Below are 69870 nucleotides of genomic sequence, written 5' to 3' on the forward strand. Positions count from 1 at the left end.
CAGGGAGAGCCGGGGCTGAGAGGGGGCCCACCTGGGCCAAGCTGCAGTACCCACTGGAACAGGCATAGGCCAGTTTGAGAGCAGACCATGTCAGATAGGATTGTGGTACACACTGGCAAATGTGATATCCAGGGTGCAAACTGACCTGATAGTGGAACTCTCCTGTCAGGCTGCATCACCCATTAGGGAGTACAATAGCCAGGGTTGTGGGCAGACCTGGCTGAGCCGGTTCACAGCACACACTGGCACTTCCTGAGCGTCAGGATGGAGTGCAGGCCAGGCCAGGTTGGACTGCAACACTTGCCAGATCATGTGAGAGCTGGGGCTTGGAGTGGGCCAGGCTGTGCTAGGCTGCTGCACCTGTAGGAGAATGCTAAGACAATGGACAAGCCATCTTAAACTATGCTGCAGCACCCGCTGGCATGCCTTAGATCCAGGGCTGGAATCATGCCTGGTAGATCTTCAGGGACCCCTTTTCTAGGCTGTTACCTCCAGGGGCGAATGTGAGAACTGGGATTGGGGGCAGGTTGGTCTGGAGGCAGGCCAGTCTTGGATAGACTGTCATATCCACTGGCATGCATGAGAGCCAGAATGGTGTGGGCCAGCCAGACTCTGCAGCAGCAGTACCTACTGACAAGTGCAAGGACTGGGTGCGAGTCATGTCAGGCTGGACTGCAGTACCCCCTGCAGGTGCAAGATCTGGAGCTGAGAATGGGTCTGGTAGGGGAACTGTGGGCACTCTCCTGCTGGGCTAACTCTCCCACTGGTGACCGTTGAGAGCCAGGTCTGGGGGTGGACCAGGCTGGTCACAGCAGTAGGACCCATGGGCATACATATGGACCAGGTCTAGGGTCAGTTTGGGCTAAGTTAAGCTATAGCACCCATGGATGTGTACAACAGCTAGATGGGATGCAGGGTGGGCTAAGCTAGGTCACATCACATGCTGGCACATGCAAAAACCAGGACTGGGGGTGGGCCTAGTGGAACTTATTGGGAGTCTCATGCCAATGAGGCCATGGCACCAGCTGTTGTGCATGAACACCAGGCCTGAGATGTGTTTGGCTGGGCTAGGCCGCAGCACCCATTAGTTCATGTGAGAGATTGGTCTAAGGCAGAACTGGTCAAGCAGCTGCATCCACTGGTATGTGCGTTGACTGGTGCAAGTGAAAGAACCTGCACTGGCTGGTGCACACAAGAGTCAAGACTGAGGCAATCCCAGGTGAGATTTCTTGGGAGACTCCCAACTGGACTGCTGGATTCAGAACTTGGCCACAAGGATACTATAGGATGTGTGGTTTGAACTTGTGTGTGTATCGAGACTAGGCCTCCTCAGTTGCTGATGCCTGTACTGTGGACAGCATGTCCAGATGAACATGCAGGACGTGGCAGTCAGCTCATTTAGGCTAGCAGGGGATGTCGGGTGCCATGTCAGAGGATGGAAAGCTGAACAGGTTCCATAACTCTCCTGGCCAATCTTCACAGCAAGTGTCTGGGTGTGTGGATGCACTAAGGTGGACTTGGTCAGCCAGCAGATCTTGGAAAGATATTCTTAACTCTGGTACAACGAAACCAACAGCTTCTCAGAACTATCAAAACCACTCAACCAACACCACTGGAACACTCTTCCCTACATCAGGGTCTCTAAAGTATCATCAAATGACTGTCTCCCCTCCCTGGGTGCTGATGTCCCTTAGAGTGTCCCCCTCTCCCTCCTCCTGCTTCTGCGGACACAGGAGGAAAAAAAAGGAAACATTTGTATTACCCACATTCCTCCATACTGCAACCCTCTGCACCATAATTGGAGACCCACCCTTGCCCTGTATCCCTCTCAGTAATATAAACAATATTTTTAAAAAATTTAAATATTGTTGGTGAGGTAGCATAGTGGCCAAAGTCCTTGCCTTGCAGGCACCAGGATCCCATATGAACAACAGTCATGTCCTGGCAGCTCTGCTTCCCATCCAGCTCCCTGCTTGTGGCCTGGGAAGGCAGTGGAGGATGGCCCAAAGCCTTGGGACCCCGACCTGGATAAGGCTCCTGGCTTTGGACCGGGTTGGTTCAGGCTGTCGAGGCCACTTGGGGAGTGAATCAATGGACGAAGATCTTCCTCTCTGTCTCTTCTCCTCTCTGTATATCTGACTTTGCAATAAAAATAAGTATTTTTGAAAAAAGTTCTTTTCTTGGTCTAACCTGGCGCCAGCTTGATTTTTCCTCACTCCCACATATTTAAACAATGCAAAATCCCAGAGCGCCTGCTTCTCTGGTTGTCCCCGGCAAGTGAAACTCACTCACAAGCTTAGGAATTTCACCCTTTTGGCCTACAGTTTGATCAGTATGTACCAATATGAAGAAGAAGAAAAGCAGTAAGAGGCCCAGGATCTTCCGCGTTCCTCGCACGACGACCCGGGTATTCTCTAAGAAAGTTCCTGGTAATTCTTGGCAAAGGCCAACAGGGCACCTTTGTCCTTCCAGGCAGTGGAAGCTTCCAGTCTCTGGCTCTTCTGTCCTGACTCTGATTTCTGGTCGTGAGACTATTACCCGTGTAGACCCACTCCTCAGGATCTGAACGCCAGGCTTGGGAATTCTTGTACAGTGTTTGCTGCTATGGGAAATGGTTTTGATACAGAGAAGACGCAGCATTTCAAAATCTCACAACCCGTCAACGCATAACACCATCTTCTAACAGGAAAAAAAAAAAAAAAAAAAATGAAAGCAGCTTTAGCTAGAATCATATAAAAATCATGCGAGAATCCTTGCATCTTCCCTGGTGGTCTAGTGGTTAGGATTCGGCGCTCTCACCGCCGCGGCCCGGGTTCGATTCCCGGTCAGGGAAACAAACTTTTCTTGTTTTTGTTTTTCATGCGTTGTGAATTTAGTTTCAGTAAAACCTTTCCCACACCCACCCCAGCCGAGACAACGGAAATATAATAAAACACAAGGTAAAAGTTGCTCACAATCGCACCATTAAATCTGTTAATACCAGTTTATCAAATAGAAAGTGGATTATACCACACATATGCGTTTTTATAACATTAAACACTTTCCAAGAGAATATTCTTCAGTAATGTATTTTCTTTCAATGTAGTTATTTAGTTTTTGAAGAACTAATATATTTATCTGGCTTAGTATTCACATTTGCAAAGGCCTAAGTGTTAAGAGTGTCTTTTCCCTCTAATGAAGCAACTAGTGTTGCACTTTTAAATTATAATGTCAGAGATGCTTCGTGCAAATGAAAAGCATGTGCACGTAGGAATTTCAATTATACTCTCCTCTTTGTGCAGATGATGGCACTCGGGTGGACTTCTGTATGCTTGCACTGTGTCTTTTGTATTAGATAATGTGTTTTATAGTAGTTAACGTATTTCGCACTAAGAGCTTCCTCCTTCTTAGGCTACACAGCATTCTAACTGTATGGTTATTTAATAATTAGTTTAACTAGCTTCCTATTTTTGGGCTCTTAGGTTATTTCTAATTCTTTTCTATCACAAACGATAGTGCCATAGATAACCTTGTATATATGTTATTTTGTATGCATGTGGAATATTGCTCAGCAACTGAAATAGTAGTGTTTAAGGGGCATGTGAATTTTTGGATAGATATTACCAATTTGGCTTTCCTAGTGTTGATACCAATTGATACTAGTACCAGCAGTGTACAAGGCAAACATAACTTAAAAAGAAAAATGCTTAAAAATCAAAACGGATTTAATTAACCTTGTCACTGGACTTCTGGTTCCCCCCACCTTCCTAAACTTTTTGGTTTTACAAATATTTTGATGGCTATTTGCATAAATATATGTTTGTGTATATCACTAGCTATTTCATTAGGATACCTTTTTAGCAGTAGAAATGCAACATACCAGCTAAAGAGTCAAATGCAAGAACTGAAAGCTTCTATAAAGAGGAAAACTGATTATCTTAATTTTTGTGTATTCAGAACTATTTTGATATAAAGGCAGAGAAAGATATAACAGATAAAACTGATAGACTATACTCAAAAACAGAAAACTAATGCCCATCTAAATCCTGTACCTAATATTAAAAGATGAATGAAAAACTGTTGTAAACCAGTAGGGAAATATACCCCATTGTAAAACAGGTAATGTACGTGGCTTAGTCTCAAAATTTGGACAAATAATTAGTAAATTTATGAAAAAAGATCCACTTTGATAGTAATGAGATGAAAACAAATTAAAGTGAGACAGCGGGTTTTTATCCTGTTACGTCCATAAAGATGATAATTATATTATCACTGACTAGTGTTGGTAGTATTCGCTGAATATTGAAAATGAGTGATACCTCCCCAAAAAGCAATTTGACTTCATCTTTCCAAAACTTAAAAATGTTTTTGTCTTTCAGTGTAACTATGCGCTTGTATTGAGCAAACACTGCCAAATGGTTAACAATGTTGTACAGAGAACACTCCCATAGCCAAGATTTAAGTCGCCGATCGGATTTCAGAAGCTACCTTCCAAGGACGATAAAAGGAGCTGAGATTGTCTTTCCTTACACTTGCACTAAAAAAAATTTCAGACTTTTTAATATTTGAAATCACAGCTTCTTTGGATAACATTTTCAAAATAAATAAAAAGAAAAAAATCAAAGCATAATGAGAAAGATTTAATATGGAAGTAAGAGCCGGTTGCGTTGGTGGTATAGTGGTGAGCATAGCTGCCTTCCAAGCAGTTGACCCGGGTTCGATTCCCGGCCAACGCAGTGTTTCACTTTTGCCTTTCCTTTTTGGGAAAGCAGGAAGCAATGAAAAAACAATTGACCCCCGTGTTCGGACCTTTCACCATGTGGAGTGGGTATCAGAGTAAACTTTTTAGTTTTGTCACTAGTGTAATAGCGAACTACACTGGTTGGCTGTGTTCGGCGACTAGCGTTAAGTACAAATTCACAATAGTTCCTTTTTCAGCAGTTTGAACGTTACTGTCAACAATAGAAACGCTTTATATTTACTTCTATATTTGCAGAGGCGGCTTGACTGTGCTGAGGGAGCAGGAGGAGGACGTCGCCCAGCGCCTCAGCTGCAGAGGGAGCGCTCGGAGACACCGGGGAGCCAGAAAAACGAATCCCAACCGAGGCCTGAGGCCCTTCCGCCGCCCGGCAGCTCCGAGTCTCACTTTCTGAAACGGGAAGGAGACACCGAGGAAGATCCTTGCGGGTCACGTCTCGCAGCCCTGTGTGAGGACAACTCGGTGGTGTGAGGGGCAGGGGTCGCAGCGCGGGGCGTCCAGGGAGCAGGTCTGAGCGCACCGGCTCCCGCGGAGAGGCCGGAGTCCCAGCCGGACGTCGGGGCTTGAGGCCGGCGGAGGGCGAGCGGCTGCGTCTCCGACTGAGGCGACCCCGGGCGAGGCCGGCAGGCAGTGGTGCTGAGAAAAGGCGCGAAATAGAGGGGGTGCTTGTGTCTGTGCGGGTGGCGCGCCGTGATCGTATAGTGGTTAGTACTCTGCGTTGTGGCCGCAGCAACCTCGGTTCGAATCCGAGTCACGGCATGACATGAGTATCTGGTGTTTCCTTTTCTTTTTATTAAAAAAAAAGAGAGAGAGAGATGAGGTTCTCGCTCCATCGGAATTGGCGGGCCGCTGGGTAGATCTCTTGAGCACACAGTCCTGGGGTGCCTCGGAAAAAGCACAGGCTGTGACCTAGAAATCGGATTACAAGCATTTGGCCCCTTGGCTGCTGGCCTCACGCACAGGGTCCCGGGCTCCCGCTGGAGGGTCCCGTTGGCCTGCGCAACCACGATTACAGGTTCATCTCCACCATTCATTTCGGAACCACTAAGCCTCCCAACCACCTGGCCTGGCCTTTACAAGAATTTGTCATCAGGATAGCAAGTCCAGGGCAGCATGTGTCTCCAAGGTATTCTAGGATCGCTTCCTGCTTTTCCTGGAACGTGCCTTTATCTCTCGGTCCCCTGCTGTTTGCGCAACAGAGAACCCCGCGGAGGGCATGACAACGCTGGAATCTCAGGAACGTTCTCAGAAGAGTGCTACCTGAAAGTCTGAATAAACTGACCACAGTCAAAATATGGTTTCAACTTTGTTGTTCATTTTACAATTTTCTTCTCCAACCGCTCCTCATAAGGCCTCATCTTTGATTTTCATTCGGCTCCATTCAAATTCACACACACACACACGTTTATTCTGTGACCATTAAGGCTGACCCAGCCATTCCTGGCTGAGGGGCGCCGGGACCCCTCGGGTCTCCTGGGGAGTGGGCTCAACTATTCACCCAGGCAAGTGGAGCAGCCGTGGCTGGAGACAGGATTCCTTCAGAATCCCGGTGAGTGTACAACTGGGGACACCTTGATTCCCCCAAATGAACACAGGTCTACATTTAAGCAACACCAACTTTTATTTGAAAAACGAAGTCCAGTGTCTCCCATCCACATCATCTGCATTTTGTTTTCTTCAGACCGAATTCAGTTCCACATGTCTTCTCAGAGGATTGTATACAACGCATTCACGTTGTAGCCACAGAATGATATACATGTAGTCAGAACTCCTCCCCTGCAGCCCGGCTAGCTCAGTCGGTAGAGCATGAGACTCTTAATCTCAGGGTCGTGGGTTCGAGCCCCACGTTGGGCGAGTCATTTTCTTAACCTGAGAACGTTCTCATTTATTAGTAACAATCACTAGTTTTCAGCTCGTTGTTACCATTCCATAATTTTTTCTATTCGTCCCAAATTAATCAAGGATGTATTATGTGTATGTGGAGCTCAGGAGTCTGACTCTCGCTGCTTCCCCAGCTAAAGTGAAAGGAGCCGGACTACGCAGTGCCTGTGGGGAAACCCGACTCTCCTCCTCGCCCGACTCAGTCCCCGACTGGCCCCTGGCGAGGCTCGTTCTCTTCCGAAGGTTGGGACGAGGCTCTCAGGGCCCACGTAGGTGCTAGAATCTTCCGCAAGGAGCGGAGGAGCAGCGTTCCTCGGTAGCAAAGGAACACTCCACTGCCCAACCCCGGGCAGGTGGCTGTGAAGGAGGGGGGACGGGGTGGGGCCGGACGAGGGGGCGGGCCACAGAGGGGAGGGGCGGAGTTGGGCAAGGGGGCGGGACCTGCTGAGGGGCGGGACGTGGCGGGGAGGGACGGAGGCGGCGAGGGGCGGGGCTGGGAGGTGGAGAGGCGGGGCCGGGTGAGGGGGCCTGGCGGGGAGGGGCGGGGAGGGGCGGGGAGGGGCCGATCCGGAGGAAAAAAGAATGTGGCAACTGTGTTCTTACCCACTTTCCTCAAGCCCTTGACCTTTGTGCCTTAATGAAGCATGTAAAGACTATTTGCATGTGCAGCAAATTTGCATGTTCAGCCCATCCCACATCCCATACTGCTCTCATACACACCTATGGGTGCTGCATCTTACCTCAGCCCAACCCAGCCCACAGGTGTGCTGACAGGTGTTGTCACCCTGCCTGCCCAGCCTGGTCTGTCCCAGCCCTGCTCTCATGCTCACCAGCAGAATCTGCAGCTCAATTAGAGTCCCCAATTTATCAAGCCCACTCCTACCTTGATCTTGTGCTTTCCAGGGGGTACTGTGACTCAGCCTGATATGACTTGCACCCTGTCCTGGCACTTGCCAGTGGATGCTATGCAAAGTCTAGCTGGCCTGCACTTACTCTGGCTCTTGCATCTGTCATTGCATGTGGTGGCCTAGCCTAGTCCAGCCCTCCCTCAAAGTTAGCTCACATGCAGGCCAACAGGTAATACAGCCCTGCCCGGTCCAGTTCACCCCCCAGGCCCAGCTATCAAGTTTATTAGTGGGAGCAGTGACTTATCAGGGGAGTCGCTGAAGTTCCCCTACCAGGCTTGCCCCAAGCCACAGGTCTTGTGCATGCTGGTGGGTGCTGTGGCCCAGTCTGGTTTGTCTTGCCTTGCCTTGAAATTCACCTGGATTTGCCTGGCCTGCCCCCGGTCCCAGCCCTCATATGAATTTCCAGGTGTCGTGGTCCAACCTGTCTCAGCCTGCACCCCACTGTGGCTCATAACCCCGGCTAGTGGGTTCTGTGGACTGGCCTGGCCCAGCTGTCCTGCAGATCGGTCCACAGGTAGGTCAATGGGTACTGTAGTCTGACTTAACCTGGCCTGATCCCAGCCTCATGCTCCCCAGCAGGAGCTGTAGCCTAATAGGCTTAGTAGGGGAGTTCCCCAAGTTCCTCTACCTGGCCCACTCCCAGACCAGATCTCATGTGCGCCACCAGGTACTAGACCACTGCCTGGCATAGTTCACCCCCAATCCCGGTCTTTGCATGTGCTTGTGGGTGCTGTAGCCCACCCTGTGGGTACTGCAGACCCACAGAGGTGAGTTCACATATCCCCTACAGAATCTGCCACCTGACCTAAATTTTATTTTTTAGAGAGGTTTTAAGCTTACAGAAAATTGAATAGACAGTATACTATTCCTAATTTTCCCTACCCCCAGTTTCCACTGTTGCTAATATCTTGCAGTGATGTATTGTTTATGTTATACTGATGAGTCATTATTGAAATGTTACTGTTAGTTTTCACTGGAATTTACTGAGTGTTGTACAGTTCTGTCATTGCTGAACTGTTCATTGTGAGAGCATATGATCATTAGCTGCTATATTGGTCTATTATTAGTTTAAGTACAATAGTTGAGAGGAGCCTTTAGAAAGGTAGAAGGTTTCTTTTACCTTTAAAAATTTTTTAAATTATTTAATTTCTTACAATGATTACATTGTTGATCAGGGTGAGAAGGATCGAGGTTTAGCAAAAATTGGGTGAACTCACTGTTTCAAAATGTTATTTTTTTTTTTAAGATTTATTTATTTTTGGTGGGTCTCAGGATGGGGCGTCTCATGCCTGGATCCCAGACGCCAGCCACCACGTGCACTACATGGTGAGCTGTCCCTGGGTCTGCCTGGGCTCCCGGGGCTGCTCCCTTCTGGGTGAGTACACCGAGGGAGGAGGTCTCTGTGACGGGGCAGATCTGGGGCACACCCGCCAACCTCATTGGGCGGTGAATGGGATTGGGGAGGGGCGCGACCTTGGGCCTGGGAATTTAAACTTCCAGGAGCCTCCTGGCTGCTGGTGGGTCTCAGGATGGGGTGTCTCATGCCTGGATCCCAGACGCCAGCCACCATGTGCACGTGATGAGCTGTCCCCTGGCGACCAGCATGTCATTTGGCGCCAGGCTCCACCTGCTGGCCACCCGGATGGGGAGCTCTGGGGTTTTGGTTCTTTGAATCGCTGCTTAGGTAGCTCCAGGTTGAACCCACTGAGCTTCTAGGACGTGAATCAGTCGTGAAGATTCCCAATGACAGTAACTCTTCCTTTTGAAAAACTTGTAATCACGGAACAATGCTGACCACCAAATACCAGTCCATGCAAAAGCTATGGCTTGGGGTTTGTCCAGCAGAATCATCTCTTATTACCTGACATGATGATGGACCAGGAGACAGGTCTTATTGAGCAGGGCCATTACATTAACCTGCACTCGAGAACCATATCCAGGGGTAGATTCTGTGAGGGTTGTGTGGGCCAAACCCTGTGAAAATTCTAGCCCCACTCATTAGCTTGAGGATTGGGATGGTGATGGAAGCTAGGTGTGACCAAGGAGCCTGCCATCAATCACAGGTAAAGGAACCCGCAACAGTCTGGACTGGTCAAGGCAGCAGCACTCGAATGTGCATCCTGAACAGGGTGTGGGGTGGGCCGGGCTGCAACTTTCACCAGCTCATACATGGCCAAATGGAAGGCCAGACTACGCCGGGCACTGTCCTAAACCCAATGGCATATATGAAAACTGGGTCTGGCAGTGGATTAAGTGAAGGATCTTGAGAAACTCCCTTGGTGAGTCATAGCTCCCACAGGTGAACATGTGGTCCAGACCTTGGGGGTCAGATAAGCTGGGCAAAGTAGCTCCAACGGTTGGCTAATGTGTAAATTAGTAATGGAATGGGATGTACTGGGCAGGACTGAGCAAACCTAAGCCTACATGTGAAACTAGAAACCAGGATGGAGCTCAAGACACACCAAGCTAGGCTCGTGCACCTACTGGTCTGCATGAGTCAGGGACACTAAGCCACAGTGTCTAAGGCAAAGGCCAGGACAAGTGAGGGGCTGTGCCAAGCTGAGTCAGAGCAACCACTGGCATGCACGCAATCTATGGCTGGGAATAGGCCTGGTTGGCGAGCTAAGGGGACACCCTAACTGAGTTGAGGTTCCCACCAAGGGGCACGTGGCCTGGAATGGGGGCTGCGTTCTGATCAGGAAACAGTTGTAGTCTCCCTTGGCACAAGTGTAGACTGGGATTGGATGCACCAAGCCGGGTCAGACTCCAAAACCCTCTGGTGTCCTGGAGGACCAGAGTAGATGGGGGAAGGACTAGGCTAGGTCTCAACCCCTACTGAGCCATGTGAGACCCGTATGTGGGTATGGACGAGCCATGGCTGGGCTGAAACATCCAACAGTTTGGGTTAAAGGCCAGTCAGGAAAGGCCACTGTTCCTGCTAGGACAGGAGGTGAACTGGGTAGGGCTGGCTCAAGGACCCCCTGGTATGCACAAAATCTGGTATTGGGAGAGGTTCTGATGGAGGAGCCTGGGCAACTCCTCTGGCAGGACACAGTCCCTGCAGGTAAGCACAAGAAGCATGATAGGAAACAGCCCAGAACAGGCCAGGGTCTGGCAGTACATTTGGCATGGATCAGGGGCAGACCAAGCTGAACCAGGTCACATCATCCACTGGCAAATCCAAGCAGCAGAACAGTGTGGGTCGAGCAGGGTTCGGTCACAACAAAAACTAGTGCACAATACGGAATGCCAAGGTGAGGTTGCCTGTGCCGGATGTGACTGCAGCACCCAACCAGCACGCGTGAGAACCAGGAAGGGAAGGGGCAGAGCCGGCAGGGAAATAAGAGGTGGTTCCCTTGCTGGACAGCTACTCCCACTGGAGAGCGTGAGCTGGGATGGGGGCAGACCAGACTACGCAGGGCTACAACACCTGTGCACCTCATGTGGACTAGATCAGGGAAAAGCCAGGCTGGGCTGATTATTCCTACTGGTGCAAACAAAATTAGAGTGGGTGAGGGTTGTTTGGGCTTAGCCGCAGCATCAACTGGCAGAAGCAGGCACTGGGGGCTAGTTCTGTCAAGTCAAGCCACAGAACCACGTGGAGAGTGCATGTGCATACTCCGGGAGTGGGAGTGGTCTAGAAGGGAAATAGTGGGTTCCTCCCTCTTGGGTTACCACTTCCACGGCAGGGCACGAAAACTAGGACAGGGGCTAGGGTGGCTAGACAGATACCCAACAGCATCTGTGTGGGCTGCATAGTGGAGCTGATTAGATGGAACTAAGCTTTAATACCCATTGAGATGTACGAGAGCTGAATGGGGTGTGGGACAGACTGAACTAGTCTGCTACACAGACTGGCAAACCAGGGTAGGGGGCGGGCCTGGTGGGGGTTATTGTGGATCGCTCTGACCTGGCTGCAGCTCCCACTGGTTGGTGTGAGGGCCGAGTATGTGCTGGGCAGAACCAGGCTGGACAGCAACACCCATTGGTTCCAGTGGAAGCCGGAGCTAAAAACAGAAACACGCAGCAATTGCAACCACCAGCTGATCAGGGCGATGGACTGTGCTGGGCCCTGTACTTGCTAGTACACACAAGAATCAGGTCTGGGAACACCTCAGACAAAGTTTCTTTGGAGATCTCCCTAATCAAAATGCTGGACTCAGAACCCTAACCAGGAAGAGACAGAAGTCAATCAACCACCTCAGCTATATGTTGGCAGCAAAATACAGGGCAAATGGAGACTATGATGGACTATGTCAATCAGTGGATTCTTCAACAACCTCATCGTACTTGGAGTAGCAAGATTGGCAGTGATTCATAATTGGTGAACTATGAAAACCACTTGAGCAAGAACCTCGGAGCATGCCCTACATCTGGGACCTGGGGAAGATGGGAAATTGATTGGGCCTCCTCCCTTAATACCCCCCTTTAAACATGAAGGAAACAATATGGAAATAGTCTTATCCACTTCCTTATAGCCCTTGAACCTTTTTTACCCTAATTAACTATGTAAAGATTGTCCAAAATATAATAATAAAAAAAGTTTAGCAAAAAAAAAAAAACAACAAAAAAGATCTATTTATTTTTATTTCAAAGTTAGATATATAGAGAGAGGAGGAGAGACAGAGAGGAAGATCTTCCATCCGATGATTCACTCCCCAAGTGAGCCACAACGGGCTGGTGTGCGCCGATCCGAAGCCGGGAACCAGGAACCTCTTCCAGGTCTCCCACGCGGGTGCAGGGTCCCAAGGCTTTGGGCCGTCCTCAACTGCTTTCCCAGGCCACAAGCAGGGAGCTGGATGGGAAGTGGAGCTGCCGGGATTAGAACCAGTGCTTATATGGGATCACAGCACATTCAAGGAGAAAACTTTAGCAGCCAGGCCATCGCACTGAGTCCCAAACTTGTCATTTCTTCTTGCTTCTGGGAGAAGGGAAGTGATAAAGAGGGAAGCCACACATGACTGTCTTTTTGTTTTTTTTTTTTAAGATTTATTTATTTTTATTACAAAGTCAGGTATACAGAGAGGAGGAGAGACAGAGACGAAGATCTTCCGTGATGATTCACTCCCCAAGTGAGCCACAACGGCCGGTGCACGCCAATCCGAAGTCAGGAACCTGGAACCTCTTCCGGGTCTCCCACGCGGGTGCAGGGTCCCAAAGCATAGGACTGTCCTCAACTGCTTTCCCAGGCCACAAGCAGGGAGCTGGATGGGAAGTGGAGCTGCCAGGATTAGAACCGGCACCCATATGGGATCCCGGTGTGTTCAAGGCAAGGGCTACCGCTAGGCCACATCGCCGGGCCCACATGACTTTCCAAATGTCCCAGTACCCAGGGATGAGGGACCCTGATATCAATCCAGGGTGCTGGTGTGTGCATGTTTCAAGGGTTCTGCCCAAGTGGTTTAGATAGTTCTGAAATGCTGTCAATTTCACCGATCCAAGGATGTGGCCCTCCCAGCATCCATTGGCTGACACAGTCAACCTCAAATCTCCATTCACCAGGATTTTTTGCTGTCATCGTTAGGCTGGGGTATTTGTCCAGTTTGTTCTGTTCTTGGAAGGAAGAAGTTTTGCTTTGGTTTCCAATCTCAGTTTGGATAGTCCCATTGTTTTGGAGTGTGGTGGAGACTGACCCAAAACCTTGGGACTCTGTATCCACATGAGATACCTGGGAGAAGCTTTTGACTCCTGCTTCGGGTCAGCTCAGTTCTGGCCATTACAGCCATTTGGAGAGTGACTCATTGGATGGAAGATCTTTCTGTCTCTCCTTCTCTCTTGAAATCTGCCTTTTCAATAAGAATAAAATAAATTATTTTTAAAAAAGCAACAACTGGGTTTGACACTGTGGCACAGTAGGCTAATTCTCTGTCTGTGGCATCAGTGTGCCAAATAGGCGCCAGTCCTGGCTGTTCCATTTCCAATCCCATTCCCTACTAATGTCCCTGAGAAAGCACTGGAAGATGGCACAACTGCTTGGGCCCCTGCATTCTGTGGGAGACCCAGAAGAAGCTCCAGACTCCCTGGCTTCAGACCAGACCAGCTCTGGCTGTTGTAGCCATCTGAGGAACAAACTAGTAGATAGAATTTCTCTCTTCTCTCTGTCTCTCATCCTCGCTGTCTCTATTTGCCTTTCACATAAAAATAAATCTTTGTTTTCAAAGATACTATCTAGACCTTTAAAAACACAAATCCAGTTAACTCTGTTTCAGGATTTGTCTTCTATTTATCTTTTCTTTTTATTTTCCCTTTCTCTCTCTCTCACACTCTTGCTCTCTTCTTCTAAGATGGCAAAGCAGACTGCATTCAAGGAGAGCCCAAGGCAGCAAGCACAGGGACCACGGAAATAGGGTCTTCAGCAGGGGAGAAAGTGGACTGACTCCACTATTTCTATTACTGATGACAACTTTTCTTTCTTTTTTAAAATTTATTTTATTTTTATTGCAAAGTCAGATATACAGAGAGTAGGAGAGACAGAGAGGATTCACTCCCCAAGTGACTTCAACAGCCGGTGCTTTGCCATTCTGAAGCCAGGGAGCCAGGAGTCACTTCCAGGTCTCCCACATGCAGGTGCAGGGTTCCAAGGCTTTGGGCCATCCTTGACCACTTTCCCAGGTCACAGGCAGGGAGCTGGATGGAAAGCAGGGATGTCGGGATTAGAACAGGCACCCATATGGGATTCCTGCAAGGCGAGGACTTTAACCACTAGGCCACCGCGGTGGGCCAATGACAAGTTTTTAGGATCTTGCCCGCTTCCACTCACCAGACAAGGTTTCATAACAAAAGCCACCCACCAGCCCAGATTTATTCACAAGAGTAGTGAAGTGGCCATAATTTTTTTCATGTATTTGCATGTCATCCTTGCACAGGGGGCATGCTAATCTTCTCTGTATTGTTCCAATCTTAGTATATGTGCTGCTGAAGCAAGCATGGCCAGGATTATCAAGTTCACCAAGTAGCGTGCTGAGAATGCAATCTCTCCTCTCCTAGCACAGGAATATAAGGAAAAAATGCACTAGATAAAAGGTCAGAACCCTTTCCGACTTTTATCTGGCTCAGGACTGGCTTTGGTCCCACTCTGGAGGGTGACTTCTGGGTCTTTCGGCAGTGCAGCCCCAGCTCTCTGCCACCAGCTCTGCAGCCAGGGGAAGGCAAGCACGCGGCTCTGCTGGGATTCGCTTTCCTGCAGTGCTCATGGCTTAGGAGAAAACTCAGACCCACCTCTTCAGAGAGCCTCGTGTGACACCAGTGACATCAGGCAATAGCATTCCCTAAGCAAAACAAGGAATTTGTACTGTTACTAAATGCCAGCCTATGCAACCCAAAAAGGAGACATCCCTTAGAATGTGGGAATTAAGTATGTACATTTCTTCAGAAGTCAACTAGGCATGGATTAGGGAAATCAGGCATGCACAAACACCTGGTTAGGCGTGTCCACCTCCAGGAGTCTGTCGTAGGGAAACCCTTGCACTGGTGAGGAAGGATATTTGTGTGAGCACATGCTCAGTAATGTTATGGTAACAAACATGAGAAACCATTTCGTGTCCTCCAACTGAGGAATGTTACCTACCTAATGGTTCATCCACACCACGAAAAGACGTACAGTTGTTTAAAAGGCTGCGATTAGTAGTGAAGATGGTGATGCCGTTGGCAAGAGAAGCGTAGTGGCTGGAGTTTCCTGAGCATGTATCAAGTGGTCCAGTGCTTAACGTGCAGTTTTCATGGGATATTAACTCAGGAGGGGAGCACTCCTATTCGCCTCCTTTTATAGACAAGGAAACTGAGACACAGAAAAATCAGGAAGTTCTTCAAGGTGACACGGTCCAGAAGGAAAATTTCAACCTACAACTTGGGGCCTTGTGACAAGAGTGGGGTTTTCTTTCAGGCTTACAGCAATATCCATCTGTAAAAGTTACGGATTTGGGGCCTGGCGGTGCGGCCTAGTGGCTGAAGTCCTCGCCTGCACGCCTGGGATCCCATATGGGCAACGGTTCTGGTTCCGGCAGCTTCACTTCCCATCCAGCTCCCTGCTTGTGGCCTGGGAAAGCAGTCGAGGACGGCCCAAGGCCTTGGACACTGGATCCTGGCTTCGGCACAGCACCAGCAGTTGCTCTCATTCGGGGAGTGAATCATGGAAGATCTTCCTCTCTGTCTCTCCTCCTCTTTATATATCTTACTTTGTAATAAAAATAAACAAATCTTTCTTTAAAAAGCTATGGATTTGGGAGAATGTAGAGTGGTTGTGGATGGCAGATAGCTTTTTGTTGAAGCCGAGCGTTTCCGGCAGAATTTGTCTCCCTGGCGGGAGCCCGTGATTTGCAAATGGAGGTGTCAAGAGGTGCTTAAATCTACAAGATTGAACCTTGAAGATGGTGACAAAGAAAACACATCGTCCCTGGGTGGGCTTGAACCACCAACCTTTCGGTTAACAGCCGAACGCGCTAACCGATTGCGCCACAAAGACAGATGAGAACACTCACAACAAACGCATTCCCTGGACAAAACAACCGTCCTCCACCCTCTGGCCTCCAGGCTCGAAACTTGGTGTCCCGCACGCATCCAGGACGGCGACACTCTGCACTCAGGGTCGTGCGGCTGGACTCTCGCGGGGCGCCACCTACCATGTCAGTCAGACCCCAGACTCATGGCCTTCGCCCCCTGCCCCTCGCCCTGCCCTGCCCTGCCCTGCCCTACCACAGGAAACAAACGCAGCCTTCCGGCTACGGATGCGGCCAAAAATTCCGCAGCAGGAAAGGGGCCTTGGTCCAAAAGTCACCGTGCTTGGGTGGGCGAAGCCGTTCGGATTCTCCCAAACCTCCCGGCTTCACATCCCTGCATCCCGCGGCCGAACTGAGATCTCCCCCGACCCGGGCGCAGCGCTGTAGGCCCAGCCCAGGCTTCGGTGCCGGGCAAGGAGGGAACCGGCAAGCACTATGTGGGACTGGGGACCCCCGGGTCAGTCAACAAAAGTGGGGATGCGACGGCGCTTGCCCTGTGCAGGCCGGCCCCTGTGTGTTCAGTGCTGGTTGGGAGACAACAATCGGAGGAGCTTAGTAACCAGATACTGTCAGGATAGACAGCAACAGTCTGAGCATCGGAAGGGTTCTGAAATGAGCAGTGTAGGAACAAACTCGGTTAGGCCGTTCTGTGTGCAAGGGAGCTTCAGTCCCTCTGCAGCAAATATCCTAAAATATCCTGTGTGTGTACGCATGTATATAGGAAGGAATCCTGTCTTCCTCCTCTCTCTGACACAGCATGATCTTCTGGTGGTCTCTGGGAGGGCAAATTAGAAGCAGCAATAGGGACACAACCTTAGACTACCGCCATATAAATAAGTTAATACACTACCAATGAAAAACTGCTGAGGAGCTTGACAGAGTTTGACCTCCTGCTTTTATAATACTTCATACATTTTTGTTTCATATACTTTTTGTTTATGTACACGGGTAGCATTTCACATGACTAATGCAGGTAAGGTTTATTGGGCTGGAAAAACCAGCAGTGCTGGAACAACAGCCCAGTCTGAACGAACCAAAATGAACCCCATTAATACCCACCACAAACCCTGGCTCCTGTGCATTGCCCTGTGTTCAAGCAGACGTGCTAAACGTTTGATTTGTCCCACATCCCATTGCGATTTTGCACACACCAATGGGTGCTGCTGCACCTTCTGGGAGATGCTAGTCATCTCCCTACATGTAGGAGAGAACCACGGAGTGCAAAACTTCTGGGGGAATTAGCACTCGCAGGTATGTGCTTGACTAGTAGCTTAAACACAGAGAAACGCACTAGTTAGAAACACAGCTAGTTACTCCCCAAAACATTGGCTTGCGACAGAAAAAGCAGAGAGCAACTTCCGGACGCCTCTATCTTTAGCACACGAAAGATCAGGGGAGAGCGCGAACGCAGTCCCCCACTACCACAAATTATGCAGTCGAGTTTCCCACATTTGGGGAAATCGCAGGGGTCAGCACCTCCCAAGTGCAATGGAGGAGCCTCACCCTGGGAAAACCACCTGCTTGATCATGGTATCTCCCCTGCCAGGTAAGTATGACTTCCGCCCTCAACGCCACGACACAGACACACACCCCGACACTTCACACACACGCTCACTCTCACACACACGCTCCAGCCCCTCTGCACCCTCACACACACAAAACATGCACGGCTTCCCAAGACACGCTCTCGCACTTTCTCCCACACCACGGAAACCCCTGTCCTCTTCCTGCGGCAGCTGCCGGACCAGCAGCCCCTGCGCCTCCACATCTACATACACACGCCCTCTCCGGCCCCGCCCTCCGCCGCCTCTCCTCCCCAGTAGAGGGACACGCCCGTCCCCTCAGGCCCCTCAGGCCCCTCAGCACCCCTCTGTCCTCTCCGTCCCCCTCTGTCCCCTCAGTCCCCAGTCCCCCTTAGTCCCCCTCAGTGCCTCAGTCCCCTCCGTCCCCCTCAGTCCCCTCAGTCATCCCCAGTCCCCTCAATCACCCTCAGTCCCCCTCTGTCCCCCTCAGTCACCCACAGTCCCCTCAGTCCCCTCGGTCCCCGCTGTGTCCTTCCTGCTTCCCTCGGGCAAGCCTATGGGCACCTCCACCCAGAGCCCCCGGCCGGCCGGCCTGTCCCAGCTGTGCTGGTCCTTGGCCCCCCTCATGCCGCCGACCCTTCTCGAAACAATCGCTTTCACTGTGCCCAGCCTTGAGCGTCCCAGGGACAGTCCCGGACCCTCCACTTCTGCGTCTCTTCACCAGTGGACAGGACATTTTAATCGTCTCTATTGGATGCCGCTCCAACGTGCGTGTGCGCTCGAGGCTGGGACGGAGAGCATCCTCCTCAGCTGACAAGGGGGCTGAGATAGGACCGCGTCCCCCAGGATGTCCCGTGTCCACGGGGCTTTGACGCCCCCAGCGGGGATTACCCTCCAAGATACCCCTGTAAGGTTGGAGGTCGCGTTCAGTACCAGAAATCCACACACAATAGAGTTTAGCTTAGAATAAGTTTTACTGGGAGCGCTCCTGGGCTAGGCTCACAGGTCAGTACACAGGGCCAAGGAAGTCACGCCCAGGCGACTTGAATGGCTGTTTTTATTAGGGGGCTGTAGAAGTAGGGTTTGGGGGACAAAGCAATGTGCCTTCTATAATGTCATAGGCTCCCTTTGACCTTGGTGGATTTCATGTGTCACTGCTGGACTGCTGGGCAAGGAGGAAGCTGCCTTTTCCTGGTGCAGCCTTATCAGCCATCCTTCTCAGCCTTCTCCTAGGCTGCCCCTTACCCATTCCAGGGGGGCCTTACAACCCCACTAGGCTGGTCCCCAGACCTGGCTCCCTCTTGGACTGGTGGGTACAGCGGCCTAGCCTGGCCTGCCCTCAACGCAATTCTTTTACTGGCCTGGACCTGGCTCATGCACTCTGGCATGTGCTGGGACTAGACCCAGCTCATCCCCAGACCCAGCCTTTGTACTCACCCGTGGGAAGCTGTGGCCTGGTATTCCCCCAACCCCACACACCCCCACCTTTGTCTCCACTTCTTCTAGAGTGTACAAATGCCTGGCTCAGAATACCATGTATATCCACCTATCTGGCTTACTTCCAGGTTTGGCTCTGCAGTTTGTCCTTAGAGCAGTGGCCTGGCACAGCCTGCCCTCTCTTCCAGCCTCCGATACCTACTGATGGATATTATGGCCCAATTGGGCAGACCCTCAAACACCCCCCCACCAACACACAGGCCACCAAATCAACATCTCATGTGTGTCAACTGGTGCATCAGCCTAGCCTTGGGAGAACCCCCAGGCCCTCACGTCTACACCTGCTCATTCCAACCACTCTCCCCAGTGTCATCCCAGCTGTCTCACTTGCCTGTGGCCACAGTGCATTGGTGTGTGGGAGCCTCCAGGGGCCATTTTATATACTTCAAATAAGGCCTAGGTGGGCCCCTCTCCAACCTGTCCCTAGACTGATGGGCAGCCACAGGGAGCTTTGCTGGTAAATAGCAGGAGTCTTCTTTGTCTTTTTTAACTGCATATCTTTTTTCATCTTCACCCTAGTTCCTGCTCTGAAGGCCATGGTAGACCTATGTGAATGATCTCACTTAGGTATCCTTGTGAGAGGCAAATGCCTACCGTGAAGTTTATATGCTCCATGCCCCATCATCATCACATCCAAGTGTCTTCATCCCTGCTCTAGCTCCCAACTCCAGTGCAAACGATGGGAGACAGCCTTGATGCCTCCAGGACCTAGGTCCCTGCCACCCACACACATGGGAGACCTGGATTCAGTTCCCAACTTTTGGTATCACCTGACCCATTCCTGGCCTTTGTGGGAATTCAGAAAGTGAACCTCTGGATGGAAGCTGTCTTACTGTCTTTCTGCCTTTCAAATAAAAGAAATAAAGTGAACACTAAAATGTCTAAAGAATAATTTCATTTATGAAATAACCCTAGCCCTAACCTTAACCCTGAGCTCTGTTACAGGAGAGCTGGTGGTGTGAGTAGTCACAGGATGAGGGCTCAGGCCTAGGCCTGACTGACATCTGGATTTGGAGGAAACTGCCTAGGATTGTCTGAGAGGTGTAAGCAAACCACAGGCCACAACACCCCTACTCCCCACCTGCCCTCCCGTCCCAGGCATACACTAAATGCTTATTTATTCCAGGGTCTTCCTGCTTAGGTAAAAGCACTCAGGTACGCACAAAGGTCAACAAGAAATCAGAATTTATTTAAAAGGATCAGTACATACCAGCTGTAAGTGTGGAAAACTTTCTCTGTGAGGAAGGGATGAGGGAGCAATTCCCACCAAACATGGGAGGGCACATTTATAGGGTGGGGATTGGTGTCCTGGGAATGCCCATTATGTTGGGTGTCCCAACTTTGCTGGACCTCCACACCTTCCCTGGACTCTCTGTACACCAAGGATGAAGTAGTAGGTGTGGGTTGAGCCCCTGAGCTAATTTCTTGTTTTTTGTTTGTTTGTTTGTTGTTTTTTGTCACATTGGGAGGATCTGGCTACTGTCTTTGTGGAATCTAAACCGCTGGCATCTGAGTGGACAGCAAAGCCAGGCGAGAGCCCTGGAGGAGAGACGGGGCCCCAGCAGAGAAGCCAGGAGAGCAGGCAGGCCTGGTGGAGTTTCTTGGAGGGTCATCTGAGCTGGGGGCGTCAAAGCCCCGTGGACACGGGACATCCTGGCCAGTCCTGGGACTGTCCCTGGGACGCTCAAGGCTGGGCACAGTGAAAGCGATTGTTTCGAGAAGGGTCGGCGGCATGAGGGGGGCCAAGGACCAGCACAGCTGGGACAGGCCGGCCGGCCGGGGGCTCTGGGTGGAGGTGCCCATAGGCTTGCCCGAGGGAAGCAGGAAGGACACAGCGGGGACCGAGGGGACTGAGGGGACTGTGGGTGACTGAGGGGGACAGAGGGGGACTGAGGGTGATTGAGGGGACTGGGGATGACTGAGGGGACTGAGGGGGACGGAGGGGACTGAGGCACTGAGGGGGACTAAGGGGGACTGGGGACTGAGGGGACAGAGGGGGACGGAGAGGACAGAGGGGTGCTGAGGGGCCTGAGGGGCCTGAGGGGACGGGCGTGTCCCTCTACTGGGGAGGAGAGGCGGCGGAGGGCGGGGCCGGAGAGGGCGTGTGTATGTAGATGTGGAGGCGCAGGGGCTGCTGGTCCGGCAGCTGCCGCAGGAAGAGGACAGGGGTTTCCGTGGTGTGGGAGAAAGTGCGAGAGCGTGTCTTGGGAAGCCGTGCATGTTTTGTGTGTGTGAGGGTGCAGAGGGGCTGGAGCGTGTGTGTGAGAGTGAGCGTGTGTGTGAAGTGTCGGGGTGTGTGTCTGTGTCGTGGCGTTGAGGGCGGAAGTCATACTTACCTGGCAGGGGAGATACCATGATCAAGCAGGTGGTTTTCCCAGGGTGAGGCTCCTCCATTGCACTTGGGAGGTGCTGACCCCTGCGATTTCCCCAAATGTGGGAAACTCGACTGCATAATTTGTGGTAGTGGGGGACTGCGTTCGCGCTCTCCCCTGATCTTTCGTGTGCTAAAGATAGAGGCGTCCGGAAGTTGCTCTCTGCTTTTTCTGTCGCAAGCCAATGTTTTGGGGAGTAACTAGCTGTGTTTCTAACTAGTGCGTTTCTCTGTGTTTAAGCTACTAGTCAAGCACATACCTGCGAGTGCTAATTCCCCCAGAAGTTTTGCACTCCGTGGTTCTCTCCTACATGTAGGGAGATGACTAGCATCTCCCAGAAGGTGCAGCAGCACCCATTGGTGTGTGCAAAATCGCAATGGGATGTGGGACAAATCAAACGTTTAGCACGTCTGCTTGAACACAGGGCAATGCACAGGAGCCAGGGTTTGTGGTGGGTATTAATGGGGTTCATTTTGGTTCGTTCAGACTGGGCTGTTGTTCTGATTCGTGTGCGTGGAGTGTGTGGTGGGCAGTATTAGTCTGGGTTGTAGCATCAATTGGTTTGTGGAAGAGATGAGGCTGTAGACAGAAATGACCCAGCAATTGCAACCAGAGGTGTGTATGCAGGCTGATCTGGGGTCACCTCACACGAAGGTTTTTTGGGGTGGTCCCATGTCCTCCCACAACTGACTCAGAACTTCAACCATGGAGATAGTTCCAGGATCTGCAGATTGACCATGGAGTGCATGTATTAGAACTGAGCCTCCTCAGTTGCTGAGCCTTTGCAGTGCATGGCATACCCAGCTGCACACTGGGGAATGTGGCAGCTCATTGGGGCCTCCAGAGGATATCTGGTACCATAGCAAAAGATGGAGGACAGAATAAACTGAACCACTCAAACATTGTAGCAAGTCTTGCCAGTGGAGACTCTAGGGTGGATTATGTCAGCCAATGGACCTTGGAAGGATTTCCCCGATGTTGGAGCAACAAAATTAACATTTCAGAACTATTAAAATCACTTGAGCAGAACTCCACATTGGGGACTCTGGGATGACATCAGATGGCTGTTTCCTTTCCTTGGATACTGGTGTAGTTTGCATGCTGGGTGAGCCTTCTCCCACTTTCTCCCTTTTTCCAGCTGCTATAGGAAGAAGAAAAAGAAAACTGAAAACACATCATCTCATCCACTTTCCCCTGTTCCTTAACTCTTCCTACCGTAATCACTGGCAGATATGAGAACCAGGATGGGGTGGAGGATAGGCCAGATCGGGCCACAATACCAACAAATTCACATTGGGGCCAGGACTCGAGGTAGACTAGGCAGAGCCAGGTTGTAGCACCCACCGATGAATGCTGAGGTAGGCGAGCCATGCCACTTTGGGCCGCAGCTCCCACCAGCACATATAAAACCTGGGATGGGAGGGGGTGAGCCCAGTAGGGTACTTCCCTGCTGGACCACTGTTTCCACTGGTGAGCGTTAGAGCTGGCATTGGGGGCAGACAAGGCTGCGCAGGGCTACAAAACCCATTGGCCTGCATGTGAGCTAGGTTAGGGGAGAGCCAGGCTGGGGTAAGTGACCATATCCACTGGGGCATGCATGAGCTAGAGTAAGTGCAGGCTGGTTGGGCTCTGCCACAGCATTGGCTAGCAGATACTGGGATTGAGGGCAAGACCTGTCAGGTTAGATTGTAAAACCACCTGGAAAGTGCAAGATCTGGCACTATGACTGGGCCTAGTAATGAGGTTGTGGACACCCCTCTGATGGGCTGTAGCTCCCACTGGTAAGCACAGGAACCAGGGCCGGTGGAGCGATTGGATGGCTGGACAGCACCACCCGTTGGAATGAGTATAGGCTGGATAGTGGGGTTGGTCAGGCTAAGCTAGGCTCCAACACCCATTGATGTGTATGAAAGTCAAGTAATACACATGACTGGACCAGTCTGATGCACATACTGTCATGCCTGGTAAGGGTTATTGGGACTTGCTCTGACTAGGCTGCAGTTCCCACTGGTGTACGTGAGGGCCAAATATGTGGTGGGGCAGAATTACGCTGGGCTGCAGCATCCATTGGTTTGTGTATGAACCTGGGGATAGAACTGACCAGATGATGGCAACCACAAGTGTGTGTATAGGCTGATGTGGATGATGGACTGAGCTGAAATTCACAGTGGCTGACACACACAAGAATCAGATTGGGGTCACTTCTGGTGAGGTTTCTTTGGGGGCCCTCTTGCCCTACAACTGGATTGGTGGATTCAGAACTCCAACCATGGTGAAAACCACAGTATCTGTGATATGACTGTGGAGTGCATGTGTCAGAACTGGGTCTCCATGGTTGCTGAGGCCTGTGCAGTGGACGCATGCCCAGATCCACATGGTAGACATGACAGAGTTCACAGAGGCCTGCAGAGGATGTCTGGTACCATGGAGGACAGAACAAATTGGAAAGTTCTCCTGGTCAAGCTTTGACAGTGAGTATCTGTGCAAATTGAGACTCTAAGGCAGACTATATCAGCCAATGGACCTTGGAAAGATTTCCTCAACCTTGGGGCAACAAAATCACCTGCATTTCAGAACTATCAAAACCAATTGAGTAGTATCCTTGATCCACATCAGGGACTCTGGGGTGACATCAGGTGGCTGTCTCCCATTCCCAGGTACTGATGTGGTTGTGCTGCTGGGAACAGCCCTTTCCCCTTCCCTCCACACTTTTCCCAGATGCAGGAAGAAAAAAGGAGATTGCGGGCAACTGTGTCATCCACTTTCCCCTTTTCCTTGACCTTCCCAACCCCAACGGATGGTCCACATGGGCATGCATTCCTCTCATCTATGTAAACATCATCAAACATGAATTTATTATTAAAATAAAATAAAGTATAAAAAATTAAAAAGTAAAAATTATTTATATTGGAAAGGCAGATATACAAAGAAAAGGAGATACAGAAAGAAAGATCTTCCATCTTTCCAAGCAAGGAGCTAGATGGGAAGTGGGATAGCCAGGTTTAGAACCAGTGCCCATATGAGATCCAGGCATGTGCAAGGCAAGGACTTTAGCTACTAGGCTACCATGCCAGGGTAAAAAAAAAAAAATTGCTATTCTCTTAAGAGTTGATTGTAAACCAGTTTCATAGGCCACAAGAAAATGAAAGCACTACGTGCAGTCTCACAGGAAACAGACCTGGAGCTGAGGAGGATCAAGAAGAGTCTGTAGCCGTGGGGAGCACATTCCTGGGGGAGAGGCCTGTCAGGGCAACCAGACAATCCCTCAAGATTCCTGGGACAACAGCACAACCAACAGGTCTGTGGTGATGTGGCCCTGGGGAATCAGACCCATGCCTCTGTGAATCTACATCCAGAACGCAGTGGCCAAGAATCCAAGAAGGCCTTGCATTCCTGGGGGAGAGGGACCAGGACCCTGGAGGTGGCATGTGTATTAGAGTTCTGTGTGTGTGTGTGTGTGTGTGTGTGTGTGTGTGTGTGTGTGTGTTTGATTTCCCATTGGGGAGCTCACTGGAGATCTCCCACCAGCAGACAGTCCCATCATGCCTGGAGGAGGTGCACCCTGGTCCCCTAGGTCGGGGAGAACCCACATGACTAAGTGGAAACTGGCTCCCTATGGGCCCCTGTGTCAGGAGTCATGTACTATAGCCACACTGAAGCCATTTTGAATATAGACCTATGGGAAAGTGGAAAACTCCCAGTTGGCTAGATGCTTGGGAAAGAGGTTATGAAACTAATCACACGCTTAGATTCAATTGTTTCTAGCAACTGTTTCAGAATGTGATTTATGCCGTACCTGCCAACATCTTGTACCTACGCTATTATTAATACAGTGGTTACTATTGTTGAAATGGTGGCTGCTCAAGAACAATCAGTCTTGAGACCATGGCTTGCGTCCCAGTTTCTCCTTCCCTCCCTGAGCCTTAGTTACTGAAGAATATAAAAACCCTCAGTTGAAATCAATAAACTGACAGCTTGATCAGACCTACTGTCTTGCTGTCCATTCTTTGTGTCTCTTGTCTCTTCATTCTCTCCTAGGTTGGTTGCGACCCCCGTTGACTGTCCTGCTGGACGGGACACCCCTGGAATACTGGCTTCAGCACTGCCTCTTGTTTGAGGGCTCATCCCCTGTGTGGGTGGCCAGCAAGTCCCAAGGGAGCTTGAGGCACGGGAACACCAGCTGGGATTCCTCCAGCTACAGCGCTGCCAATCCTGAGTCTCCAGCAAGTGGCTCTGGGTGATGCCAGTCTTTGGGAAGAGATCGGTCTTCTGTTGAAGGAGAAAAATCAGGCTTGCATAAGGCCTCACAAAAAAACCAGCTCAAAAAAAAAAAAATCAGCTCACACACAGATCATGAAGAGAATGGGTTGTGTGGCAGACATTGAGAGACAGTCTTACTCTGAGTCAAGAGGGACAAGGCCAGTACTGTCAAACACTAAGATTAAATGTCCACCAGGGCTGGCAGACAACTCCACGTCTCATGAATCCCCACTGCCTGTATCCAGAGGCACGTGAGTAGCTGGTGCGCTGGACAGCGCTGGCCCGATGAGTCAAGTTGGAAGGGCTTGGGATTCCCTGGTGTGTGCTTTGCATTGGCTACAGGTGTGCAGAGGTGAGTGGGTGTCACTGTGTGTCTTCATGCGTCTTTCTTTTTTCTTTAAAAAAATAATTGGCTATGACTATATTTGAATAAAATGATTTCTTCGTGTGTGATTTTACAGTAATAAGTGAAAGTGGGACATGTTTCTTTTCTTTTTTTTTTTTTAAGATTTATTTTTATTACAAAGTCAGATATACAGAGAGGAGAAGAGACAGAGAGGAAGATCTTCCATCTGATGATTCACTCCCCAAGTGAGCCGCAACGGGCCGGTGTGCGCCGATCCGAAGCCGGGAACCAGGAACCTCTTCCGGGTCTCCCACGTGGGTGCAGGGTCCCAAGGCTTTGGGCTGTCCTCTCCTGCTTTCCCAGGCCACAAGCAGGGAGCTGGATGGGAAGTGGAGCTGCCGGGATTAGAACCAGTGCCCATATGGGATCCCGGGGCTTTCAAGGCGAGGACTTTAGCAGCTAGGCCACGCCGTTGGGCCCAGGGACACGTTTCTTTTTGGAAGGGAGAAAATTGACCATTTGTGTTGTAAAAGGTTTAAGTTATAACTTATTGAGCACTTTTGGCAATAACTTTTTAAACCTGTCTTAATACCTTTTTTGGGGGTATTGTTTATAATGTGACTATTTAAAGCCTTTTTTTGTTTAATTTGCTGCTCTAGTTTAACAGTATGTTCTAGAAGGTTTAAACCCTTTTTTTTTTCCAGTCTGCACAATTAGCCATTCAGAGCAGGAGGGCCTGATTGTACAGAGCTCCTACAAGGTCCAGCTGAGAGCAGAGTCGGACGTGACTGTGCTATGGAAACAGGATTTAGTGTGTAACTACAGAGCTGTAGTGCCATTAGAAACTGTGAATTTCCAAATAAATATGAACACATGTCTTTATTAAAAAAAAAAAAAGATTAAATGTCCACCACACAGAAAACACTGAGAACTCTGGCCTAATGTTATGACACCTCAAAGCTAATAGTCTTTTCTTCTGTTATCTCCCTGCTTGCTTGCTCGTGGTGTAGAAACTTGCACATCTGCACTATAGAAACATAGTGGGACATTTAGTGCTCAGTCTTTTTGGGGCGGTGGGGGCGGGGGCGTGCTGGTGCTGGCTGAAGCCATCTGGCTTAAATAAGGGCTACCTCCTTCCTCACAAGTGGTCATGGGCTTCTTGGTTGTTCCCTGCAAAGTTCTGTGCACTTATTCCTCAGCTTGGTATAGAAATAAAAAGCTGGGAGTCAGTTTCAGACAGAGAGGTTTTAACTGTGAAGTGAACAGGTGAATAGCAAAAGAAGAAGGAAGGGAAAGCATCTCCTGGGAGGGATCCAGGAGATGGGGCGCCTCTTCACAAGAAAGGAAGAGACACTAAGGTTTTTCCAACGTCTTGGATTTTTAAGCATTCCTTGACTCTTGTCTGGACTGCTGAAGACATTCTCCATCAGTGGCCTCTCAACAAACTAGGAAATGGCTGGGTAATTCTTGTGCCGCAGTTTGGAAGTGTGGTTTCTTGGCCAAGATGTTAGCCAGTTTGGATGGTCTCATTGGCGGTCTTGCTTCTGTAATGCTGTCATCGAAGGCAGGTTCTCTCCTTGCAGCAACACCACGCTTTGGACTCTATTGTCTTCCCTTTCTGCTGCTTCATAGTTCTTTGGCTTAATCTTTTGGCTTAAATAAGGCAGCGACTGGGCCCGGCAGCGTGGTGGCTAAAGTCCTCCCCTTAAATGCGCCTGGGATCCCACATGGGCGCCAGTTCTAATCCCAGCAGCTCCACTTCCCATCCAGCTCCCTGCTTGTGGCCTGGGAAAGCAGTTGAGCTTTGGGATCCTGCACCCATGTGGGAGACCTGGAGGAGGTTCCTGGCTCCTGCCTCCTGGCTCCGGATCGGCACAGCACCGGCCATTGCGCTCACTTAGGGAGTGAATCATCGGACGGAAGATCTCTCTCTCTCCTCCTCTCTGTATATCTGACTTTGTAATAAAAATAAATAAATCTTAAAAAAAAAAATAAGGCAGCGGCGAAGATGACCCATTGTGGGGAATGCACCTCATCCTGCAACCAGCGAGCTGCAGATGCAGGTTCTCAAGGCTTTAGTTGTCTCAGGAGTCACCTCTGTTGAGACCTGCATGCCTGCCACAGCTGGATTCCCGCCAGGGCTGGAAATCCGAACTCCTGGAGCTGAGGTGATAACTCAACTAGCACTGGTGATTCATATGAGTCCTGCAAGCACTGGCTTTTCACATGAGCTCTGGTTCGTGTCCTGGATCCTCTGCCTCCCATCCAGCTCCTTGCATGTGGCCTGGGAGAGCAGTGGAGGATGGACCAAAGCTTTGGGTCCCTGCACCCGGGTCGGGAGACCTGGAAAAAGCTCCAGGCTTGGATCATCTCAGCTCCGGCTGTTGTGGTCATTTTGGGAATGAGCCAGCGGATGGAAGAGCTTTCTGTCTTTCTCTCCTTCTCTCTGTAAATCGCGCGACCCATCCTCTCAGCCTTGAGAAACAGCTGTCGCCCTTCTTCACCTCTCTAAGCCCCAAGGTTCCTGGGTCCTGGGAGTGCAAGCTCAAGGGGAGAGACCGGGCGCCGCCTCGTGGCCACCGCGGGAATCGGCCAACCCCGGTGGACCTGAGCCTGAGAAAACTGCCCCGCCCCGCCCCGCAGCAAGGCACAGCGCGCGGGACTCGCGAGGCTCAGGACCCCAGTGCGGGAAGGCGGAGCGCTGCACAACGGCCCGAAGGAGGAAGCGAAGCCTCCGTGCGTTTTCACCCCTGCAAACGGACCCACTGGGAGTCAGCGCGGACCCTCCTCCTTGGCTTGCTCCGGGACACCCAGAACATCCCCCACCGCCGTGGGTGGTCGCCCGGCAGAGTCCTCGGGCACAGGCGACAGCTCAGGTGGGGCCAAGTGCCCCGCGGGAGCCTCCGTCCCTCCGTTCGCGGCGAGTGGCTGGAACCTCGGCCTCACCCAGCAAGGGGATACCCTAGGGTCGGTCATTTTCCTGTGAGAACCCGAACTCCGGGGGTATTTGGGGACTGGAGAGAGCGCAGGGAAGATCCTGCGGTGTCCCGGGCGTACAGCCGGAAACACGAGGCTCGGAACAGTGCTCGGTGGAGCTGGCTGCCTCTCCACTAAAGAAAAAGGTGGAGCAGAGAAACCGAATCGCAACTCAACGGGAAAAACTCACAAGGTCCCACCGAGATTTGAACTCGGATCGCTGGATTCAGAGTCCAGAGTGCTCACCATTACACCATGGAACCCAACCCACAACCAGTTTTTTCGACACCTGCTACATAGAACAAGTGTGGTTCTGATGGAGTCAAGAACAACTCACCCCGTGAATTGCCAGAAATCACTTAAGACACACCAAACGCATCCGCTGCCACTCAAGAAGACTCAGTACAAACCATCGCAGCTCCTGGGCAGGGCTCTGACAGCTGCACAAACGGGAGTGTTTTCTTAGAGCCAGGCCAAGGCCACTCCATCCTGATTTCTCAATCTGTCATAAACCACAAATCACACCATTTGGAACACTGCACATGTGTCAAGGCATTCAAGGAGAGCTGTGTGTGCAGACACCAAAGTCATTCAAGGAATAACAATGGCCTCACCCCAAATCACACAGGAAAGTCCACGGAACCTTGGTTTCTGGTTGCCGCATTCCTGGTCCAGAGTGTTCACCATCCCTGCCCGGAACCCACGCAGGACCCTCGCCTGAGCTCTCCTAATTCTAAATAGCAAACGGGCTTCACCATTGTCTCAGCATGAAAGTCCTACAGTGTAACCTCGGGCTCCTTGAAGAAATAGAAATGTAAAAGAACCATTCTTTCCTTGTTCACCTTGGTTTTGTCACTCTAGTCAAATGTCAACATGCATTAAAAACCCTGTAATAGATGGTACCAGGGAGATGAGAGTGACCACCACGCAAATACCACCAGAATGCTTACTCTGCTAAGCCAAGGTAGACTTAACAGAAATAAACTTAAACGAACAAAGAAAAATGAAACAAGTATCTGGGAAGTGAATATCCCTTTTGTCTTTTGAGGGTCCAAACACAGGTTTAGATCACAGAAACTCTTGTCTGTTGTCCTCACAAAAGCCACCCCTGTGACCAGACTCCTCCTCCCTCCCACCACACAGGGCACAGCACAACCAGGATTGTACATGCAACTAAGAAAATAGGAAAAGAGGGGGCTCGGCAGCGTGGCCTAGTGGCTAAGGTCCTCGCCTTAATCCCATATGGCCGCTGGTTCTAATCCCAGCAGTTCCACTTCCTCTCAGTATATCTGACTTTGTAATTAAAATAAATCTTAAAAAAATAGGAAAAGAGACAGACATAAGATACAGATCATAAAGGCAGGTGTCTAGAAGGAAGCCTCCTTCTCTGAATTAAGGAAGGAGGAAAGGATGACTCTACAGACTAGCTGCGTCAGCAGCTTATTATTATTATTATTATTATTATTATTATTATTACAAAGTCAGATATACAGAGAGGAGGAGAGAGAGAGATCTTCCGTCTGATGATTCACTCCCTAAGTGAGCGCAATGGCCGGTGCTGTGCCGATCCGGAGCCAGGAGGCAGGAGCCAGGAACCTCCTCCAGGTCTCTCACATGGGTGCAGGATCCCAAAGCTCAACTGCTTTCCCAGGCCACAAGCAGGGAGCTGGATGGGAAGTGGAGCTGCTGGGATTAGAACTGGCGCCCATGTGGGATCCCAGGCGCATTTAAGGGGAGGACTTTAGCTGCTAGTCCTCACTGCCAGGCCCTGCGTCAGCTTCTTATTGAGTTGCTCAGGGAGTCAAATTATAGGAATTGATATGGCACAAACTTTAATTGCAGCCCTCTCCACATTTACGTTAGCCAGCCAATGCTTGATGATCCGGAAGTCCCAGCATGACCCAAGGACAGAAATCAGTAGGTGTGTGATTGTCTCTAGGGTGTCCTGAAAACATAGTTATTTCTGTGGCCCTGGATCATATCCCAACTGCGGATCCTCACCTCCAGGCCTTGGTCTCATACTTCTTTCTATGTTTGGACCATTGCCCACAGACTTCTTTCTGGTCTCCCACATGGGTGTTGGGACCCAAGGAATTGGGCCATCTTCTACTGCTTTCCCACGTTAGCAGGGAGTTGGATTGAAAGTGGAGCAGCTAGTACTTGAACTGGTATCCATATGGGCTGTCAATGCTTTCTGGTGGGAGATTAGCATGATGAGCCATTGTGCTGCACCTGCCCCCTTCCCTCAAGTCTTTTTAAAAATGTAGAAAAAAAAGAACCTGGAGAATGCTTAAAGAAGATTTTTGCACTGGGCTTGAAAGAAAGTTGTTTCATCTTTTAAAAAAGTTGTTTCAGCTCACATTTTTAGAGTGTCACAGTCTATGATCAGATACACCTGCTGATTTAGTATTAGTGACATCATTCCTTTTAAAAAAAGATTTATTTATTTTTATTGAAAAGTCAGATATACAGATAGAATGAGAGACAGAGAAGAAAATCTCCCATCCACTGATTCACTCCCCAAGTAACTTCAACAACTGGACCTGCACCGATCTGAAGCCAGGAGCCAGGAGCTTCTTCCAGGTCTCCCTCGTGGGATGAGGGATCCCAAGGCCTTGGGCCATTTTTGACTGCTTTCCCAGGCCACAAGCAGGGAGCTTTAGCCGCTTCCAGAATTAGAACCGGCAGTGACATCATTCTAGATGGTAGAATGCTCAGAGAGGCAAGGAATCTTGCTGCAAGAGAGGGCCAGCAGGTAGAGGAAGGCTCACGGGATGAATGGGGAAGCAAAAAGAGCACAGCTGAGGCCAAGTCTCCAACTTTTCTTTCTATTTTTAAAAGATTTATAAATGTATTTGAAAGGCAGAGTATAGGCAGGGGTTGGCAAGAGAGACAAAGACAAAGTCAGAGAGAGGGATAAAAGGAAAAGGGGAAGGAGAGAGGGAGGGGCGAGAGACAGAGAAGAAAGATCGTCCATCGACCCCAGCTGTAGGCGACTGCCTACATTGCCTTGCACCTTAGGCAACTGTTACACTGCTGAGAGAAAAGCAGCCAGTAGCTGGTGGGCATTCTGGGCCTGGTTAATGCTAAATCTGTATTAATTATAGATATGTGCTAGCATATTTGCCTATTCTATTTTCCCCCTCTTTTCTAATGATATGCAAGGAGGCAGGGGAAGCCAGGCCAGGACATGCTGCCCCATCCCTCAGGCACACTGCGTGCTGCTGGCAGTTGGCAGGGGGCTACAGATTCCCTGGGGGCGTGAGATTGGGGATGTGTTGGAGTGGGCTTCTAGGGACCTTCATGGACCAGATCACTTCACTTGGAGGTAGGCAAAAGAACTGAGATGAAGTGGTTTAGAGGAGGGAAATGAGGGCATGTCTGGATCTGGCCACACATCCACATGGGAGACCTGGACTGGGCTAAGTAGCATCATCCAGCACTCAACAGCACATGCACAATCTGGGGCTGGGATGGGATATCTGACTGGGCTAGGTTGTAGGACCCACCCGTGAGTGGCAGGGCTGAAGATAGACCATGTCAGGCTGGCCTCCAACACCCACTGGAATGCAAAGAACCAAATCTGGTGTGGGAGGGAGCAGTTTCTGTAGCGTACCTGTGGGCTTGCTCTGTGGGACTACAGTACCCACAAGTTTGCATAAGAACAGGACTGGACCACAGAACTCACTGATACTTTCAGGAGCTGGACTGGAATAAGGCTGGGCTGGGCCAGGCTGTAGCACCTGCTGGCACATGAAAAGTCCTGGACTAAGGGCAGACAACACAAAGCAGGACTGGGGAACCTGCCAGCATGTGTGAGATCTGGAGTGGGAGCAGACCTTGTGGTAGAACCTTGGAAATTCTCTTGTTAGGCTGCAGCTCCCACGGTGAGTGTGAGACCTGGATCTGGGGGCAGGTTAAGCCAGGCTGGGCTATAACACCTGTTGGCATATGTGTGGAACAGATCTAGGGGCAGGTTGTGGTTGTCTAGTTCACAGCACATGCTGGCATGAGCAAGAGCCAAAATGGGGTGTAGAGCAGGTTGGTTTGGGTTGCAACACCTGCAAGTTCATTTGAAGGTTGCAGCTGGGAATGGGCCAGGTTGAACTAGGCTGCTGAACCTGTTAATGAGAGCTGGGACTGGGGATGGGACAACTGAATCAGGCTGCAGCAGTTGCTAGTGAATGCTGAGACAGGAAGCAGGCTATGCCAAATTGGGCTGCAGCACTCACTGGCACACACACACCTAGGGCTGGTAGGGAACTTCAGAGACACCCCTGCCAGGCTGCTTCACTGGTGCATGTGAGAGCTGGGATTGGGGGCAGGCTAGGCTGCTGTACTCACTGGCATGTGAAAAAGCCAAAATGGGTACAGGTCAGCTGGGCTAGGCTGCAACGCCTGCTGACTATTACTTGCCCGGGTGCAAGACATGTCAGGCTGTACTAAAGAACCCCTTTAGCAAGTGAGAGTGGGCCTAGCAGAAAAACTGTGGTCACTCTCTTGCTAGGCTGTACTTCCTGCTGGTAAATGGGAGAGCCAGGGCTGGGAGTAAGCCATCTGGATAAGGCAGCAGCACCCATTGACATATGTTTGGGCTAGGTCTGGGAGTGGGTTGGGCTGAGCTAAGCCAAACATGCCAGCATACACCAAAACCAGGGCTGGGCACATCTCCAGTGGGGGTTATGAGGGTTGCTCCAACTAGGCTTTGGCACCCATAGGTGTGTGTGAAGACCTGGCCTGTGGCCAGCTGGGTTGGACTAGGCCAAAACACTTGTTGGTTCATGTGAGATATGAGGCTGAAGCAGAATTGACCAGGCAGCTGCATTTACCAATATGTGTGCTGGCTGGTACAAGTGACAGATTTCACCTGAATCTGCACTAGCTGGTGACACAAGAGTCAAGTCTGAGCTAACCCCAGGCAGGATTTCTCGGGAGACTCCCCAGTTAGACTACTGGACCCAAATCCCGGCCACAGACAATCACAGGATGTGTTGTCCCATCTTGGAGTACCTGTATTGGGACTGGGCTCCCTCAGTTGCTGATGGGTGTGCATTGGACAGCATGCCCTAATGCAAAAGGGGGACATGGCAGCCATCTCATCTAAGTCAGCAGGGGCTGTCAAGTGCAGGGTCAGAGGATGGAAAGCAGAACAGAGTGCACAGTTCTCCTAGCAAAACTTCGCGTCAAGTGTCTGGGTCTGTGGATGCACTGAGGTGGAGCTGGTTAGCCAATAGGCCTTGGAAAGGTTTTCTCTCCTGGGTATGATGTAGTCTAGCAGCTGGAAACAGCCTCCTCTCCTTCCCTTACCTTGCTTCTTCCCCTCTCCTCCTCCATAAAGGAAAAAAGAGAAGAAAAGGAAAATTGGAAGCATTTGTCCCACTCACTTTCATCTGTACCATGATTCCCCACCCTATTCAGTGATCCTCATGGGCCTGCATTCTTGTCAATTATGTAAAGAATATCTAAAATAAAATACAATAAAACAAGAAGATTTTCTCTACCTTGGCGCAATAAAGCTGACAATGTCTTAGAACCATCAAAACCACTCAAACGACACCCTCGGAACAGTCTTCTTCACATCGGAGTCTCTAAAGACCCCTTATTAGTCTCTAATGATCATCACCCAATCCCTGGGTGCTGATGTAGTTTCACAGTAAGGAGCAGCCTTCCCGTTCTCTCTGCTCCCTTCCCCACTGTGGATACAGAGAGAAAAAAAAAATTGAAATAGTTGTGCCATCTGCCTTCCTCCATGTTTTAACCTTCCTCTCCATAACTGGAGGTCCACATGGGTGTGCATCCTCTCAACCATGTAAACAATACTTTTTTTTTTTTTTTACTAGAAAGGCAGATATACAGAGAGGAGGAGAGAGAGACAAAGATCTTCTCTCCGATGGCTCACTCCCCAAGTGAGCGCAACAGCTGGAGCTGAGTCAATCCGAAGCCAGGAGCCAGGAGCTCTTCCAGGTCTCCCACGCGGGTACAGGGTCCCAAGGTTTGGGCTCTTCAACTGCTTTCCCAGGTTACAAGTAGGGAGCTGGATGGGAAGCAGGGCCGCTGGGATTAGAACTGGAGACCATATGGTATCCTGGCGCGTGCAAGGCAAGGACTTTAACCACTACGCTATCACGCCGGGCCCTATGTAAACAATATTAAAACTAAAATAAAAATTACATTTAAATAAAAAGGATCTTTCATCTATGTGTTCTTCTAAAAGGCCAAAGCATCAGGACTGGATTAAGCTGAATCTGGCAGGCAGGAACTTTGTCTAGGCCCCAGACATGGGAGACAGGGGCCCAAGCACTCGGACCATCATCCACTGTCTCTCTAGATCCATTAGTACGAGAAGCCAGGACTTGAAACGGCACTCTGACATGGGTACTCGTGTCACAACTGGTAGGTTACCGTGGCAAGCCCCATCGTAGTCTCCCTCTCAGACTTCTATATTCAACTTTCTCTGGATAAACTATATATTTTTTTAAAAAAAGATTTATTTATTTATTTTTTTACTTGAAAGAGTTACAAAGAAAGAGAGAAGGAGAGACAGAGATTTTTTATCCATTGGCTCACTCTCCAAAAGGTTGCATCAGCCAGGGCTGGGCCTGTCCAAAGCTGGAAGCCAGGCGCTTCATTTGGTTCACCCATGTGGTTGCAGGAGCCCAAGGCCCAGGCCATCTTCTGCTGTTTTCCCAGGGCAGTAGCAGGAAACTGGACCGGAAGTGGGACAGCTGGGACTCAAAGCGGCACCCACGTGGGATGTCGGCACTCCAGAGGGATGCTACGCCATTCAAACCATATTTTGGTATAAGATTTATTTTTTATCGGAAACCTAGCCATACCACTCAAACCATAATTTGTTAATATCCATTTTTTTATTGGAGGGGCAGATTTACAGAGAAGAAGATACAGACATAGAGACCTTCTGTCCACTGGTTCACTCCCCAAGTGGCCGCAATGGCCAGAGCTGAGCCGATCTGAAGCCAGGAGCAAGGAGCTTCTTCTGGGTCTCATACATAGGCACAGGGTCCCAAGATTTTGGGCCACCCTTGACTGTTTTCCCAGGCCACAAGCAGGGAGCTAGAAGGGAAGTAGAGCAGCTGGGATATGAACTTGTACCCATATGCCAGCATTAATTTCTTCTGCTGGAGTAGATGACTCAGATAATCCTGGTCCCTATGTAGCAATTCATCACTAGGAAGGTGGTCACTGTCAGTCAAGGCAATGTAGGGTTGGAAAGTCCCACTGTCACTGGGAAATAAAACATGCTGATGAGTGTGTCTGCTCAGGACTTGGCCAACTTTGGGGTAAGGCTATAATGCCACAGGGATTAGAGCTCTGGCTCAGGTGCAATGTCCACCCTCCAGAAAGGCTCCTGGCTGGGGCGAGCTAGGTTCCTGTGTGCTCCTGCATTACAGAACATCTGGATCTAAGAATGTTATCATTACCGCCTGTGCTCTCAGTGAATCCATGAGGTCCAGGTGAAGGCTCAGGAGCTGCTGATCTGTGATTTTCATGCTGGGCCTTGGGCCAAAGCTTGAACTCCAGGAGAAAGGATAGACCTGAAGCAAACAGATACCCCAAGGGTGACGAATGCTTAGAGGCCTCACTTTGAGGGTGTAGGACAGGTGAGGCTTGGGGAGGAAGACCTGAGGAGAGGAGCGCCTTGGGCCTGTGCTTGGGTAACAGGCAGATACAGGGTGATTTGCCCTCCGGATTCTTCAATGCTGGCCACTCAAGCTCTTCCATGAACAGCTATCCAACACCAGAGTGCCAAAGCCCTCCCTGGAGAGAAGGCACAGGGTGGACACAGCAGCCCCAAACCAGCTAAGACAGAGCTGAGAACTTCAGGGACACAGCAGAAGAGCAGGGTGGGGAATGGGAGGAGCCTTTCAGGACCCACACAGGGCACACTGGAACTCGGATATTAAGATGGTTGGCTGCAGCAGGCCCAGGGCTGGTTTGTGACATTTAATTTCCTGGGGATTCTACACTAGGGTAGGGATGTGTTAACCTGAAAATATATGTTTAATTGGTGTGGATAGGAATACTGAGGACATGTGCTTTGGGATTCAGATGCAAATTTAGATTCATTTAAAAACGACTTTTTAAATTTAAAAATTACTTACAAGAGGAGGAAGAAACGTATGTGAAATACCTTGTTTCCTGCCTCAAGCGGCCTTAATACTCAGGGTGCAGGGCCCCAGTCCCAAGTGGAGCAGCCAAGACTACAGCAGCAGGTGGCGACCTTTCCGTTTACCACAGCGTCAACAACTACATTCATTTTCGCTAGGTGGTAGCCCAAAACATTTGTGTTTCCGCCCGGTTTCGAACCGGGGACCTTTCGCGTGTGAGGCGAACGTGATAACCACTACACTACGGAAACGGAGCTGAAGTACCATCACAGCGGGGACTGCCTCACCTTCCTCAGGATGCCTTCTGCATCCATTCGGTTCCCGGAAACGGAAGGAACGCCGGACACACCGTCATTGCAGCAGCGACGGAGAACCGCCCATTCCCGCTGACCGGATGCGGAGTCCACGTGTGAGGAGCCGGCGTCCCAGCACTCGGGTTTCTCGCTGCTCCTAGCTCGGGGAGCAGGGCACCCGAGTCCCGCCCCACACCAAGTCCCTGCAGCCGCCACAGGCTGCGGGCGGGAGACGCTGCTGCCTTCCCGAGGAGCTCAAGGCCGCGCTGCAGAGCGACTCCCGCGGGTCGTGGGCGCCGTGCGCGGGAGCTGTGCTGCGGGAGCTGCCGGCGCCTCAGCTCTCAGCTCCTCCTCTCTGGGGCCGCCTCTGGGTCTCGGTCGTGCCCGCAGCCTCCCGCCCTCCCCCGGCGCCACGCAACCTCTCTCCGGGGTGCCGTGTCTTCTCCCAATGCGACAGTATCTTGTTGGTTGCCAGGAAGAGGCGATTGGCTGCATGGTGAGCACCTGCCTGCTCTGGTGGGCGTGCGACCTGTGGTGCGGGGTACCTGGCTGCGTCTGGTGCGGGTTCGCCTTTTGTGAAGAAGGGTATGGCTTTCCAAGCTTTCTAGGGAAGGGAGCGAAGCATAGGTGTAGTCAGGTGGATTGGGACTTCCACTTTTCCACGGCAACCATGCGTAGGAGAAAGAAACAGCGCGTTCACTTTGGATTCCTGGCCAGGGAAATGGTGTTTTGTACTGGCACATAGAAACCCTCTAGAGCATTGGACCTGAGCGTTGAAGAGTCACTTTTTGGAAAAAATCTATAGACCACCAGCTGCGGCAGCCCTTTGGGATATTTACGGTTTTCAGCAGTTTTGTCATGTTTTCGTGGACTTCAACAGTAGCCCAAGCTATTGTTGCCCAGCTATGCAGACTCATACATATTCATTGCCTCTGTTTGCTTCGAGGCCATTATCGAAAGAACCGGTTCTGTTTCCAGTAATGATGCTTCACTCTTTTCAGATTTAACTCTTCCACAAGTGACAGCTGTGAACTGTGGGGAAGTTCTTCAAAAATGATCCGAAGTTCCTGGGTGACTGAAGACAGACTGGCTGACTCAGAAGCATGGAGCCACTACTTTAGTTTTGAAAACTGGTGAGAAAGCAAAACCTAGCTGTCAGCTCACTTCTAGTCGCTGTTTTGGGGATTTTCACCTCTAATCCAAGACGCCAGACGCAGCAAGTCACACAAAAGGTCTTCATTGCAGCGGTACAGGTGGCTGCAGGGAAGGGCTTTATTCCAGCAGGAGAGGCTGCTGCAGGGAAGTGAGAGAAAGCAGGGCAGAGGAACATGGCTGTGGGAAGAGAAAGAAGACAGAGCAGAGAGAAAAGAGAGAGGGTTCCTGCCATAGTAACAGGAGGGGGCTCTGAGGGAGACCAGTGGGAGAGCAGAGAACCGGGAGGGGGAGAGCCGAGGACAGAGGAGAGAGACGAGGACCCAGAGTCTTTGTGCAGAGCGAGATGGCCGCGTGCGTGCGAGAAGCAGGAGCAGAGAGAGGCTGAGAGCAGATAAAGCAGAGAGTAGAATGCTGGGAGAGCAGAGGGCAAGAGACAGGAAGGAACGGAGCATGCTTTTATAGCATAGGGACAAGTACTAGCAGTACAGGGTCGTGAGGATTGGTATACACAGAGGTAGGCCGGGGCCAGGGATATGAGACCCGCAAGGGATTGGTGGATAGGGCTGTCAGGGAACAAAATTGGACATGGAACTAAAGAGCCCCAAACAAAAGCCGAAACAAAAAAGAACTGAAAGCGCAAGGGAAACTCAAACTGAAACTTCCTATAGCTGAAGCCTAAGGGAAACAACGATTGTCTAAAATGGTAGGGGTGTCATCACTCTTCAGGGGTGATGCTCCAGTCACATGCTGGACTAACGGAACAGGGAATGCGGTCTAGGCAACCATACCACTAAGGAAGTCAAGGAAACCCCAGAATGGGAAAAACCACTGAGGAAGTGGCAAGTGATGTAAAGGCTGTGTGAAGGTTTGCATGTTGGGTAGCTCCTGGCAGTCCCACTAAAGGGACCCAACTGAGATCTCACCGGCCACACAGAGAGGAGTAAATCATCAACTTACTAAATAAACAAATAAGTAAAAGCTTATGCAATTCGTAACGACTCATACTCTGCTCTGGAGACTGAGACTTTAAGTAACAACTTGTTGCTTTTTCTCCAAGATCTGAGCTAGTGTGGGTCCTCAGTTTCCCACTTCTCAACCAGCTCCCGCTATTGCACCTGGGAAAGCCGTGGCAGATGACCCGAGTGCTTGGGCCCCTGCACTCACTTGAGAGACCCAGAAAAAGCTGCTGACTCCAGGCTTCAGCTTGGTTGAGGCTTCATCCATTCTGGGCATCTGTGGAGTATGTCAGTGGATGGACGACCTCTCTCTCTTTGCATTTCTCCCTCTCTCTGGGTGAGAGCCTGTAAGCTCTAGCATGGAAATGTTGCCCCTAACGGAAGACTTTTCCAGATCAAGAGTGAAGGGCAGGGGCCCGGCGGCATGGCCTAGTGACTAAAGTCCTCACCTTGAATGTGCCGGGATCCCATGTGGGCGCCGGTCCATATCCCGGCAGCTCCACTTCCCATCCAGCTCCCTGGTTCCGGGCATCGGATTGGCGTGCACCGGCCCGTTGCAGCTCACTTGGGGAGTGAATCATCGGATGGAAGATTTTCCTCTCTGTCTCTCCTCCTCTCTCTGTATATCTGACTTTGTAATAAAATAAATCTTTAAAAAAAAAAAAAGAGTGAAGGGCAAGCCTTCAAGGCTCTCTTACAAAGATTCTATGACAGTCTCCTGTGTGGCCTAGTAGTGAGCACATGTGTAACTGCTCTCCCACACATCCTATAGATCTGCTTTCTATAGCATAGAATTGCTTGCCTGAGCTATTTCAGTACCCAGAGTGGGTGACACAAAACACCTTTTCTGTGCTACATCATGGATTTACCGACTTTCAATTCTGGAATGACCTGATGGCCCTGGCCTCGTGCTATTACTCTGGAGCATATCAGAGTACTGATATTAAAGATGTGAGTCTGGGGGTTAGCATTGTGGTGTAGCAGGTTGGGTTGCTCTTGGGACACCTGAATTCAGAGTATATGGAATCAAGTTCCACCTCAACTTCCAATCCAGCTTCCTGCTACTCTGCCCCATATCTGACACAAACCGATGAGTGCTGTGGCCCAGCCCAGCTAGATCACCACAGAACAATTTCTCATGCATACCAGTAGGTGCTGCTGGCCTAGTTGGAGCGACTCCTAATAACCTCTATCAGGCCTGTCCTCAGAACTGCTTTTTACATGTTCCAACTTCTAGTGCAGCCTAGCCTGGCCCCGCCCATATCCCATCCAACTGTCGTGCATACCTGTGGGTATTCCAGCTTAGCTCAATCTGACTGGTCTGCAGACATGACTCTTACATATGCCAACAGGTGTTGCCACCTTGTCTATCCAGCCCTACCCGAACTTTCATATGCTCACCAGCAATAGGGACAGTCCAGTAGAAGAGTACCCATGGTTTCCCTGCCAGGCGTGTCTCAGTCCTGGATCTTGTGCCTGTCGGGGTACAGTGGTCTAGCCTGATGTGACTCACATCCAGTCCAGCACTTGCCAGCTGGTGCTGCATCCTAGCACAACTGGCCCTTGTATGCACCATTAGTTGCAGCAGCCTATCCCTGCTTGGTTCATTCCCAGATCAGCCTAGATCCAGTCCCAGCTCTTATACCTACCTAATGGAAGCAGCAGCCTAGCAAGTAAGTCTCCAAAATTTCCCTGTCAGGTCTGCTCCCAGCCCCTTGTGTGTGCCAGCAGGTACTGCAGCCCAGTCTGACATGGCCCATCCCCAGTCTTGGTACTAGTCAGCTGGTGCTCTAGCCTGGCTTGGCACAACCCACCCCTGGCCCAGCTCTCACTGGTAAGTGCAACTGTCTAGCCCAGTCTGGCCCACCCCAGTCCTCACGTGACCTGGTAGATGTTGTGGTCCAACTTGGTCTGGCTTGCACCCTGTCCTGGCTCTCATTCATGCTAGTGTGTGATATGGACTGACTCTGCCTGGCCTGCCCCCAGACCCAGCTCACAATATATGCCAATGGGTACTGTAGTCCCAGCTTGGGTCAGTCAGCTCCTTGTTCTGGCTCTCATACTCACTAGCAGGAACTGTGCCTAGCATGAGAATTTCGTAAGTTCCTCAAGTGGACCTACTCCCATCCCTAGATCTTGTATGTGTATCTGAATAGGCTGACACGGCTGGCCCCAAGACCTGATACTCACTGGTGGGTAGTGGGGCCTAGCCTAACTGGCTCGCACCCATCTTGTTCTCACCGATGGGTGCTACAGTGGCCTTGCTTGGCATGGTCTGTCCTCAGTCTCAGTCTTTGTATGCCCCAGGGTGCTGCAGCCTGGCCCTACCTGGACTTCTTTCACCCTAGATCCCACAAATGTCAGGTGGTTTCTGTCAGGTGAGATCTGTGGTCCAGCTTGGCTTTGCCCATCACTGTCCCATTGCTTGGCATGGTCTGTCCTCAGTCTCAGTCCTTGTATGCCCCAGGGTGCTGCAGCCTGGCCCTACCTGGACTTCTTTCACCCTAGATCCCACAAATGTCAGGTGGTTTCTGTCAGGTGAGATCTGTGGTCCAGCTTGGCTTTGCCCATCACTGTCCCGAGCTCTCCATGTAAACCAGTGGTGGTTGTTGTCCCATGGAGGCAAGCTGTTGGCTGTCTGGCAGTGATGGACTTGGTGAATGCAGCCAATAATCACACACATGGACTATTGACTGGTCAATAGCTGGAGTTACTAGTTATATCAGGCTTTTATTTTTTTTTTAAGATTTATTTATTTTATTACAAAGTCAGATATACAGAGAGGAGGATCTTCCGTCCGATGTTTCACTCCCCAAGTGAGCCGCAACGGGCCAGTGCGCGCCGATCCAAAGCCGGGTACCAGGAACCTCTTCCAAGTCTCCCACATGGGTGCAGGGTCCCAAGGATCTGGGCTGTCCCCGACTGCTTCCCCAGGCCACAAGCAGGGAGCTGGATGGGAAGTGGAGCTGCCGGGATTAGAACCGGCATCCATATGGGATCCTGGGGCATTCAAGGCGACTTCAGCCGCTAGGCCACGCCACCGGGCCTTACATCAGGCTTTTATAGACTGAGGGTCACATAGCATATGGGAGAGGGGTTTGAGAACTTTACATATCATCACACTTGATCTTAGCCAAAAGGCCGAGAAGCGATGAGAACTTTACTATCATCAACAAGCGGCAGTTGATGTGAGATTATGGGAGTTTCCATAAGCCTGTTTATAGATCTCAACACCCTTGCCTGGAATTACCTCTCTTTGTTTTGTCCTACAGATCCAACCAATTATCTTACAGATATCCAATCAATTGTCCTCCTACAGTGAGCCAACAAGTACCCTACAGAAATTGTCTCTAGATATGGTTCTCTCACATTCTGGTGGGTGCTATGGTCCAGTCTGACATGACTCACCCCCTGCTCTGACACTAATAGGCAGGTACTAAGGCCTGGTCCAGCCAGGCATGCCTTCTAGCCCCAGCTTTGTGTGTTCCGGCAGACTGTAGGTGATGCCACTTAGTCTAACCCAGGTCTCCCACAGGGACGGGTGCTTTGGCCTGACCCAGGCATGCCCTCCAGTCTCCACACTCTCCACCCCAAAGCACTCTGTCTCAGTTCCCTCACCTATGTGCAAGTACAGTGGCTCAGTTTGTGGAAGACCCCAGAAGTCATTTCTTCCCTGTCTAACATTGTCTCAGAGGATCCCCACTCCAACACATCTTGAGACCCCCTTTCCCAGGCAATCTGCAGCTCATCCCCAACCTGGATGCCAGGGAGGTATGTCCCAGACTGAAGTTCTCCACCATCCCCATTTATTAAAAAATAAATAAGGAAAAGAAAAGAAAAGAAAAAAGAACTTGGCTCACTTGATTAATCCTCCTCTTGCAAATGCTGGGATCCCATGTGGGCACTGTTTGTGTCCTGGCTGCTCACTGTCTCATTCAACTCCCTGCTTAGGGCCTAAGAAAGCAGTGGATGGCCCAAAACCTTGGGACCCTGCATCCACATGGGAGACCCAGTTTTGTGTGCTCCTGGCTTTGGATCTACTTAGCTCTGGTCATTGTGGCCGTTTGGGGAGTGAACTAGCAGATGGGAGATCTTTCTGTCTCTCCTTCTCTTTGTAAATATTTGTTTTCAAGAAATAAATATTTAAAAGAAAAAGCAATAGGTGGGGCTAGAATGCCTGCTAGCTACTGGCTCACCTCTCCCAGCAGTGCAACACTTGCCTAGGCACAAAGCAAACTAGACAGTTGTCTACAAACAGAAAGATTGTGTCTTAATATAGGCAAGGCTGCCTTTGGGAGTTATCACAGTGCAGATTGTGGGCTGTCAAATTGTCCCTTGATCTTGCTGTGTAATTTGCTTCTTAGAGATGGAGCACTCTTGTTTTGACTTACGCTTGTTTTATTGTTTTATTTTCTTATCAGTTGAGGAATTACTTGTAAGGACATTTCATACTTTCCACATTAGTTATTACCTGAAATAAGAAAAAAAATAAAGCTTAATAAGAGTCTCCTATCAGGCCTTGCTGATAAATACTGGGTTGGGTTGGAAGCTAGGTGCTGAAGGAGACCAAGTGGAGGCTGAGTATGCTGAGGAGGACTGGTTATGGGGCTGAACTACAGAATGTAAAGAGTCAGGGATGTTAGCACTGTACAGGCAAAGTCTCCTGAAGTATACAGCTGCCCTGTGGTGTAGGACTCAGGGCTCTGCCACATTCTGATGTTAGCAGTCCTGCTTCATGCTGCTGCAGGTGAGATAGCCACATGCCTGCCAGACGCTCCTCAGCTGCAACTCACTCTCCCCTCTACTCATCAGAGGAAAATAAACAACTTCCCCCAGGTCCCAGCAAGAGACAGATTTAGTTCACAATTAGCTAGTTATAGCAGAGAGAGGGAACACTTTGTAGGAAATTCTTCTACATCCATATCCTATTCCTTTCAAATAGGAGGCTAATGCCAAAGACAGAGACTGATGTTGAGAAAGCCAATGGGTTGTTTAGATGACAACCAGGACTGTGGGCAAATTGTGGTGTCAAGGGGCTAAGGACTAGAGAAATCAATACAACGCAGAGGTGAAAACCTGGGCAGGACTCCAGCCAGAGATAGTTTGTACTGCATCACAGACTGTAGGGAATGCAGAGGGAGGGCTTCCAGTGGGAGGAAGCTGAACAAATGCTGGAGGCTGAGGATTACTTTGATGGGACAGCAACAAGGCTTTGCAGAAAGTGGTAAATGTTCTTGTATCAAATAGATCTTTAAAGAGAAAACGCAGTAGTGACTGAAAAAATGCAGTTTAGGGCCCTGCGGCGTGGCCTAGCGGCTAAAGTCCTCGCCTTGAAAGCCCCGGGATCCCATATGGGCGCCGGTTCTAATCCCGGCAGCTCCACTTCCCATCCAGCTCCCTGCTTGTGGCCTGGGAAAGCAGGAGAGGACGGCCCAAAGCTTTGGGACCCTGCACCCGCGTGGGAGACCTGGAAGAGGTTCCTGGTCCCGGCATCGGTTTGGCGCGCATCGGCCCGTTGCAGCTCACTTGGGGAGTGAAACATCGGATGGAAGATCTTCCTCTCTGTCTCTCCTCCTCTCTGTATATCCGGCTTTTCAGTAATAATAAAATCTTAAAAAAAAAAAATGCAGTTTAGTTCTCCTGCTAAGAAAATAACATACTGCAGTGTGAGTGAAGCACGTAGGCGGTCCCTCTGCCCCGACTGAGAACCATAATGGCAGGTGGGGCCAGGAGGCTGTAGGCAGCTCTGCCTTTCTACCCTCTTGTTCCACAGTTAACTGTGGCAGAGAAGGCAGAGCTGTGACAGTGGCCTCACATTGTGACCTTGATTGCTTACCTCTGGAGACAGGATTACTAGAAACAGGGAGTCTCTCATATTTTTCCCGCAGGACTCTGTTTTCATCATACAACTGAACAATGGAATCCAGGATCTGCCAGTACAGGTTGGAGGTGCATCCTGTGCCAGACAAGAATTACAATTCAGAAAAGTGACTTTAATTTTCATAAGAAAATGTTTCTTGTTAGTTCCAAGATTGTCCATTGTGGGGTGTACTGCCAGGTTAACAGGGCACAAGCACAATTGTCACAACATTCCCAACAAATGCCAGCACATTCCCATGTACTGTGATAACCAGTGGCTACAACAGGAAGTTTTTACATCGAACACCATTGTCTTGCTTTATAAGGGACTGGTAACTATTGTCCAGGCCCAGCCCAGTGATGTGGATTGATCACCCCTGTATGAAAATGATCTGAGGTGAGCTGAGGGATGAGGAAGATGAAGAACCTAAAGATCAAACAAAATCTTAGGAACAAAGAAAAATGAAGACAGAGGGTGGCAATGAGAATGGAAACAATGAGGGCTCAGCAATCTGGCTTTTCTTGAATGAAAATCATATATGTAGACAGAGGATAGCCAGTGCACAGAGGTGGAGTCACAGTTACAGGTGTGGAAGTTAGATGGCTCTAAGAGAGGTATAGCTTAGCTCGGGCAAAGTCTCTACCTAAGCCTATTTAGCCATGTATGAAATAGCAATGAAGGAACCTGTGCAAACTCTGTAGGTAGACCCCATGTAAGCACTGAGTGAAGATATATATATCAAGGGACTTGAACTCTGTGAGGCTTGCCCCAAACATGCCCAACAAAATATATGCATTGCCAGAATCAGCCCGACATATACCTTTTGTACCATTGTCTCTGTTCAGGGTGCTTAGATGGAATTGCATTCTGTGTCTCAGGCAGTCATTGATGACCATGGCTTGCTTGAGCTGATGCCGCACTATTTGGATCTCATCTTCTGCAGCCATTGCATCAGGACATGAAATGAGATAGAAGATGAAGAGTCCTGTCATAAATGCGCTGCCCAGGGCTGCTGAACAAGATCCCTGCTTCTCCCTGTCCCTCTGCCAATGTCATTTTCTCAGCAGGGAGCACCAGGCACCTCGCTTCGAGCCCTTCAGTTTACAAATGCAGAATGGTCAGGTGCAGACACATTTACAGGGCTACCTGCTGCATAGGCACATGAGGTGTGAGAGAGGTAATGACAGGTGCACAAACACAGAAGGCCTCCAGTAAGGCCGGACTGATCTCACATACACTGTGGCTACCTCCTCAGGGTGGCTTGAAGGAACTAAGGAACCTTCTGCTCTACCAAACTGCTCTCCCAGAACAGTGTAAGAGATGGTGAACACTTTCCACTTTCCTTTGCACTACAAGGTGAAAAGTGCAACAGATGGGGACACTTTTGTGGGATGAAAATCTGAGTAATAAAAGGTACCTACTTATACCTGTCACTGGAAAAAACAGGTTGAAAGACAAATCTGACATGATTTACATTACTATACAATAGTAATTTGTAAATAGGGAGGGAAATAATATATTCTCTTGCCAAGATTTTCAACTAACAATGCAGATTTCTCCTAAAGGAAAGTGATAGTTAAGTCAGATGAGAAAAAAGACATGTGTTTCTTTCTCTCCATACCCAGTGATGCTGTTATTCAAGAGGAGTACTCACGGCTTGCATCCCCAGCAGGGGTGGTTTGTACATCAGTCAGGACAGTATGGCTACTGGAAGGTTGTGCAGAGTTCTGCTGGCCAGAGGGAGTCAAGTACCGTTCATCTAATGAGTCCTCCAGCACTTGGTTCAATATCTGATCTTGGTCCTCCCTGTTTACCAGATGGGAAAGGCATGAGGAAAGATTTAACCAAGACAACCTGGAACCAAAACATCATTATAGATTCTGATCTGAAGCTCATGGAAGAGGCATCAAAACCAGAGAATCCATCTTACCAGAAAGGAAGTGTAACAATCCACTTCTGACTGGGGTAGAGTGTGCTTAGAGATAAGGGTACAAGACAGCAACAGGTGCTTAGTGCACTTACTGAATCATGTGTATGAAGAATCAGACCTAAACACTACCCTAAGATAAACTGAAGGTATACAGAGACCTAAACTAGTGAGTTGAAGTGAGTAAATCAAGCATTGCATTTGATATTATATGAATTGGGTCAATAAAGGTTGTTGCTGAGACAGTTTAACCTCCCAGGAGTCATCCACCTCTTAGATTTCTCCAAATATGTGATCTGATTTGAGCTCATTTTTCAAGGTAGTTTTCTGATTATAAGCATAAAATAATGTCAAGAAAAGTTGGTAAAAACAATAGTCATTTCAAAACTGCATTCAATCATAAATGGGTTAAAGTTACCTTGCAGAAACCAGGGATCACTGTTCATTTTACCTTTCAGGATGACTAGTTAAGGGCCTGGCAGCGTGGCAGCTAAAGTCCTCACCTTGAATGCGCCGGGATCCCATATGGGCGCCGGTTCTTATCCCGGCAGCTCCACTTCCCATCTTGTGGCCTGGGAAAGCAGTTGAGGAGCTTTGGAACTTTACACCTGTGTGGGAGACCTGGAAGAAGTACCTGTTTCCTGGCTTCGGATCGGCATAGCACGCTCACTTGGGGAGTGAATCATTGGAGGGAGGATCTTTCTGTCTGTCCTCCTCTCTGTATATCTGACTTTCCAATAAAAATAAAATGAACCTTAAAAAAAAAAGGATGGGGCCCGGCGGCGTGGCCTAGTGGCTAAAGTCCTCGCCTTGAATGCCCCGGGATCCCATATGGGCGCTGGTTCTAATCCCAGCAGCTCCACTTCCCATCCAGCTCCCTGCTTGTGGCCTGGGGAAACAGTCGAGGACGGCCCAAAGCCTTGGGACCCTGCACCCGCGTGGGAGACCCGGAAGAGGTTCCTGGTTCCCGGCATCGGATTGGCGCGCACTGGCCTGTTGCGGCTCACTTGGGCAGTGAAACATCGGATGGAAGATCTTCCTCTCTGTCTCTCCTCCTCTCTGTATATCCAGTTTTCCAATAATAATAAAATCTTTAAAAAAAAAAAAAGGATGACTAGTTAACTCTATTTGAGAAATTGCTAATAAATATGAGCAATATAAGACCGGTTAATACAAGAAGTGACCATTTAAAATTATTATATCCCTGTAAATAGAATGAATAAAAGAGGTTAATTCAAAAGTTTCTAGTGTGATAATTTTGACCTCTAAGCTTTCTCTTTCTCTAGTTTTTAAAAATATTTTATTTTATTGGAAAGGCAGGTTTGTAGAAAGGAGAGACAGAAAAATCTTCTATCCACTGGTTCACTTTCCAAATGGCCATAAGAGCCAGGAGCCTCTTTTTTTTTTTTTTTTAAAGATTTATTTATTTTATTACAAAGTCAGATATACAGAGAGGAGGAGAGACAGAGAGGAAGATCTTCCATCCGATGATTCACTCCCCAAGTGAGCCGCAACGGCCGGTGCTGCGCCGATCCGAAGCCGGGAACCTGGAACCTCTTCCAGGTCTCCCACACGGGTGCAGGGTCCCAATGCATTGGGCCGTCCTCACTGCTTTCCCAGACCACAAGCAGGGAGCTGGATGGGAAGTGGAGCTGCTGGGATTAGAACCGGTGCCCATATGTGATCCCAGGGCGTTCAAGGCGAGGACTTTAGCCACTAGGCCACGCCGCCGGGCCTGCCAGGAGCCTCTTTTAAGTCTCCCACATATGTACAGGGTCCCAAAGCTTTGGACCATCCTTCACTGATTTCCCAACCACAAGCAGGGAGTTGGATAGGAAGTGGAACTGCTGGGATAAGAACTGGTGGCCATATGGAATGCCAGCACTTGCAGGCAGATGATTAGCTAATTGAGCCATCATACCAGGTCCAATTTTTGAGCCATTTTCTGGAATTCTGTCTATATACACTCACTCTATAATCAGCCATCTCATCATTCAGTTACCTTTGGGCCAGTGTCTCTTGTCTGTCTCTGTAATTTTTATCATTGTGATTCTCTGCAAAGCAAAAACAAAACCAAATGAGAAATGAAGCGTTTCATTCCCATTGCAAACATTGCAAACATGGTGTCTGTATGATCAGAGACATAATACTGCAATTATTCAGAAATCTCTGTGAGAATTCTGCCCAAGATGCTGGTTTCACCTCTACAGAAGTACCTTAGAGGGATTTCCTTAGCCCCTGGCACAGGGCGTTCCTGATGCTATATACAAAATGTGGAAATGTGTTTTGTTCCCAGCTCTCAGAATTCTTTCCAGTTGCCTTCTGGACTTCCTCAGTTGGAACCTTCATTCCCATTCCAAACCTGCTTATTAGAGCATGGTTGTGTGTTCCACTCATGCTCCTCTGCAGAGCCCACAGGAAATTACATTATGCTTACTAATCAAGTCAAAGCATTGTTTTCCAGAAATAATGGTTTGTTTTTATTGCTAGGCAGGGTTACAGAAAGAGAAGTTGAGACAGAGAGGTGATGATCCTCATTCACTGGTTCACTCTTTTCACATTACAATGGATTAACTTTGGGCCTGGTGTGGTGGTTTAGTGGCTAAATTCTCACCTTGCACCGTATGGGTGCTTGTTCATGTCCTGGCAGGTCCTGCTTCCCATCCGGCTACCTGTTTGTGGCCTAGGAAAGCAGTAGACGATAGCCCAAAGCCTTGCGACCCTGTTCCCATGTGGGAGACCCGGAAGAAACGCCTGGCTCCTGGCTTTGGATTGGCTCTACTCTAGCCATTGTGGCTACTTGGGCACCAGTTTGTGTTCCAGTTGCTCCACTTCCCATGCAGTTTCTTGCTTGTGGCCTGGGAAAGCAGTGGAGGATTGTTCAAAGTCTTGAGATCCTGAACCTGCATGGGAGACCAAGAAGAAGCTCTTGGCTTATGACTTTCATGTTGGGGCCCTTTGGGGAGTGAAGAAATGGATGCAAGATCTTTCTGTCTCTTCTCTCTGTAAATATGATCTGCTTTCCAATAAAAATAAATAAATCTTTAAAAAAAAGTTGAAGGCAGAAGCCTTAGAAAAACCTAGATGAAACTTTTTAAAAAATATTTATTTATTTTTATTACAAAGTCAGATATACAGAGAGGAGGAGAAACAGAGAGGAAGATCTTCCGTCTGATGATTCACCCCCCCGTGAGCAATCCGTCCTTAACTGCTTTCCCAGGCCACAAGCAAGGAGCTGGATAGGAAGTGGAGCTGCTGGGATTAGAACTGGCGTCCATATGGGATCCAGGCACGTTCAAGGAAAGGACTTTAGCCGCTAGGCCATGCCACCGGGCCCTAGAAAAAAACTAGATGAAACTTTAACAGATGAGGAGGAAGCAATGTCTTTGATATTGAAGAAAGATTAATGAGTTTTTACACCTAAAAACAAGAAGGATCCCAAATGATAATCAGAGACAAGAAAAGATGGAAGAAAACTCAACAGAGCATCAGTCAGCTGTGGGAATTTCAAACCATCCAATGGATCATAGCTGTAACTGGTGACTTTGAAGAGACATAAACATAAAAAAGAATATGGTACATATGTGCCATAGTTTTTCAAATTTAATTAGAATGCTAGACCTAGAGATGTGAGGTGCTCAGTGTAGTAAAATAATATAAAAAGCTAAAGTTTGCCCCAGCTGTAGGCAGCTGCCTAGGTTGCCTTATACCCAGGCAAGTAATATGTTGCTAGGAGAAAAACAGCCAATAGCTGGGGAGCATTCTGGGCCCAGTTAATGCCAACTCTGTGTTAACTATAACAGTGTGCAAACATTATTGCCTACTCTATTTTTTAAAAATATATGTGAGGATTGCCACATGGTACAACACGGCAGGGGCAGAGGACTCTGGGGCTGGGATGAAATACTTTGGTCTTCAGGTTGTGGGATTGGCTGTAGATTGCCTGAGGAAGGGGGTCTGAGAATGTGTTGGAGGGGGTGTCCCCGAGGGTCAAACAGGGAAGCAATGACTTCTGGGGTCTTTCACAGAGTGGGCTACTGCATTTGCAGGTAGATAAGGGAACTGAGATGGAGAGGGGAAACCAGAGGGCATATCCGGCTCAGTCTAAGGCACACACACACATGGAATACCTGGGCTGGGCTAAGTAGCTTCATCTCCACCCTCTGGTTACGTGGTAGATGGAGCTTGGGGACATGCCTTGCTAGGCTAAGTCTCAGTACCCATCCACAAGTGTTGAGGCAGGCGGATGGTCCATGTTATGCTGGGCTGCATCTCCATCCAGAACATGAGAGCACACTGAATCTGAAGGCAAATTCTTTAGGGGATTTATGGTCTCACTTTTCTATGACAATAACACTCACCAGTTTCCAGGAGAGATAAGGGCTGGTGATGGACCTGGCCAGGGTAGACTGCAGAACTCACACTGACATGCACAGGAGGTTGTCATGGAAGGAGGCCAGCTTGGGCCAGGCCTCAGTACCTACTGGCATGCATCAGAGCCAAGATAGGGTGTGCGCTACATTGGGCTGACCTGCAGCATCTGCTGGCTCACATTACAGCCAGGGCTGGGGATAGGCCAGGCTGGGATGGGCTGTTGTCAAATGCTGAGACCGGGGGCGGACCATGCCAGGCTGAGTTGAATACCCACCACACAGTAGTATACATACTAAGCGCCATACACAAAATGAAAAGAATAAACTATGGTGGCTACTTTGAGTTTTCCTCCTTCCTTTGGAGGGCTTGGGAGGAAGAAGTGATTTCAGAACCCGTGGCCAACTTACCTGAAGTGAGTTTTCTGCCAAGGCTGTCTGCCAGCTGGCTCGCTCGGACCAACTGCTCACAGAGTCTCTGTCCGTGGTGGCTGGCAATGCCAGTGCTCCTGACGAGGCCCTCAAAAGCCTTGGTTGTGTTCCTCATATGCTGGGCAAAGAGGTGACAGGCACCCCACCCTTCCTGTAGCTTTTGTCGCAAGTGGGCCAGTTCTCCAACCTGAGCCTGAACTGGGGAATCTTGTTCTCTAAGGTGAGGAAGAAGAATAAATGTAAGAGTGGCTGAGAGCTGCAGGAGTGTCAGCAGAGCCATCCATCTTTTAGAGCAGCCCAAGGCAGTTCTGGTGTTTAATTCCTGCGCAATTTGTGTCACCTGCCTCTGGAGGGGGAATGAGGACACAGCCGTGAATTTGTTCTTACTGACTGATTTAAGATGCTCTTCAGATCAAACCTGTAGGTGAGCAGCAGCATTAGGCCAAAGGTGCCAGGAACAGACATGTTGGGTACGTACATAACCGAAAGGTGAAAAGAAGTCCAAAACGGATAATGAAGGAAATATTTATGTGGTAACAGGAAGATAAGGACAACCAGTAGAAAAGCAATTAAGGGTAATTGCGTTTGAGATAGAATTGCATCACTCTGTGAGATTTCCTTACTTTTTAATTATTTCTCACTGGTCCCAGTGTAGGATATAGCTCTCTAAGGATGGAGACACTGTCATGTGTTATTCAATGTTTAGGTCTCAGTAGAGGGCAAACATGGGCACTCAGTGAATGCTTAGAACCATAAACCCTGAAGCTGGACTGAGTACTTCTGCTCACCTACCCATCTGATGCCTGAATAGCATCTCTCCTGTCAGCTAAGTAGGTATTTGCAGGCTGCCAAATTCTATTCATGGAAATCCTAGAAAGTGTTGATGAAGTCAAGTTCTGTAATAGGACTGACACAGAACTTCAGACCTATACCCCTTCAGTGTACTATGTTTATTTTGCACATTTAAGCTTCTAAGACCAATTGAAAAAATGTTCAGAAAGACAATTTAAACACAACAATCTATGTTTGAAAGTCTCTAAGAATGGCATTGAGAAGTTTAATAGTTCATTTTCTGGGCAATAACTACTCAATTGCTCACCAATCCAATAGCTCTATGATCTTTTTTTTTTTTTTAATCTTGAAAGAGTTATTTGGGGAAGTCTAAAAAGCTCTCTTCTAGAACAGTGCATTACCAATGATTCCACTTAATAGTAAAAATAGGAGAAAGTATAATAACAACAGCAAATGCTTGTTGAGATTTTCCTGTGTGTCAGATTGGTCCCAACCACTTGTAATCATGTGTTTCATCTTCATGACCCTCTGAGGGTGTTACAGTCAGTGCCTCGCTTTTACAGATGAGAAAAGCCCAGAAACATTAAGAAAACTTAACACACACCTGAAAATCATACTGCCATATTCCAAACCAGGCTTTGTCTCCACTTTCTTGCTAATTTACTTCATGGAGAAGCTCACAGACCTACCTAATCTACTGCCCCACTCATGGGCTTGGGTCTGATTCTGCCATGTGCATTTCCACCCTTCTCCCAGCACAAACCTGCACTGTACTCATGCCCACTGACACAGTAGCCATGCCTTCCCACACAGAGCCCTCCTTACCCCAGCCTTGCAGCGGACTGCGTCTTCTCTGAGTCAGGCTTCTCCTCCAGCACGGATGCAATGAGGTCTCTGTACTGCTCACACTCTGAGGAAACAGAGATGGACCCTCCTCAGAGCACAGGTGGCCACACTGCTGAGGGAGGAGGCACGGCACACTCAGAACACACAGGAGCCCAGCACCAGACTCCATGCAGGGGTTCTCACATCTTTATCCCTGGTCTTCCAGCCAGGCCTCATGCGGGAGATTAGTACTGGGGAGTTTCACTGGAACAATGCAAGGCCAGAACTCACGACTCTGAGTCACAGGTCATGCAATCAACAAGCCCTTTAGCTTCCTCAGCAAAGCCTCAGTCTGGATCCTGAAACAGGGATTTCCTGGGTTTGGGAGATCACCAAGGACTGTAGGACTGATGGTTCTCTTGTGTTTAGCTTTAGTCATCCCCAAAGATTTTGAAGACTTAAAAATCTCTCTTGAAGGGGGGAGGGTATTGGGAGGGGTTTGGGGGAATCCCAGAGCCTATGAAACTGTGCCACATAATGCAATGTTATTAATAATAATAAAAAATAAAGATGGGTACAAAACAAAAACAAAAAAATCTCTCTTGGGGCAGGCATGATGGCTCAACGGGCTAATTCTCCACATGTAAGCACTGGCATCCCATATGGGCACCAGTTTATCCAGGCTGCTCCACCTCCAATGCAGCTCCCTACATATGGTCTTGGAAAGCAGCAGAATCGACCCAAAGCCTTGGAGCCCTACATTCTTGTGGGAGACCCAAAAGGATCTCCTGGCTCCTGGCTTTGGATTGGTTCAGCTCTAGCTGTTGTAGCCTTTGGGGACTGAATCAGTGTATAGAAGATCTTTCTCAATGTCATTCCGTCTCTCTGCAAATCTGTGTTTCCATAAACAAACAAATAAGTAAATCTTTTTTTAAAAAAATCTCTCTTGGGTTGGGCATTGTGGTGTGGCTGGTTAACCTTCTCATAGCCCAACATTTCATGTCAGAGCACTGGCTCTCGTCCTGGCTTCTTGACTTCCAAACTTGCTGCCTGTTAGTGACCTGGGAAAGCAGTGGGATATGGCCCAATCCTGGGTCTAAGCCACTCATGTAGAGACATAGGCTTTTTATTATCTCAAAGAAAGATGGATGCTACACAATCCTTGCTTGGGGTCACCAGCCCTGACTGTTCCATTACTTTGAAATAAACTAGGGGATGGGAGGTCTCTCTCTTTCTGTTTTTCTGTCTCATTTGTCCTTCCTTCTCTCTGTGTGTGTCTCCTGCTCTGTCACTCTGCCTTCCACCAAACATATAAACAAAAAGTGTTTTTTAAACTAAGAAGAATTTATTTTTCAGTTATAGTTTTTGAGAAAAATTTAGGAGGTTGGAGCTTTTGAAGGAAGAGGAAAGAACAGATGCACAATATCTTTCATCCACTGCTACCCCAAAATATCCCCAGCTGCCAGAGTTGGCCATGCCAAAGACATGAGTCTTGGTCTCCCACAAGGAGTGCAGAGACCTAAGTACTTGAACCACAAATTGCTCATTCTCAGGGTGTGCACTTGCAGATAACAGAAACCAGGGCTTATTTTCACTTTTTTTTTAAGTGAGATCCACCAACCCCTCATTCACTTTCCAAATGCCCACAGAGCCAGGTCAGGGCAAAGGTTGAAAGCTAGCAAATCCATCTGATCTCACATGTGGTCATCAGAGACTCAAGTACTTGGGCACCATCTTTTGCTTTCTGGTCCATTAGCAGGAAGCCAGATCAGAAAGCAAAGGCAAGACTGCATCTCAGGTCCGGCCACATGGAATACGGGCACCTCAGGTGGCAGTAAAGCACACTTAAATCAGACATTTTTATGTGTGGTGTGCGTTGTGACAGCCTAACTGCTGAAAATACTTACCCCTAATGTAGTGCAATTTTAACGAATGGAATAAAAAAAAAGTCTTATCTTAAAGTTCATTTTGTACTTCTTTTAAAGGAGGCTTACTTTTTGGGCCTGGCATGATAGCGTAGTGGCTAAAATCCTTGCCTTGAGAGCATGCCTGGGATCCCATATGGGTGCTGGTTCTAATCCCGGCAGCCCTGCTTCCCATCCAGCTCCCTGCTTGTGGCCTGGAAAACAGTTGAGGATAGCCCAAAGCCTTGGGACCCTGCACCCGTGTGGGAGACCCTGAAGAGCTCCTGGCTCCTGGCTTCGGATTGGCTCAGCTCCAGCCGTTGCAACCACTTGGGGAGTGAACCATCAGACGGAAGATCTTCCTGTCTCTCCTCCTTTCTGTATATCCGCCTTTCCAATAAAAATAAAATAAATCTTTAAAAAAAAAAAGATTGGCAGCTGTTAAAAAAAAAAAGGAGGCTTTACTTTTTATTCTTCTGTGTGTAACAATAGGTGTATCACTATTTGGAAGGATCCCACACATACGTGTTAATTGAAAAACAATGGTAGGAATTTGAAAGCAACCAATTTTGGTGTGAGCGCTTGCTATAGATGTTCTCAGCTCTAGGTGCCTGTGACTCAGTGGGGAACAGGTTTCCCTAAGCTCCCATGAGGCAGGAAGGAAACTGTTACTTCTTTCTGGTCAGGTGAAGCTAATTGTAGCTGGATGTTTAGTAAAAGTTTGATTCAAATCCTGACACACTTGAGTGACCAGAGACATCACGTGTTCACAGAAGCTGACATGCATTCACAAGAGAAAAATGGGCGATATAGTGACTCCCTACCTCGTCTCTGCAAACTTAATCCTTTGTGTTTCAGTTTTCTCAACTTTTGCATATTAAGGATAGAATACACACATCAGGCCCTGCGGCGTGGCCTAGCGGCTAAAGTCCTCGCCTTGAATGCCCTGGGATCACATATGGGCACCGGTTCTAATCCCGGCAGCTCCACTTCCCATCCAGCTCCCTGCTTGTGGTCTGGGAAAGCAGTCGAGGACGGCCCAATGCATTGGGACCCTGCACCCACGTGGGAGACCCGGAAGAGGTTCCTGGATCCCGGCTTCGGATCGGCGCAGCACCGGCCGTTGTGGCTCACTTGGGGAGTGAACCATCAGATGGAAGATCTTCCTCTCTGTCTCTCCTCCTCTCTGTATATCCGGCTTTCCAATAATAATAAAATATTTTTTAAAAAAAGAGTACACACATCTACTGTCTAAAAAAAGTCAGGAGAAAATTCACACTGAGGAAGGAGAGGGAAGACTGGAGTGCAGAGTGCTCCCTTTCCCTGAGGAAGACAAGCCACCGTTTGTCAGTTGGGTGGCCACGGCTCTGGGGGACTCACCATGTTTCTGCAGGTGGTTGGCCGGGAAGGAAGCAGTAGCTCTGGACGTGAGGTATTTCTCTGTCAGGTCGCGGAGGTTCTGCTTGTTCTTCTCCAGCGTGGAGCGTAAGCAGTAGCGGGTGTCCAGGGCACGCCTGTCAGCCGCTGCCCCAGAAACTGTGCTGGGAGGTGTGGCCATGATGGAAGCTTGTGCTCAGAGCAGAGCCAGAGCCTGGGACGGGAGAAACCAGCACAATGACTACAACTCAAGGGAGGGTCCACGGCTGTCTAGCTTAGTAACTTCTTAATTATCACTCAAATATACAAGTATGATAAGTGAATTTTATGGTATGTAAATAATGTCTCTGTAACCTACCTTCACTTCAAAAAGTGTATTTCAAGAGGTGTTAAAGCATGCAAAATAGGTTCATAACTTACTTTTGGGAAACACCGTGTCAGCCCCCACAACTCTGCCACCCCTTAGACACAAAAGTAAGGCACAAGGTGCCAGAGGGCAGAGCCGAAGGCACTGCCGCAGCCACAGAATCCCACAGGAGTGAGGGCGGTAGGACGAGTGTGCCAGGTAACGGTGTGACGTCACAAGAGCAGATTCAGAAGGTGGGATCTCGCGAACCTCTGTGTTCCAGCTGCCAAAGCCAGCCTGGTGCCCGAGGCCTCTGCTTTCTCCTGAACACCACCAGAGGGCACCACCCAGCCCGCAGAAAATCTCTATTTGTGCACCAGGGGACCGCACTCCAGTCCTGTGTTCCTAAAACCTAGGCATAGTTCCGCTGTTTCTTCTTCTGAGAGCAGACAGAACATAAAAGCATTCAATGCTTTTTTTTTAAAGAATTCAGTGTTTTCCAAATTGTTTTTCTTCTTCTTTTTTTAATCTTTTTTTTTTTAAAAAAAAGTTTTATTTGGCCAATCTTCCATCTACAAGTGCTAGCTTCCCATATAGGCACTGCTTTGTGTCCTGGCTGCTCCACTTCCCATTCAGCTCTTTGTGGGCTGGCAAAGCAGTGAAAGTTGACTCAGGGCCTTGGGAACATGCACTCGTGTGGGAGACTCAGAAGTTCCTGGCTACTGGCTTTAGATCAGCTCAGCTCTGGACATTGCAGCCATTTGGAGAGTAAACCAGCAGATAGAAGTTTTTTTTCCTCTCCTTTTCTTTGTAAATCTGCCATTTCAATAAAAATAAATAAATCTTTTTCTTAAAGGGTTTATTTTTATTGGAAAGCCAGTTTTTCAGAAAATTTAGAGGCATTCAGAGCTTGAACCTGCAGAGGACACCTGAGTTTCCAGGGTTGAAGGCAGAGGATTAGTCTGTTGAGCCACAGAGCCAGCAGCAATATTCTTGCTCTTTTTGTTGTTGTTGTTTTATGATCTTTACATAGTTGATTAGGGTGTGAAGGGTCAAGGGCTTGGGGAAAGTGAGTAAGAACATTGTTTCCACATTCTCTTTTTCCCTTCCTGTTTCTGGGGGAAGAGGGAAGGTAAAGGGAGAAGCCACACCCAGCCTCTCAACCATCCCAGGGTCCCTGATGTGGGGCATGCTCCAAGGGACCTGCTCAAGTGGTTTTGATAGTTCAACAGTTCTGAATTGCTGCCGATCTTGCCACTCCAAGCATGATGAAATCTCTCCAGAATCTACTGGCTGACATAATCCACCTTAGAGTTTCCGTTTGCCCAGATATTCACTGCCAATACTTGGGGTAGTTGATTAATTTGTTCTGTCCTCGTTTCTCTGTTATGGTACCAGGTGTCCTCTGCAGTTTCTAAAGTACTGTTGTATCCTCCATGTGCACCTGGCTATGCAATTGACTGCTCTAAGTCCCTGAGGATACCGCTGAGGAGCCCTATTACATGCACGCCACAATCACCACAGAACCTGCAATCCGCTCCATGGTTGGAGTTCTGAGTATAGCAGCTTAGTTGGGGGATCCCCAAAGAAATTTCATCTGAGGAGATCCCAGACCTGATTCTTGTGTGTGCTTGTCAATACAGGTTTTGGCACAGTCTGTCACATAAATCAGCCTACGTGCACACTGTTAGTTGCAATTGCTGGGTCAGTTCTGTTCCCAGCCCTGTCTTCCACACAAACTAATGGGTGTCGCAGTCCAGCCTGATCCTGTCACCACACACTCGGCCCCCATGGAAACCAGTGTGAGTTGTTGCCTAGTCAGAGTGACCTGTGATAACCCCTACCAGGCCCACCCCCTGCCTTGGTTCCCATGCTTGCCAGTATGTAAAGCAGACAGGTCCAGTCTGTCCCACATCCCATTCAGCTTTCATGTGTCAATGGGTATTGAAGCCTAGTTCAACTCAACCAGCCCTACTATCCAGCCCACATATATGTTGGCAGCTGCCATTCTCTGTCTAGCCATGCCTACCCTTAGTCCTGGTTCTTGTGCTCACCAGTGGGAGTGGAAACCTAAGAGGGAGGTACCCACTGTTTCCCTACTGGATCTACTTCCACCCCTGGATCTTGCACTCTCCAGATGGTTCTTCAGTTTATTTAAACAGAATTAGCCCTCATTGCCAGCATCTGCCAGCTGATGCTGCGGCAAAGCCCAACCAACCCACACCCATTTGGACTTATGCATGTACCAATAGGAACAGTCAACCCAGCCTGGCTTTCCCCCAATCCAGCTCACATTGCAGGTCAGGAGGTGTTATAGCCCTACCCAACCTGGTTTGCCCCCAATGCCACCACCACCATTCTCATGCTCACCAGTGGGAATACTGGTCCAGCAGGGGAGCCCCATGCAGCCTTCCTACAATGTTTGTTCGCTATACCCTGTGTCTCACATGTGCTGGTAGAGTGCTACAGGCCATTCTGGTATGGCCTACCTCACCTTAGCATTTGTCAGTGGGTTCTGTAGCTTGGCCTGGCCTGGTCTGGCCCCCACCTTCCCCAGATCCAGCTCACGTTGGTGGGGGCTACAGCCTAGCCTAGCCCAAGCCCAGCCAGCCACCTGTCCCAGTCCTAATGTAAGCTGGCTGGTATTGTGCCCCAACCCAGCATGACCCATACACTGTTCTGATTCTCAGGTTTGCAAGGAGCTGATATAAACTGGCCCAGCCTGGCTCGTCCCAGACCTGAACCAAATGTATGCCGGTGGGTACCATTACCTGGCCTGGTTTGGGCTGCTCCCTGTCTTGGTTCTTGTGCTTGCCTGCAGGATCTGTGTCCCAACAGATTAGTTGCCAAGCTCCTCAATCAGAACCTCTCCCAATACCAGATCTTACACACACCAGTGGGTCCATAGGCCAGCCCTACTTAGTCCACCTCCTGTCCTAGCCAGAATAGTGGCCGTTCCTGACCAGCCCTCACTCATTCCGGTTCTTACTTGTTGGGAGCACTGCACGAGTGCCCTGCTCTAAAATAATGACTGGTTCAAGGCAAGGAGGCAGCAGGAAGACAGGAGGTCACAGGTGAGGCGGATCTGCCTCCTTTCCAGGGCCTGGCCAGTCAGGTAGCACCCAGTGGACCCACGGGAATGCAAGTGATGGGAGTGAGAGCTGAAATTGCTATGGCAATAAGTATAGTTATTGTTATTTTATAGGCTAGCCTGTTTTTACAATTTTTTGGAGCATAGAAAATGTAGCTGTTTTAGCTGCTTCTATAATTTTTAGCTAGAGGAATTAAGGATGCTTCTATTAAAGAAAAGTGCTTTTGATTATTGTTTAATTGTTTATGGGGTTGTAGGGTCTGCAGTTGTAGGGGGATTTAATGTTTGAAACTTTTTGCCTTAGATCCTTATGTTCTTTTCTTTTGATGTACTTTCCCATTATGTGATAGATAAGTTGTGAAAATAAAATGTAGTAGGTAGGAATGTTTTACTGATTAGTAGGTAACCATCTGTGCCTCGGCCTTGGAGTTCTGGCTGTCACCTAATGGCTACTTCTGAAGAATGAATAATGGTTTGCTTTAAAGAAACTGATTATAGTAACTTATAGAATTATCTTTAAGAGCACCTGGTTGACCATGAAGTAAAAATTAATTGGACATCTGTGTATGCTGTCTTAGTTCTAAAGTTAAAGATAAAAAAAATCAAACGTTTGTGCAGAGGCTAGTGATGTGTCTAAGTAAATAAAAAGGACAGCTTCTTTTGGAGAAAAAAAAGGCATATAGCAAGAACACACCAAGTGTCAGTGTCTGTGTCTTTCTTTATCGCCGACGCCACGCACCCTTCCCGAGCTCCGAACTCTCGGCTGGAGCTGGACTCCGGCACTTACTGTTGGGTGCTACAGCCCAGCCAAGCCTGGTCCATACCCAGTCACAGCTCACACATTGCTCAGCAGGGACAGACCTAGCCCAGCCCATCCTACACTCATCAAGGTTCTCACAAGTACCAGTGGGTGCTAGAGTCTAGCCCAGTATTACACACCCTAGACCCAGTCCATACTCATGCTGAGGGAGACTGTAGCCACGTCCAGACCAGACAGCAGCCACCAACTCAGGCCCTCGTACTCATCAGTGGGAACCACAACCCAGCGAGGGTGTCCACTTAGCTCCCCAGCCAGGCCTGTTCCCAGCCATAGATGTCACGTGTGCCAAGCTGTTTTCTGGCACAGCTTGGCATAGTCCCTCACTTGTCTTGGCCTTTGCCTTTGGATGCTACAGCTTGGCCTGACCTAGAGCCAGCCTACAGTTCCAATTCTCACTAGCAGGTGCTGCAACCTGGCCCTGCTCAGTCTGTTCCCATCCCTGCCTCATGCAAAGTGGCAGGTGTGGTAGCCTAGCCCAGAATGACCTGTATTCTAACCTGGTTTCTGCACTTGCCAGTGTAGTGGGCCAAAGTCTGCTTGGCCTTGCCCAATCCACCCCATTGCAAAACCAACCCACACACTTGCCAATGGATAGAGCTACCTTGCCCAACCTGCCCAACGCCCAGGCCTGGACCTTGTGCTCACCAGCAGGTGCTATGACCCACTAGGGGAGTTGCCCAGGTTCCCTCACTTGGCTCAATCCCAGACCCAGATCTCACACATGCCAGTGGGTGCCAGGCCCCCACCTGGCACAGACTCCATCCTGGCCTTTGTATGTGCTTGTAGATGTTGCTGCCTGACCCACCGCACACACTGTTTTAGGGTGCACATGCCGGTGCTGCAACCTGAACCTGCCCAGTCTATTCCCAGCCCATTACCCACCACCCCATTTCTCAAGCTAACCAGTGGAACTTATATTTTCACAGGATTAGGCCCACATATTCCCCAAAGAATCTACCCCTGGATGTGGTTCTCTTGTGTGATGGTTAGTATCATGGCCCTGCCTAATATGACCTGTCCACTGTTCTGACACTCGCTGCCAGGTACTGGGCTCTAGCCCTGCCAGACAGGCCCCCAGTCCTAGCTTGCATGTGGGCTGCATGTGGTGGTCAGCAATGTTCCACTAACAAGCCCATCTCAGGCCTCCCATGTGGGCTAGTGCCTCAGTCTGACCCATAAAGATCTTCAGGTTTCTCCCCTCTAAAACCACCAGGTTTCAGTCCCCTCGCTTATCTGCAAGTACAGTGAACTTGTCTTTGGGAGTCCTTTTGGAGTCATTCCTCATTTACATTTACAGTGGTTTTTCTCCAGGGATGTCCCTCAACAGTAATTCCTCACCTGGTCACAAATCTGCAGGTCATTGCTCTCCCTCACCTGTGTGATCCTCCAATCTCCCTGCAAATCCACAACTCCAAGTCCCTAGAGCACACTGCCAGACCTGGGTGGGGAAAGATGCCTCCTCCCCCTACCCTCTATAGCCACTGGGGCCTGGATGGGCAGCCGTCGGACCTGGGTAGGGGAAGATTTTTTTCAAGTTTTATTTATTTTTACTAGAACAGCAGATTTTCAGAGAGAAGGAGAGACAAAGATCTTCCATCTGCCGGTTTATTTCCCAAATGGCGGCAACGACCAGAGCTGATCATCAAGACAGAACAGAAGGATCATCAGTCAAACTCAGATAAACCTCGCAATAAGAGTGATCCCGTTCCAGGAAGTCTGTGCTGCAGAAATACTACCATGTGTGGCCAGATACTCGAGGGCAGAATGATGACACTAGGTCACCCTAGAAGTCACACAGCCATTTTGGACAGGAGGATACAAATCATGGACAAAACAGAAATCCTGAGTGTTCAGGGAGGATCCCACGGGTCACACCTGTATGGGCCATTTCACGAACCGGAAGAAGGTGAGTGTCGTTCTCTCTAGGCGTGGAATGACGCGTTGGATGTGAAACATAAAAACAGTTCTAAAACACAGTACGCTGATAGTGGAGGAAAATGTGCGGTGGTGCACTAGCGCTAGGTGGAGCCAGAGCCTTGCAAGAGCCGTAGCGCCGGCTCCAAAGCCCGGGAAACCCGTTTGCTTAGGAGGAATCTCACCGCGCGCCGGCCCGCAACCGCCCACACCCAGGGAAACCCCAGCTTCCCAGGGCAGAGCACGGCCCTCGCCGCCTTGCCTGTCCCCTGCTTCGGCAGCCAAAATCTGGGGACGGCGGTGCGCGCTTCCCTCTCTGCCGGCGTCCACACCGGGACCCGAGGGAGCTGAGCGTGCCTGTGGCCGCGGGTGCTGGCGCTTCCCAAGCCGGGCAGGCCCCTCAGTGGCCTCGGGCGCCGCTCGCTCCACCCGGGGCGCTCGGGGGGTCCAGGCGGAGCCCGCCGGACGCAGAGAGGAAAGGCGGCGAGGCGAGGGGAGGCGAGGACAGGGACACCTCCCTGGAGTTCTGGATACGGCGTCCTGGCCGGGTGACAAAAGGAAAACGGTGTTGGTTTGATCGCGGACCTGTCAGCGTGTCCCGAGGGAGCAGAGCGATCACTGGAGACAGGAAGACTGGACGATGCACGGATGCTCGTGCGCGCCGAGGAGTAGTGACGGTCCTGAGTGAGTGCCTGCTGGCGAGTTCCAGTAGAGGCTTTTCAAAGCCCTGTCGCCTTCTCGCAGTGATCTTACAGTGGTTAGTACTCGGCATTGTGGCCGTAGCAACCTTGGTTTGTGTATGAGTCGCAACATCTTTGGCTTTTTTCTCCCTCTTTTGAAAGGCGGATTTAGATGCGGGCTAGGTGGTAGCTCCTCCCGCCCATCCCCGCCCCCGCCCCCAGCCTGCCCAAACCAGACACCATGAAGTCAGGACCACACAGCTCGCCCTGCCCCGATGGCAGCGTGCCCTCGCTTGGGACTTCTAGGGACCTGCCCGGGCTCCAGCCTGGTCTGAGCACCAGGAACTCTGCCAGCCTGCTCTCTGGCCAGCTTCCCACAGCCGGGTGCGCCTTACCCTTTTGCCCCTACAAAGATTGTGATGAATTTGTATGTTCCATCCCACCTTGGAGGGAGGATCCCTCATTTGTTCAGCGTGGGGAGAGGTTTGTGTGCACAGGAGAAAGGCAAGGATACAGAGAAGGGAAGAGCGGGCCTGAACCAGAACACTGATCTGAAAGTGATTTGGGGTGGGACCAGGAGGAGATCAGAGGATGGGTGGGATTGTGGTGGGCTCCCAGGTCAAACTTATGAGCCAGAAGAACCACAACCTTCTTCCCCAAACACGCATTTGCTCCCCACATGTCGGGGAATCCACGTGATCCCTATCCCAGTGGGTTCTTTGCCGGCTGAGCTGAGAAGCAGCAGGGAAGTTCCTTAGGCAGAAGTGTCAGACAGAGCAACACAGCCCTCTGCCTGGCTGGCCCTTGTGGAAAGGCTCCAAACAGGGTGGACTCAGGACAGGAGCAAAGGGAACCCGTGAGGGCAGAGAAGCCCAGGGTGTCGGAGTCAAGCCCTACCCCAGAGGTCCGCCTGAGTGGGACAGCACTGTTGCCAGTGGAATGCACCCCTGTGCTGTTGTCATTACCGACATCTGCAAAAGCTCAAAACAGGACTATGTGCCCTAGCAGTTGAGTTTACTCTCCTACTGCCCTTTGCCTTTGCCACTGCAGGGACAAACCTCTTCTATCCCTCAAGAGGAAGATTTTTTTCTCATGGCTCCTCCAGTCATAGAGGCAGGGACCTTGCGTGTTTTACTGGAGGAGCCCTGCCCCATGAGGAGTGGTCCTCCCGGAAACCTCAGTCCAGCAGAGGCTGAGATTCCTGATGTGGCAGCGCCCTCACATGTGACCCCTGGGATAACAGGAATGTACCTGTTTGATGTCTGGTGTGAGGAAAATGCAGGCTCCAGGGAGGACACTCAGGTGTGGAGGCCTTTGCTAGGGGAGGTACGCAGGTGCCACCCAGGAAGTAAGGAGGGTGTCAGGTGCAGTGGGGTGTTGATAGCAGGGCATGCCCAAGCCTTGCTCAGGTGAGTTATCTGCCCTCTCTTTCTGAGACAAGATGGATGTGTGAGGTGACATTGTGTGGTTCCTACAGCCACAAGGCCAGGCCTTCTTTTCACGCAGTAGACTCATCACCAATGAGAAATGCAAGTAAAATGCTTATTGATGTGTCCCTGCTGGTCTAGTGGCTAGGACTGGGCACTTTCATTGTGGAGACTCTGGTTCAGTTCCTGGTCAGGGAACTCTTAATATTTCATCATCTGCAGTAAGTCCTGCAGTCTCCTCAGCAGAGGAGTTCATGTCTTTAAGACACTCATCTACACACAGAGTTCACAGAGCTGCCTAATCTCTGCCACAGATTGAATGGCCTTACAGATCTGCCAATTCCTGGGCATTCCACCCAAGCTCTGGTCTTAGAGGAGCTAACTGACCTCCTTTGGCTGACAGCCCAAGCCAAGTCAGGCCATTGAGTTTGCCCTGAGGTTTGTCTGCTGAAACTCCTCAACTCCACCTGCAGGTGACAAGCTTAGTCAGCCTTGGGAAGAGCAGGCTGGAGCTGGACCAACCTCACTGGGAGCACAATGACTGTTGGTGAGGACCTGGAGGGCTGTCTTGTTTTTGGTTTGAACTATGTGGGGCCAGCTGACACAACAAAGCAGCTTCTGAATTCATACAACACAAACATCATCACCAGTGCATAATGCCTGCAGGACAGAAGGTCAACACATTACACCTGGACTTGGATTCCTTAGGCTATGGTCAGATCCCCTGTCTCCTTCCTGCTACAGGTGTGCACAGCTGTGCCCTCTTCTCTTCCATACTACCAGAAGGTAGGTGTCGGAGACTGATCAGGGCAGACATTAGCCGTCTGAGAAGGAGGGAGACAGCTCTGAACTGAGCAGTCTGGGAGCAAACTCTGCTAAGGTGTTCTGTCTGCAAGGCGGCAGTCAAGCCCTCAGTTGCAGGTGGCATTCTAAGATGATGAGGTCACAGAGCTTATGTGCTAAAGGAAAAAATCTTACCCTCTCTCTGGTGTAGGATGACCTCCTGACAGTTGGGGGTTACTTAGCTGTGGGAATGGAGATGTGACCTTAGATCATTGCCTCATAGGTAGAGAAATCACATACTCTAAGAAAATAAAAAATGCTGGAAGAACTTGATGAAATTCCATTCCCTTTTGTAATGAGACCTAACATGATGTACAACATAGGACAGGAACAGGACTGAGGTGGTGGAAGGGTGGTGAGGAAAAGGGCTGATGGAGGCACCTGGGGCTCCTTACGTTCAGATGAGCCCACAAAGCATGCGGGGCGAGATTGGGAGGGATTGAAGGCAGGCCCCAGGAAATTGGTGCCTGCAAGTGAATGCCTAAGGATGATTGGTAAGTGGGCGGGGTTGGGGAAGGGGCTGGAAGATGGAGGTGAGATTCTCAGGTGAAATGCCGATGGTCTGATTGGTGAACAGGTGGACCGGCGTGAATTTCATAAACTGTGAAGAAAACAAAATGGCGCTAGGTCGAGGGTGGCAAGGTCTCAGTCTCCATGACGACCTTCAAATCGCTCCTCACACCCTGCCTCCTCTTTTTACTGATCTGCTTAGAGAGTCAAGTGATAGGAATTGATTATGGAATAACAGGATTGACACGAGGGACTCCATGTTGAGTTGGACTGCATATTAGGCGAGGTAACCCCCACTGACAAGGGTGTAATCTGGCTGGGAAATCACATACTGCTTGGCAAGAATGCTTGAAACCCTGGCTAGGCTGTTCAAGCCTGACTGTCTATATTTGAAAGCAGAGTTTTGCACACACACACACATGAGGCGGGGGGCGGGGGGATCCTTTTATACATTGCATTGATTCACTGTCCAAATGGCTGCAACAGTTGAAACTGGGCCAGTCCAAAGCCAGGAGCCACGAGTTTCTTCTGGGTCACCAACATGTGTACAGGGGCCCAAGCAATTTGATCATCTTTCACTGTTTTCCCAGACACGTTAGCAAGGAGCTGGATTAGCAGTCAGCAAACAGAGCTCAAATTAGTGAACATATTGATGCCAATGTTCAGGCAGTGGCTTTATCCACTATGCCTTATTTTTAATAGCCAAGTCATGCTTTTGTTTTTTCTTTGTTCACATTTATTACAAAGCTGAAGTGGTTCCAAACCCATATGGGCGTTTGATTAGGGTGGAGGGGGTGGGGGAAATGTGGGTGAGATAGATGTTTCTTTTTGTCTATGGCCACATTGGTGTTGAGGGAAAGGTGCACTATTCCTTGTTGTCAGACTACATCAGTGTCAGGGAGTGGAGATGATCATTTGTGTTGCTATAGGAATTCTGATTTGGGGGAAGAATGTCCCACAGGTGTTACCTGAGTATTTGTGATTGCTCTGAGAGGCTGTCTCTTCACTATACCAGAGGTGGAGGATTCTACCTAACATGTGTTTTTCTGTCCATGTCTACCTTAGTCTGTTCCCGGATTTAGGTGTTTGCTGCAAAACCTTGCCTGGAGTGTTCAATTTGCTTTCTTTCCATCCTTTGAAGAGGTACTCAAAGACTTCTATTAGATTAGATGAGCCAACTGTCTTGTCTTTCATGTACATCTGGGTGTGTTCTGTTTTCTTGCACAGGAGTTAGTGACTGAAGTAGTCCAGTCTTGCAACATGTGCTCTGAGGTTGGACCATACGTCCATGTGATTTTCCCTGAGTTCTGGGATCCAGTGCATTAGAGCTCCTTAAGGATCTCCACCTGGGAGGTCCTCAGATCTGGTTCTCATGTGTGTTGGCAAGATTAGCAACCTGGCCCAACCTGCCCCTTCTCTGGGTCTTGTGTGAAGTGGTGCTTGCTGTGGCCTCATCAAATAGACGCCTAAGAATCCCCACCATATTCATCTTTAGTCCAGCTCTCGTGTGTGCTTCCGGGTGCTATGGCCTATATGGGAAGACCCCAAAGAACCCCAACCAGGACCATTTCCAGCCCTGGTTATTGCTGGCAACAGGCAGTGCTGTGGCTTTGTCTGGCCCAGCCAGTCTCCATCCAGTATAGCATTCAGGTGTGCTGGGAGGGATGCTGCAGCCTTTGGGGAGACGCCAAGAACTGTTACCAGGCCAGTCGCCATTCTTGACTCTCTTGCACCTGACTCAGTTGCAGTTGATCTGTGATTTCCATACTAGGCCTTGAGCCAAAGTTTCAACTCCAGAAAAAGGACATCTCTAGCACACAGATACCCCAAGGGTGATGAATTTTTTTTCCATTTTTTAATTATATTTTTGGCAATCTTTACATAGTTAATTAGGGTAAAAAGGTTCAATGGCTACAGGAAAGCGGCTAAGACCATTGTTTCCACATTGTTTCTTCATGGATCTGAGGTGAAGGGGGATATTGAGGGAGAAGCCCAACCCAATTTCCCACCCACCCTAAGTCCCGGATGTGGGGCATGCTCCGAGGTTCTTGCTCAAGTGGTTTTGATAGTTCACCAATTATGAATTGCTGCCAATCTGGTCACTTCAAGCACAATGAGGTCTTTGAAGAATCCACTGATTGACATAGTCCATCATAGAGTCTCCGTTTGCCCTGTTTTTCACTGCCAACATACAACTGAGGTGGTTAATTGACTTAATCTATCCTCTGTCTTTTCATGGTTAGGGTTCTGAGTCCGGCATTTCGATTGGGGAGATCCCCAAAGAAACTTTGTCTGCGGTGTTCCCAGACCTGATTCTTGTGTGTACTAGCAAGTACAGGCCCAGCACAGTCCATGGCCCTGATCAGCTGGTGGTTGCAATTGCTGCGTGTTTCTGTTTTTAGCTCCGGCTTCCACTGGAACCAATGGGTGTTGCAGTCCAGCCTGGTTCTGCCCAGCACACACTTGGCCCTCACATCAACCAGTGGGAGCTGCAGCCAGGTCAGAGCGACCCACAATAACCCCCACCAGGCCTGCCCTCTACCCTGGTTTGCCAGTATGTGTAGCAGACTAGTCTAGTCTGTCCCACATCCCATTCAGCTCTCATACATGTCGATGGACATTGAAGCCTAGTTCCATCTAACCTGCTCCACTATCCAGCATACACAGATGTTGTAGGGTGCTTTTCTGTCTAGCCACCCCAACCCCTATCCTGGTTTTCGTGATCTCTAGTGGGAGTGGTAACCCAAGAGGGAGGAGCCCACTATTTCCCTTCTAGACCACTCCCACTCCCGGAGTATGCACTCTCCACTGTGGTTTGACTTGACAGAATTAGCCCCCAGTGCCAGCTTCTGCCAGCTGATGCTGTGGCTAAGCTTCAGCCCACTCTAATTTTGTTTGCACCAGTAGGAACAATCAGCCCAGCCTGGCTTTTCCCTGATTTAGTCCACATGAGGTGCACAGGTGTTGTAGCCCTGCCTAGTCTGGTCTGCCCCCATCCCAGCTCACGCTCTCCAGTGGGAGTAGCTGTCCAGCAAGGGAACCACCCCTTATTTCCCTGCCGGCTCTGCCCCCTCCCTTCCTGGTTCTCACACATACTGGTTTGGTGCTGCGCTCACATCCGGTACAGGCAACCTCACCTTGGCATTTCATAATGGGCACTGGTTTTTGTCACGACCGAACCTGGCTCGACCCACACTCTGTTCTGCTGCTTGGATTTGCCAGC

The 69870-nt window shown here is 49.6% G+C and overlaps 1 protein-coding gene, 9 non-coding genes and 1 pseudogene across 10 annotated transcripts; 5 read left to right on the forward strand and 6 right to left on the reverse strand.

The window, feature by feature from the left end:
- Window positions 1–2761: 2761 nt before the first annotated feature.
- TRNAE-CUC (transfer RNA glutamic acid (anticodon CUC)) lies at window positions 2762–2833 on the forward strand. The gene has a single exon. It is a non-coding gene; the product is annotated as a tRNA-Glu (tRNA).
- Window positions 2834–4643: 1810 nt separating this feature from the next.
- TRNAG-UCC (transfer RNA glycine (anticodon UCC)) lies at window positions 4644–4715 on the forward strand. The gene has a single exon. It is a non-coding gene; the product is annotated as a tRNA-Gly (tRNA).
- Window positions 4716–5425: 710 nt separating this feature from the next.
- Window positions 5426–5497, forward strand: TRNAH-GUG (transfer RNA histidin (anticodon GUG)). Its single transcript has one exon. It is a non-coding gene; the product is annotated as a tRNA-His (tRNA).
- A 1022-nt stretch (window positions 5498–6519) lies between these two features.
- On the forward strand, window positions 6520–6592 carry TRNAK-CUU (transfer RNA lysine (anticodon CUU)). The gene has a single exon. It is a non-coding gene; the product is annotated as a tRNA-Lys (tRNA).
- Window positions 6593–14354: 7762 nt separating this feature from the next.
- On the reverse strand, window positions 14355–14451 carry LOC131479707 (U6 spliceosomal RNA; annotated as a pseudogene).
- Window positions 14452–15914: 1463 nt separating this feature from the next.
- TRNAN-GUU (transfer RNA asparagine (anticodon GUU)) lies at window positions 15915–15988 on the reverse strand. The gene has a single exon. It is a non-coding gene; the product is annotated as a tRNA-Asn (tRNA).
- Window positions 15989–17412: 1424 nt separating this feature from the next.
- LOC131479666 (U1 spliceosomal RNA) lies at window positions 17413–17576 on the reverse strand. Its single transcript, XR_009245024.1, has one exon. It is a non-coding gene; the product is annotated as a U1 spliceosomal RNA (small nuclear RNA).
- Window positions 17577–21370: 3794 nt separating this feature from the next.
- LOC118758776 (U1 spliceosomal RNA) lies at window positions 21371–21534 on the forward strand. Its single transcript, XR_004995856.2, has one exon. It is a non-coding gene; the product is annotated as a U1 spliceosomal RNA (small nuclear RNA).
- A 7653-nt stretch (window positions 21535–29187) lies between these two features.
- On the reverse strand, window positions 29188–29259 carry TRNAQ-CUG (transfer RNA glutamine (anticodon CUG)). The gene has a single exon. It is a non-coding gene; the product is annotated as a tRNA-Gln (tRNA).
- Window positions 29260–37303: 8044 nt separating this feature from the next.
- Window positions 37304–37376, reverse strand: TRNAV-CAC (transfer RNA valine (anticodon CAC)). The gene has a single exon. It is a non-coding gene; the product is annotated as a tRNA-Val (tRNA).
- A 6589-nt stretch (window positions 37377–43965) lies between these two features.
- LOC105941645 (neuroblastoma breakpoint family member 6-like protein) lies at window positions 43966–57583 on the reverse strand. Its single transcript, XM_012926067.2, has 9 exons — window positions 57437–57583; window positions 57020–57230; window positions 53736–53820; window positions 52098–52333; window positions 49319–49370; window positions 47044–47195; window positions 46210–46326; window positions 45366–45485; window positions 43966–44000 (listed from the first exon to the last, which is right to left on the reverse strand). Exons 2-9 carry the CDS (start codon window positions 57195–57197, stop codon window positions 43990–43992), a joined length of 951 nt encoding a protein of 316 aa, XP_012781521.2. The 5' UTR covers window positions 57198–57230; window positions 57437–57583; the 3' UTR covers window positions 43966–43989.
- Window positions 57584–69870: the final 12287 nt, after the last annotated feature.

This window comes from Ochotona princeps, chromosome 2 (genome assembly GCF_030435755.1).
Source record: "Ochotona princeps isolate mOchPri1 chromosome 2, mOchPri1.hap1, whole genome shotgun sequence".
NCBI classification, from domain to species: Eukaryota; Metazoa; Chordata; class Mammalia; order Lagomorpha; family Ochotonidae; genus Ochotona; species Ochotona princeps.

Coding starts and splice junctions, on each gene's coding strand:
- LOC105941645 (XM_012926067.2), bottom strand. CDS start 57,197: ATGGCCACACCTCCCAGCACAGTTTCTGGGGCAGCGGCTGACAGGCGT. Junction 53,821..57,019: donor CAACCACCTGCAGAAACATG/GTGAGTCCCCCA, acceptor CTGTTTCCTCAG/AGTGTGAGCAGTACAGAGAC. Junction 46,327..47,043: donor CCCTGCTGGGGATGCAAGCC/GTGAGTACTCCT, acceptor CAATGGCTGCAG/AAGATGAGATCCAAATAGTG.